The sequence below is a fragment of the Leptodactylus fuscus genome, chromosome 6 (genome assembly GCF_031893055.1).
Source record: "Leptodactylus fuscus isolate aLepFus1 chromosome 6, aLepFus1.hap2, whole genome shotgun sequence".
Taxonomy (NCBI): Eukaryota; Metazoa; Chordata; class Amphibia; order Anura; family Leptodactylidae; genus Leptodactylus; species Leptodactylus fuscus.
The window spans coordinates 183,273,596-183,345,684 of NC_134270.1; the positions used below are offsets into that span (position 1 = coordinate 183,273,596).

Consider the following 72,089-nt stretch of genomic DNA (forward strand, 5'->3'; position numbering starts at 1 on the left):
AGACCCAGCATATCACCCCAGTCCTGCAGATAGATAGGTTACTGTCACCAGAACCAGCATATCACCCCAGCCCTGCAGATAGATAGGTTAGTGTCACCAGACCCAGCATATCACCCCAGTCCTGCAGATAGATAGGTTACTGTCACCAGAACCAGCATATCACCCCAGTCCTGCAGATAGATAGGTTACTGTCACCAGACCCAGCATATCACCCCAGCCCTGCAGATAGATAGGTTACTGTCACCAGACCCAGCATATCACCCCAGCCCTGCAGATAGATAGGTTAGTGTCACCAGACCCAGCATATCACCCCAGTCCTGCAGATAGATAGGTTACTGTCACCAGAACCAGCATATCACCCCAGTCCTGCAGATAGATAGGTTACTGTCACCAGACCCAGCATATCACCCCAGTCCTGCAGATAGATAGGTTACTGTCACCAGAACCAGCATATCACCCCAGCCCTGCAGATAGATAGGTTAGTGTCACCAGACCCAGCATATCACCCCAGTCCTGCAGATAGATAGGTTACTGTCACCAGAACCAGCATATCACCCCAGTCCTGCAGATAGATAGGTTACTGTCACCAGACCCAGCATATCACCCCAGCCCTGCAGATAGATAGGTTACTGTCACCAGACCCAGCATATCACCCCAGTCCTGCAGATAGATAGGTTATACTGTCACCAGAACCAGCATATCACCCCAGCCCTGCAGATAGATAGGTTACTGTCACCAGACCCAGCATATCACCCCAGCCCTGCAGATAGATAGGTTACTGTCACCAGACCCAGCATATCACCCCAGTCCTGCAGATAGATAGGTTACTGTCACCAGACCCAGCATATCACCCCAGTCCTGCAGATAGATAGGTTATACTGTCACCAGAACCAGCATATCACCCCAGCCCTGCAGATAGATAGGTTACTGTCACCAGACCCAGCATATCACCCCAACCCTGCAGATAGATAGGTTACTGTCACCAGAACCAGCATATCACCCCAGCCCTGCAGATAGATAGGTTACTGTCACCAGAACCAGCATATCTCCCCAGCCCTGCAGATAGATAGGTTACTGTCACCAGAACCAGCATATCACCCAGCCCTGCAGATAGATAGGTTAGTGTCACCAGACCCAGCATATCACCCCAGTCCTGCAGATAGATAGGTTACTGTCACCAGACCCAGCATATCACCCCAGTCCTGCAGATAGATAGGTTATACTGTCACCAGAACCAGCATATCACCCCAGCCCTGCAGATAGATAGGTTACTGTCACCAGAACCAGCATATCACCCCAGTCCTGCAGATAGATAGGTTACTGTCACCAGAACCAGCATATCACCCCAGCCCTGCAGATAGATAGGTTACTGTCACCAGACCCAGCATATCACCCCAGTCCTGCAGATAGATAGGTTATACTGTCACCAGAACCAGCATATCACCCCAGCCCTGCAGATAGATAGGTTACTGTCACCAGAACCGGCATATCACCCCAGCCCTGCAGATAGATAGGTTAGTGTCACCAGACCCAGCATATCACCCCAGTCCTGCAGATAGATAGGTTACTGTCACCAGAACCAGCATATCACCCCAGTCCTGCAGATAGATAGGTTACTGTCACCAGAACCAGCATATCACCCCAGTCCTGCAGATAGATAGGTTACTGTCACCAGACCCAGCATATCACCCCAGCCCTGCAGATAGATAGGTTAGTGTCACCAGACCCAGCATATCACCCCAGCCCTGCAGATAGATAGGTTACTGTCACCAGACCCAGCATATCACCCCAGTCCTGCAGATAGATAGGTTACTGTCACCAGACCCAGCATATCACCCCAGCCCTGCAGATAGATAGGTTACTGTCACCAGAACCAGCATATCACCCCAGCCCTGCAGATAGATAGGTTAGTGTCACCAGACCCAGCATATCACCCCAGCCCTGCAGATAGATAGGTTACTGTCACCAGACCCAGCATATCCCCCCCAGCCCTGCAGATAGATAGGTTACTGTCACCAGACCCAGCATATCACCCCAGCCCTGCAGATAGATAGGTTAGTGTTACCAGACCCAGCATATCACCCCAGCCCTGCAGATAGATAGGTTACTGTCACCAGACCCATCATATCCCCCCAGCCCTGCAGATATATAGGTTACTGTCACCAGACCCAGCAAATCACCCCAGCCCTGCGGATAGTTAGGTTACTGTCACCAGAAGCAGCATATCACCCCAACCCTGCAGATAGATAGGTTACTGTTACCAGACCCAGCATATCACCCCAACCCTGCAGATAGATAGGTTACTGTCACCAGAACCAGCATATCACCCCAGCCCTGCAGATAGATAGGTTACTGTCACCAGAACCAGCATATCACCCCAGCCCTGCAGATAGATAGGTTAGTGTCACCAGAACCAGCATATCACCCCAGCCCTGCAGATAGATAGGTTACTGTCACCAGAACCAGCATATCACCCCAGCCCTGCAGATAGATAGGTTACTGTCACCAGACCCAGCATATCACCCCAGTGCTGCAGATAGATAGGTTACTGTCACCAGACCCAGCATATCACCCCAGTGCTGCAGATAGATAGGTTACTGTCACCAGACCCAGCATATCACCCCAGTCCTGCAGATAGATAGGTTATACTGTCACCAGAACCAGCATATCACCCCAGCCCTGCAGATAGATAGGTTACTGTCACCAGAACCAGTATATCACCCCAGCCCTGCAGATAGATAGGTTACTGTCACCAGACCCAGCATATCACCCCAGCCCTGCAGATAGATAGGTTACTGTCACCAGACCCAGCATATCACCCCAGTCCTGCAGATAGATAGGTTACTGTCACCAGAACCAGCATATCACCCCAGCCCTGCAGATAGATAGGTTAGTGTCACCAGACCCAGCATATCACCCCAGTCCTGCAGATAGATAGGTTACTGTCACCAGAACCAGCATATCACCCCAGTCCTGCAGATAGATAGGTTACTGTCACCAGACCCAGCATATCACCCCAGCCCTGCAGATAGATAGGTTACTGTCACCAGACCCAGCATATCACCCCAGCCCTGCAGATAGATAGGTTAGTGTCACCAGACCCAGCATATCACCCCAGTCCTGCAGATAGATAGGTTACTGTCACCAGAACCAGCATATCACCCCAGTCCTGCAGATAGATAGGTTACTGTCACCAGACCCAGCATATCACCCCAGTCCTGCAGATAGATAGGTTACTGTCACCAGAACCAGCATATCACCCCAGCCCTGCAGATAGATAGGTTAGTGTCACCAGACCCAGCATATCACCCCAGTCCTGCAGATAGATAGGTTACTGTCACCAGAACCAGCATATCACCCCAGTCCTGCAGATAGATAGGTTACTGTCACCAGACCCAGCATATCACCCCAGCCCTGCAGATAGATAGGTTACTGTCACCAGACCCAGCATATCACCCCAGTCCTGCAGATAGATAGGTTATACTGTCACCAGAACCAGCATATCACCCCAGCCCTGCAGATAGATAGGTTACTGTCACCAGACCCAGCATATCACCCCAGCCCTGCAGATAGATAGGTTACTGTCACCAGACCCAGCATATCACCCCAGTCCTGCAGATAGATAGGTTACTGTCACCAGACCCAGCATATCACCCCAGTCCTGCAGATAGATAGGTTATACTGTCACCAGAACCAGCATATCACCCCAGCCCTGCAGATAGATAGGTTACTGTCACCAGACCCAGCATATCACCCCAACCCTGCAGATAGATAGGTTACTGTCACCAGAACCAGCATATCACCCCAGCCCTGCAGATAGATAGGTTACTGTCACCAGAACCAGCATATCTCCCCAGCCCTGCAGATAGATAGGTTACTGTCACCAGAACCAGCATATCACCCAGCCCTGCAGATAGATAGGTTAGTGTCACCAGACCCAGCATATCACCCCAGCCCTGCAGATAGATAGGTTACTGTCACCAGACCCAGCATATCACCCCAGTCCTGCAGATAGATAGGTTACTGTCACCAGACCCAGCATATCACCCCAGTCCTGCAGATAGATAGGTTATACTGTCACCAGAACCAGCATATCACCCCAGCCCTGCAGATAGATAGGTTACTGTCACCAAAACCAGCATATCACCCCAGCCCTGCAGATAGATAGGTTACTGTCACCAGAACCAGCATATCTCCCCAGCCCTGCAGATAGATAGGTTACTGTCACCAGAACCAGCATATCACCCCAGCCCTGCAGATAGATAGGTTAGTGTCACCAGACCCAGCATATCACCCCAGCCCTGCAGATAGATAGGTTACTGTCACCAGACCCAGCATATCACCCCAGTCCTGCAGATAGATAGGTTACTGTCACCAGACCCAGCATATCACCCCAGTCCTGCAGATAGATAGGTTATACTGTCACCAGAACCAGCATATCACCCCAGCCCTGCAGATAGATAGGTTACTGTCACCAGAACCAGCATATCACCCCAGTCCTGCAGATAGATAGGTTACTGTCACCAGAACCAGCATATCACCCCAGCCCTGCAGATAGATAGGTTACTGTCACCAGACCCAGCATATCACCCCAGTCCTGCAGATAGATAGGTTATACTGTCACCAGAACCAGCATATCACCCCAGCCCTGCAGATAGATAGGTTACTGTCACCAGAACCAGCATATCACCCCAGCCCTGCAGATAGATAGGTTAGTGTCACCAGACCCAGCATATCACCCCAGTCCTGCAGATAGATAGGTTACTGTCACCAGAACCAGCATATCACCCCAGTCCTGCAGATAGATAGGTTACTGTCACCAGACCCAGCATATCACCCCAGCCCTGCAGATAGATAGGTTACTGTCACCAGACCCAGCATATCACCCCAGTCCTGCAGATAGATAGGTTATACTGTCACCAGAACCAGCATATCACCCCAGCCCTGCAGATAGATAGGTTACTGTCACCAGACCCAGCATATCACCCCAGCCCTGCAGATAGATAGGTTACTGTCACCAGAACCAGCATATCACCCCAGCCCTGCAGATAGATAGGTTACTGTCACCAGAACCAGCATATCACCCCAGCCCTGCAGATAGATAGGTTACTGTCACCAGACCCAGCATATCACCCCAGTGCTGCAGATAGATAGGTTACTGTCACCAGACCCAGCATATCACCCCAGTGCTGCAGATAGATAGGTTACTGTCACCAGACCCAGCATATCACCCCAGTCCTGCAGATAGATAGGTTATACTGTCACCAGAACCAGCATATCACCCCAGCCCTGCAGATAGATAGGTTACTGTCACCAGAACCAGTATATCACCCCAGCCCTGCAGATAGATAGGTTACTGTCACCAGACCCAGCATATCACCCCAGCCCTGCAGATAGATAGGTTACTGTCACCAGACCCAGCATATCACCCCAGTCCTGCAGATAGATAGGTTACTGTCACCAGAACCAGCATATCACCCCAGCCCTGCAGATAGATAGGTTAGTGTCACCAGACCCAGCATATCACCCCAGTCCTGCAGATAGATAGGTTACTGTCACCAGAACCAGCATATCACCCCAGTCCTGCAGATAGATAGGTTACTGTCACCAGACCCAGCATATCACCCCAGCCCTGCAGATAGATAGGTTACTGTCACCAGACCCAGCATATCACCCCAGCCCTGCAGATAGATAGGTTAGTGTCACCAGACCCAGCATATCACCCCAGTCCTGCAGATAGATAGGTTACTGTCACCAGAACCAGCATATCACCCCAGTCCTGCAGATAGATAGGTTACTGTCACCAGACCCAGCATATCACCCCAGTCCTGCAGATAGATAGGTTACTGTCACCAGAACCAGCATATCACCCCAGCCCTGCAGATAGATAGGTTAGTGTCACCAGACCCAGCATATCACCCCAGTCCTGCAGATAGATAGGTTACTGTCACCAGAACCAGCATATCACCCCAGTCCTGCAGATAGATAGGTTACTGTCACCAGACCCAGCATATCACCCCAGCCCTGCAGATAGATAGGTTACTGTCACCAGACCCAGCATATCACCCCAGTCCTGCAGATAGATAGGTTATACTGTCACCAGAACCAGCATATCACCCCAGCCCTGCAGATAGATAGGTTACTGTCACCAGACCCAGCATATCACCCCAGCCCTGCAGATAGATAGGTTACTGTCACCAGACCCAGCATATCACCCCAGTCCTGCAGATAGATAGGTTACTGTCACCAGACCCAGCATATCACCCCAGTCCTGCAGATAGATAGGTTATACTGTCACCAGAACCAGCATATCACCCCAGCCCTGCAGATAGATAGGTTACTGTCACCAGACCCAGCATATCACCCCAACCCTGCAGATAGATAGGTTACTGTCACCAGAACCAGCCTATCACCCCAGCCCTGCAGATAGATAGGTTACTGTCACCAGAACCAGCATATCTCCCCAGCCCTGCAGATAGATAGGTTACTGTCACCAGAACCAGCATATCACCCAGCCCTGCAGATAGATAGGTTAGTGTCACCAGACCCAGCATATCACCCCAGCCCTGCAGATAGATAGGTTACTGTCACCAGACCCAGCATATCACCCCAGTCCTGCAGATAGATAGGTTACTGTCACCAGACCCAGCATATCACCCCAGTCCTGCAGATAGATAGGTTATACTGTCACCAGAACCAGCATATCACCCCAGCCCTGCAGATAGATAGGTTACTGTCACCAAAACCAGCATATCACCCCAGCCCTGCAGATAGATAGGTTACTGTCACCAGAACCAGCATATCTCCCCAGCCCTGCAGATAGATAGGTTACTGTCACCAGAACCAGCATATCACCCCAGCCCTGCAGATAGATAGGTTAGTGTCACCAGACCCAGCATATCACCCCAGCCCTGCAGATAGATAGGTTACTGTCACCAGACCCAGCATATCACCCCAGTCCTGCAGATAGATAGGTTACTGTCACCAGACCCAGCATATCACCCCAGTCCTGCAGATAGATAGGTTATACTGTCACCAGAACCAGCATATCACCCCAGCCCTGCAGATAGATAGGTTACTGTCACCAGAACCAGCATATCACCCCAGTCCTGCAGATAGATAGGTTACTGTCACCAGAACCAGCATATCACCCCAGCCCTGCAGATAGATAGGTTACTGTCACCAGACCCAGCATATCACCCCAGTCCTGCAGATAGATAGGTTATACTGTCACCAGAACCAGCATATCACCCCAGCCCTGCAGATAGATAGGTTACTGTCACCAGAACCAGCATATCACCCCAGCCCTGCAGATAGATAGGTTAGTGTCACCAGACCCAGCATATCACCCCAGTCCTGCAGATAGATAGGTTACTGTCACCAGAACCAGCATATCACCCCAGTCCTGCAGATAGATAGGTTACTGTCACCAGACCCAGCATATCACCCCAGCCCTGCAGATAGATAGGTTACTGTCACCAGACCCAGCATATCACCCCAGTCCTGCAGATAGATAGGTTATACTGTCACCAGAACCAGCATATCACCCCAGCCCTGCAGATAGATAGGTTACTGTCACCAGACCCAGCATATCACCCCAGCCCTGCAGATAGATAGGTTACTGTCACCAGACCCAGCATATCACCCCAGTCCTGCAGATAGATAGGTTACTGTCACCAGACCCAGCATATCACCCCAGTCCTGCAGATAGATAGGTTATACTGTCACCAGAACCAGCATATCACCCCAGCCCTGCAGATAGATAGGTTACTGTCACCAGACCCAGCATATCACCCCAACCCTGCAGATAGATAGGTTACTGTCACCAGAACCAGCATATCACCCCAGCCCTGCAGATAGATAGGTTACTGTCACCAGAACCAGCATATCTCCCCAGCCCTGCAGATAGATAGGTTACTGTCACCAGAACCAGCATATCACCCAGCCCTGCAGATAGATAGGTTAGTGTCACCAGACCCAGCATATCACCCCAGCCCTGCAGATAGATAGGTTACTGTCACCAGACCCAGCATATCACCCCAGTCCTGCAGATAGATAGGTTACTGTCACCAGACCCAGCATATCACCCCAGTCCTGCAGATAGATAGGTTATACTGTCACCAGAACCAGCATATCACCCCAGCCCTGCAGATAGATAGGTTACTGTCACCAAAACCAGCATATCACCCCAGCCCTGCAGATAGATAGGTTACTGTCACCAGAACCAGCATATCTCCCCAGCCCTGCAGATAGATAGGTTACTGTCACCAGAACCAGCATATCACCCCAGCCCTGCAGATAGATAGGTTAGTGTCACCAGACCCAGCATATCACCCCAGCCCTGCAGATAGATAGGTTACTGTCACCAGACCCAGCATATCACCCCAGTCCTGCAGATAGATAGGTTACTGTCACCAGACCCAGCATATCACCCCAGTCCTGCAGATAGATAGGTTATACTGTCACCAGAACCAGCATATCACCCCAGCCCTGCAGATAGATAGGTTACTGTCACCAGAACCAGCATATCACCCCAGTCCTGCAGATAGATAGGTTACTGTCACCAGAACCAGCATATCACCCCAGCCCTGCAGATAGATAGGTTACTGTCACCAGACCCAGCATATCACCCCAGTCCTGCAGATAGATAGGTTATACTGTCACCAGAACCAGCATATCACCCCAGCCCTGCAGATAGATAGGTTACTGTCACCAGAACCAGCATATCACCCCAGCCCTGCAGATAGATAGGTTACTGTCACCAGACCCAGCATATCACCCCAGCCCTGCAGATAGATAGGTTAGTGTCACCAGAACCAGCATATCACCCCAGCCCTGCAGATAGATAGGTTACTGTCACCAGACCCAGCATATCACCCCAGTCCTGCAGATAGATAGGTTACTGTCACCAGACCCAGCATATCACCCCAGTCTTGCAGATAGATAGGTTATACTGTCACCAGAACCAGCAAATCACCCCAGCCTGCAGATAGATAGGTTACTGTCACCAGACCCAGCATATCACCCCAGCCATGCAGATAGATAGGTTACTGTCACCAGAACCAGTATATCACCCCAGCCATGCAGATAGATAGGTTACTGTCACCTTAATCAAACCATGTTTTCATCTTATGAATCGCTGGCTCCATGGCTGAGATATTGCTGTTTTTGCCAATATACAAATGAGCTCTTTGAACAATCATGGTCCATTTCTATTGTTCCAACAAGGTGAGTGGCGATATTCTCATTTCTTCAAAGAATTTGTTTGTCTATGAGGCAGCGATTCACAGGAGGAAAACACTGTTTGATTCAGGTGACCCCACCAGTCTACCTTTATGGTTGATGTGCTGGGTTCTGCCCTTTTACCCCTTAAAGTTTTGCTTGGGTAGGAGGTTTATTTCAATTTCAATGTGATTTTTGGGTTAAACTTAGAAGATGATGAAAAACATCTGGTAATAACCCTTGTGAAGAATAACCAATCTTTCGGGAGCTCTGGCAGTCTTTGTTGCACCCTGATGAAGCTCGAGAAATTTAATAAAAACTTCAAGGAAAAATTGTGGTGAACTGCAACGAATCTAAATGAAAAGCAAAACTGTATTTTAGGTTCGAGTCCGGACTGATGGACAACCCCCATATAGGTGATGTGATACCACTTTCGTGCTCCATCGACAAGCCCAGAACTTCCACAGACCTCGCCCCCGGCGCCGCACACAATACCTTACCTGTAACCTCCGGGCCATCGACTCTTCTTGTTGCTTCATCTGCATCTGTCTGTCTTGTTCCTTCTCTGCCAGGAGTTTGTTGGAATTCTGTAAGGTTGCAATTTGTCTTTGCAGGGATGACATGTTACCTGCAAGCTCCGCATAAATCTTCTGTTTTTCCACCTGGAATGAATAAGAAATGAATAAGACAAAAGATTTAGTAAAACCAACAGGGAATGTTAAAATCATCGCTGCTTAAAATTCTGCTGTATTTAAAGGAGGACCCCGAAAAGCTTCCAATAACTCCCATGTGTGAGCAGGTCCTCTCTGGAGAACACAGCCCTGTCCTGGATACCCTCGCTTCTGTAACTGCAAGGTGCAACGATCTGATCACTATATCCCTCAGGCCTGGTTCACATCTGCGTCCAGTATTCTGTGCGGGGAGTCTACGGAAATCTATACGCGTTAAAAAGCAATTGGCTAATTAACCAGGCGGAGCCCAGACACTATAACGGGGCCTGTGGGGTTTCCGCATGAATCAAGCAAGCAGCACGTTTCTCTGCACATGTTTCAAGCAGCAACCACACGGACCTTGTTGTAGTCTATGGGGTTTGTGTGGTTTCTTAGCTGACTGCTATTTAATGTGTACAGGTTTCCGTTTGAGGGGTCCCCAAGCGGACTGCAGATGTGAACCGGGCCTAAGTCACACTGATGTTCTTCCTTCAGTAAAACTTACTTACACCCTGCACCAGTCAATGGCAAGCAGCGATACAAAGGGTTCAAGCATGCACTCCTCCCCCGCACCTGTCACTCCGCTGTCTCCTCTATAAGGAGGAAGGAGACAGTCCTGAGAGATTAATATGAGGGACCACCAAGACTAAGGGGACATTATACTGTGTGGGACCACTAAGGGGACATTAAACTGTGTGGGACTACGAAGAGGACATTATACTGTGTGGGACCACTAAGGGGACATTATACAGTGTGGGACTACTAAGGGGACATTATACTGTGTGGGACTACTAAGGGGACATTATACTGTGTGGGACTACTAAGGGGACATTATACTGTGTGGGACCACTAAGGGGACATTATACAGTGTGGGACTACTAAGGGGACATTATACTGTGTGGGACTACTAAGGGGACATTATACTGTGTGGGACCACTAAGGGGACATTATACTGTGTGGGACAACTAAGGGGACATTATACTGTGTGGGACAACTAAGGGGACATTATACTGTGTGGGACTACTAAGGGGACATTATACTGTGTGGGACCACTAAGGGGACATTATACAGTGCGGGACTACTAAGGGGACATTATTCTGTGTGGGACCACTAAGGGGACATTATACAGTGTGGGACTACTAAGGGGACATTATACTGTGTGGGACTACTAAGGGGACATTATACTGTGTGGGACTACTAAGGGGACATTATACTGTGTGGGACCACTAAGGGGACATTATACTGTGTGGGACAACTAAGGGGACATTATATTGTGTGGGACTACTAAGGGGACATTATACTGTGTGGGACCACTAAGGGGACATTATACTGTGTGGGACAACTAAGGGGACATTATACTGTGTGGGACTACTAAGGGGACATTATACTGTGTGGGACCACCAAGACTAAGGGGACATTATACTGTGTGGGGACCACTAAGGGGACATTATATTGTGTGGGACCACCAAGACTAAGGGGACATTATACTGTGTGGGACTACTAAGGGGACATTATACTGTGTGGGACCACTAAGGGGACATTATACTGTGTGGGACTACTAAGGGGACATTATACTGTGTGGGACCACTAAGGGGACATTATACTGTGTGGGACCACTAAGGGGACATTATACTGTGTGGGACCACTAAGGGGACATTATACTGTGTGGGACCACTAAAGGGACATTATACTGTGTGAGACTACGAAGGGGACATTATACTGTGTGGGACTACTAAGGGGACATTATACTGTGTGGGACCACTAAGGGGGCATTATACTGTGTGGGACCACTAAGGGGACATTATACTGTGTGGGACTACTAAGGGGACATTATACTGTGTGGGATCACTAAGGGGACATTATACTGTGTGGGACTACGAAGGGGACATTATACTGTGTGAGAACACTAAGGGGACATTATACTGTGTGGGACTACGAAGGGGACATTATACTGTGTGAGACAACTAAGGGGACATTATACAGTGTGGGACTACTAAGGGGACATTATACTGTGTAGGACAACTAAGGGGACATTATACTGTGTGGGACCACCAAGACTAAGGGGACATTATACTGTGTGGGACAACTAAGGGGACATTATACTGTGTGGGACCACCAAGACTAAGGGGACATTGTACTGTGTGGGACTACTAAGGGGACATTATACTGTGTGGGACTACTAAGGGGACATTATACTGTGTGAGACAACTAAGGGGACATTATACAGTGTGGGACTACTAAGGGGACATTATACTGTGTGGGACTACTAAGGGGACATTATACTGTGTGGGACCACTAAGGGGACATTATACTGTGTGGGACAACTAAGGGGACATTATACTGTGTGGGACCACCAAGACTAAGGGGACATTATACTGTGTGGGGACCACTAAGGGGACATTATACTGTGTGGGACTACTAAGGGGACATTATACTGTGTGAGACAACTAAGGGGACATTATACTGTGTGGGACCACCAAGACTAAGGGGACATTATACTGTGTGGGGACCACTAAGGGGACATTATACTGTGTGGGACTACTAAGGGGACATTATACTGTGTGAGACAACTAAGGGGACATTATACAGTGTGGGACTACTAAGGGGACATTATACTGTGTGGGACTACTAAGGGGACATTATACTGTGTGGGACCACTAAGGGGACATTATACTGTGTGGGACAACTAAGGGGACATTATACTGTGTGGGACCACCAAGACTTAAGGGAACATTATACTGTGTGGGGACCACTAAGGGGACATTATACTGTGTGGGACAACTAAGGGGACATTATACTGTGTGGGACCACCAAGACTAAGGGGACATTATACTGTGTGGGACCACTAAGGGGACATTATACTGTGTGGGACCACTAAGGGGACATTATACTGTGTGGGACCACTAAGGGGACATTATACTGTGTGGGACTACTAAGGGGACATTATACTGTGTGGGACCACTAAGGGGACATTATACTGTGTGAGACTACGAAGGGGACATTATACTGTGTGGGACTACTAAGGGGACATTATACTGTGTGGGACCACTAAGGGGACATTATACTGTGTGGGTCTACTAAGGGGACATTATACTGTGTGGGACCACTAAGGGGACATTATACTGTGTGGGTCTACTAAGGGGACATTATACTGTGTGGGACCACTAAGGGGACATTATACTGTGTGAGACTACTAAGGGGACATTATACAGTGTGGGACCACTAAGGGGACATTATACTGTGTGGGAACCACTAAGGGGACATTATACTGTGTGGGACCACTAAGGGGACATTATACTGTGTGGGACCACTAAGGGGACATTATACTGTGTGGGACCACTAAGGGGACATTATACTGTGTGGGACCACTAAGGGGACATTATACTGTGTGGGTCTACTAAGGGGGCATTATACTGTGTGGGGACCACTAAGGGGACATTATACTGTGTGGGACCACTAAGGGGACATTATACTGTGTGAGACTACAAAGGGGACATTATACAGTGTGGGACCACTAAGGGGACATTATACTGTGTGGGAACCACTAAGGGGACATTATACTGTGTGGGACCACTAAGGGGACATTATACTGTGTGGGACCACTAAGGGGACATTATACTGTGTGGGACCACTAAGGGGACATTATACTGTGTGGGAGCACTCAGGGGACATTATACAGTGTGGGACTACTAAGGGGACATTATACTGTGTGGGACTACTAAGGGGACATTATACTGTGTGGGACTACTAAGGGGACATTATACTGTGTGGGACCACTAAGGGGACATTATACTGTGTGGGACAACTAAGGGGACATTATATTGTGTGGGACTACTAAGGGGACATTATACTGTGTGGGACTACTAAGGGGACATTATACTGTGTGGGACCACCAAGACTAAGGGGACATTATACTGTGTGGGGACCACTAAGGGGACATTATATTGTGTGGGACCACCAAGACTAAGGGGACATTATACTGTGTGGGACTACTAAGGGGACATTATACTGTGTGGGACCACTAAGGGGACATTATACTGTGTGGGACTACTAAGGGGACATTATACTGTGTGGGACCACTAAGGGGACATTATACTGTGTGGGACCACTAAGGGGACATTATACTGTGTGGGACCACTAAGGGGACATTATACTGTGTGGGACCACTAAAGGGACATTATACTGTGTGAGACTACGAAGGGGACATTATACTGTGTGGGACTACTAAGGGGACATTATACTGTGTGGGACCACTAAGGGGACATTATACTGTGTGGGACTACGAAGGGGACATTATACTGTGTGAGACAACTAAGGGGACATTATACAGTGTGGGACTACTAAGGGGACATTATACTGTGTAGGACAACTAAGGGGACATTATACTGTGTGGGACCACCAAGACTAAGGGGACATTATACTGTGTGGGACAACTAAGGGGACATTATACTGTGTGGGACCACCAAGACTAAGGGGACATTGTACTGTGTGGGACTACTAAGGGGACATTATACTGTGTGGGACTACTAAGGGGACATTATACTGTGTGAGACAACTAAGGGGACATTATACAGTGTGGGACTACTAAGGGGACATTATACTGTGTGGGACTACTAAGGGGACATTATACTGTGTGGGACCACTAAGGGGACATTATACTGTGTGGGACAACTAAGGGGACATTATACTGTGTGGGGACCACTAAGGGGACATTATACTGTGTGGGACCACTAAGGGGACATTATACTGTGTGAGACAACTAAGGGGACATTATACTGTGTGGGACCACCAAGACTAAGGGGACATTATACTGTGTGGGGACCACTAAGGGGACATTATACTGTGTGGGACTACTAAGGGGACATTATACTGTGTGAGACAACTAAGGGGACATTATACAGTGTGGGACTACTAAGGGGACATTATACTGTGTGGGACTACTAAGGGGACATTATACTGTGTGGGACCACTAAGGGGACATTATACTGTGTGGGACAACTAAGGGGACATTATACTGTGTGGGACCACCAAGACTAAGGGGACATTATACTGTGTGGGGACCACTAAGGGGACATTATACTGTGTGGGACAACTAAGGGGACATTATACTGTGTGGGACCACCAAGACTAAGGGGACATTATACTGTGTGGGACCACTAAGGGGACATTATACTGTGTGGGACCACTAAGGGGACATTATACTGTGTGGGACCACTAAGGGGACATTATACTGTGTGGGACTACTAAGGGGACATTATACTGTGTGGGACCACTAAGGGGACATTATACTGTGTGAGACTACGAAGGGGACATTATACTGTGTGGGACTACTAAGGGGACATTATACTGTGTGGGACCACTAAGGGGACATTATACTGTGTGGGACTACTAAGGGGACATTATACTGTGTGGGACCACTAAGGGGACATTATACTGTGTGGGTCTACTAAGGGGGCATTATACTGTGTGGGGACCACTAAGGGGACATTATACTGTGTGGGACCACAAAGGGGACATTATACTGTGTGAGACTACAAAGGGGACATTATACAGTGTGGGACCACTAAGGGGACATTATACTGTGTGGGAACCACTAAGGGGACATTATACTGTGTGGGACCACTAAGGGGACATTATACTGTGTGGGACCACTAAGGGGACATTATACTGTGTGGGACCACTAAGGGGACATTATACTGTGTGAGACAACTAAGGGGACATTATACTGTGTGGGACTACTAAGGGGACATTATACTGTGTGAGACCACTAAGGGGACATTATACTGTGTGGGGACCACTAAGGGGACATTATACTGTGTGGGCACCACTAAGGGGACATTATACTGTGTGGGACCACTAAGGGGACATTATACTGCGTGGGACAACTAAGGGGACATTATACTGTGTGAGACTACTAAGGGGACATTATACAGTGTGGGACCACTAAGGGGACATTATACTGTGTGAGACCACTAAGGGGACATTATACTGTGTGGGACTACTAAGGGGACATTATACTGTGTGGGACTACTAAGGGGACATTATACTGTGTGGGACTACTAAGGGGACATTATACTGTGTGAGACCACTAAGGGGACATTATACTGTGTGGGACCACTAAGGGGACATTATACTGTGTGGGACTACTAAGGGGACATTATACTGTGTGGGACTACTAAGGGGACATTATACTGTGTGGGACCACTAAGTGGACATTATACTGTGTGAGACCACTAAGGGGACATTATACTGTGTGGGACTACTAAGGGGACATTATACTGTGTGGGACTACCAAGGGCACATTATACTGTGTGGGACCACTAAGGGGACATTATACTGTGTGGGACCACTAAGTGGACTTTATACTGTGTGAGACCACTAAGGGGACATTATACTGTGTGAGACCACTAAGGGGACATTATACTGTGTGGGACCACTAAGGGGACATTATACTGTGTGGGACTACTAAGGGGACATTATACTGTGTGGGACTACTAAGGGGACATTATACTGTGTGGGACCACTAAGTGGACAATTTACTGTGTGAGACCACTAAGGGGACATTATACTGTGTGAGACCACTAAGGGGACATTATACTGTGTGGGACCACTAAGGGAACATTATACTGTGTGGGACCACTAAGGGGACATTATACTGTGTGAGACCACTAAGGGGACATTATACTGTGTGAGACCACAAAGGGGACATTATACTGTGTGGGACCACTAAGGGGACATTATACTGTGTGAGACTACGAAGGGTACATTATACTGTGTTAGACTACTAAGGGCACATTATACTGTGTGAGACCACTAAGGGGACATTATACTGTGTGGGACCACTAAGAGGACATTATATTGTGTGGGACCACTAAGGGGACATTATACTGTGTGAGACTACTAAGAAGACATTATACTGTGTGAGACTACTAAGGGGACATTATACTGTGTGGGACCACTAAGGAGACATTATACTGTGTGGGACTATGAAGGGGGCATTATACTGTGTGGGACTACGAAGGGGACATTATACTGTGTGAGACCACTAAGGGGACATTATACTGTGTGGGACCACTAAGGCGACATTATAAAGTGTGGGACTACTAAGGGGACATTATACTGTGTGGGACTACTAAGGGGACATTATACTGTGTGGGACTACGAAGGGGATATTATACTGTGTGAGACCACTAAGGGGACATTATACTGTGTGGGACCACTAAGGGGACATTATACTGTGTGGGACTACTAAGGGGACATTATACAGTGTGGGACCACTAAGGGGACATTATACTGTGTGGGACCACTAAGGGGGCATTATACTGTGTGAGACTAAGAAGGGGACATTATACTGTGTGGGACCACTAAGGGGACATTATACTGTGTGGGACTACTAAGGGGACATTATACTGTGTGGGACTACTATGGGGACATTATACAGTGTGGGACCACTAAGGGGACATTATACTGTGTGGGATCACTAAGGGGACATTATACTGTGTGGGACTACTAAGGGGACATTATACTGTGTGGGACTACTAAGGGGACATTATACAGTGTGAGACCGCTAAGGGGACATTATACTGTGTGGGATCACTAAGGGGACATTATACTGTGTGGGACTACTAAGGGGACATTATACTGTGTGGGACTACTAAGGGGACAATATACTGTGTGAGACCGCTAAGGGGACATTATACTGTGTGGGAGCACTAAATGGACATTATACTGTGTGGGACTACTAAGGGGACATTATACAGTGTGTGACGACTAAGAGGGCATTATACTGTGTGGGACTACTAAGGGGACATTATACAGTGTGGGACCACTAAGGGGACATTATACTGTGTGGGACCACTAAGTGGACATTATACTGTGTGGGACTACTAAGGGGACATTATACAGTGTGGGACCACTTAGGGGAAATTATACTGTGTGGGACTACTAAGGGGACATTATACTGTGTGGGACTACTAATGGGACATTATACTGTGTGGGACTACTAAGGGGACATTAAACAGTGTGGGACCACTAAGGGGACATTATACTGTGTGGGACTACTAAGGGGGCATTATACTGTGTGAGACTACGAAGGGGACATTATACTGTGTGGGACTACTAAGGGGACATTATACTGTGTGAGACTAAGAAGGGGACATTATACTGTGTGGAACCACTAAGGGGACATTATACTGTGTGGGACTACTAAGGGGACATTATACTGTGTGGGACTACTAATGGGACATTATACTGTGTGGGACTACTAAGGGGACATTAAACAGTGTGGGACCACTAAGGGGACATTATACTGTGTGGGACCACTAAGAGGACATTATACTTTGTGGAACTACTAAGGGGACATTATACTGTGTGGGACCACTAAGAGGACATTATACTGTGTGGGACCACTAAGGGGACATTATACTGTGTGGGACTACTAAGGGGACATAATACTGTGTGGGACTACTAATGGGACATTATACTGTGTGGGACTACTAAGGGGACATTAAACAGTGTGGGACCACTAAGGGGACATTATACTGTGTGGGACGACTAAGAGGGCATTATACTGTGTGGGACTACTAAGGGGACATTATACAGTGTGAGTCCACTAAGGGGACATTATACTGTGTGGGACCACTAAGGGGACATTATACTGTGTGGGACCACTAAGGGGACATTATACTGTGTGAGAACACTAAGGGGACATTGTACTGTGTGGGACCACTAAGGGGACATTATATTGTGTGGGACTACTAAGGGGACATTATACTGTGTGGGACCACTAAGGAGACATTATACTGTGTGGGACTATGAAGGGGGCATTATACTGTGTGGGACTACGAAGGGGACATTATACTGTGTGAGACCACTAAGGGGACATTATACTGTGTGGGACCACTAAGGCGACATTATACAGTGTGGGACTACTAAGGGGACATTATACTGTGTGGGACTACTAAGGGGACATTATACTGTGTGGGAATACGAAGGGGATATTATACTGTGTGAGACCACTAAGGGGACATTATACTGTGTGGGACCACTAAGGGGACATTATACTGTGTGGGACCACTAAGGGGACATTATACTGTGTGAGAACACTAAGGGGACATTGTACTGTGTGGGACCACTAAGGGGACATTATATTGTGTGGGACTACTAAGGGGACATTATACTGTGTGGGACCACTAAGGAGACATTATACTGTGTGGGACTATGAAGGGGGCATTATACTGTGTGGGACTACGAAGGGGACATTATACTGTGTGAGACCACTAAGGGGACATTATACTGTGTGGGACCACTAAGGGGACTTTATACTGTGTTGGACTACGAAGGGGATATTATACTGTGTGAGACCACTAAGGGGACATTATACTGTGTGGGACCACTAAGGGGACATTATACTGTGTGGGACTACTAAGGGGACATTATACAGTGTGGGACCACTAAGGGGACATTATACTGTGTGGGACCACTAAGGGGACATTATACTGTGTGGGACTACTAAGGGGACATTATACAGTGTGGGACCACTAAGGGGACATTATACTGTGTGGGATCACTAAGGGGAGATTATACTGTGTGGGACTACTAAGGGGACATTATACTGTGTGGGACTACTAAGGGGACATTATACTGTGTGAGACCGCTAAGGGGACATTATACTGTGTGGGATCACTAAGGGGACATTATACTGTGTGGGACTACTAAGGGGACATTATACTGTGTGGGACTACTAAGGGGACATTATACTGTGTGAGACCGGTAAGGGGACATTATACTGTGTGGGACCACTAAGAGGACATTATACTGTGTGGGACTACTAAGGGGACTTTATACAGTGTGGGACGACTAAGAGGGCATTATACTGTGTGGGACTACTAAGGGGACATTATACAGTGTGGGACCACTAAGGGGACATTATACTGTGTGGGACCACTAAGGGGACATTATACTGTGTGAGACTACTAAGGGGACATTATACTGTGTGGGACCACTAAGGGGGCATTATACTGTGTGAGACTAAGAAGGGGACATTATACTGTGTGGAACCACTAAGGGGACATTATACTGTGTGGGACTACTAAGGGGACATTATACTGTGTGGGACCACTAATGGGACATTATACTGTGTGGGACTACTAAGGGGACATTAAACAGTGTGGGACCACTAAGGGGACATTATACTGTGTGGGACTACTAAGGGGGCATTATACTGTGTGAGACTACGAAGGGGACATTATACTGTGTGGGATCACTAAGGGGACATTATACTGTGTGGGACTACTAAGGGGACATTATACTGTGTGGGACTACTAAGGGGACATTATGCTGTGTGAGACCGCTAAGGGGACATTATACTGTGTGGGACCACTAAGAGGACATTATACTGTGTGGGACTACTAAGGGGACATTATACAGTGTGGGACCACTAAGGGGACATTATACTGTGTGGGACGACTAAGAGGGCATTATACTGTGTGGGACTACTAAGGGGACATTATACAGTGTGAGTCCACTAAGGGGACATTATACTGTGTGGGACCACTAAGGGGACATTATACTGTGTGGGACCACTAAGGGGACATTATACTGTTTGAGAACACTAAGGGGACATTGTACTGTGTGGGACCACTAAGGGGACATTATATTGTGTGGGACTACTAAGGGGACATTATACTGTGTGGGACCACTAAGGGGACATTATACTGTGTGGGACCACTAAGGGGACATTATACTGTGTGAGACCATTAAGGGGACATTATACTGTGTGGGACCACTAAGGGGACATTATACTGTGTGAGTCCACTAAGGGGACATTATACTGTGTGGGACCACTAAGGGGACATTATACTGTGTGGGACCACTAAGGGGACATTATACTGTGTGGGACCACTAAGGGGACATTATACTGTGTGAGTCCACTAAGGGGACATTATACTGTGTGAGACCACTAAGGGGACATTATACTGTGTGAGAACACTAAGGGGACATTGTACTGTGTGGGACCACTAAGGGGACATTATATTGTGTGGGACTAATAAGGGGACATTATACTGTGTGGGACCACTAAGGGGACATTATACTGTGTGGGACTACTAAGGGGACATTATACTGTGTGAGTCCACTAAGGGGACATTATACTGTGTGAGACCACTAAGGGGACATTATACTGTGTGAGAACACTAAGGGGACATTGTACTGTGTGGGACCACTAAGGGGACATTATATTGTGTGGGACTAATAAGGGGACATTATACTGTGTGGGACCACTAAGGGGACATTATACTGTGTGGGACCACTAAGGGGACATTATACTGTGTGGGACCACTAAGGGGACATTATACTGTGTGGGACAACTAATGGGACATTATACTGTGTGGGACCACTAAGTGGACATTATACTGTGTGGGACCACTAAGGGGACATTATACTGTGTGGGACCACTAAGGGGACATTATACTGTGTGGGACCACTAAGGGGACATTATACTGTGTGAGAACACTAAGGGGACATTGTACTGTGTGGGACCACTAAGGGGACATTATATTGTGTGGGACTACTAATGGGACATTATACTGTGTGGGACCACTAAGGGGACATTATACTGTGTGAGACTACGAAGGGGACATTATACTGTGTGGGACCACTAAGGGGACATTATACTGTGTGGGACCACTAAGGGGACATTATACTGTGTGGGACAACTAAGGGGACATTATACTGTGTGGGACCACTAAGGGGACATTATACTGTGTGGGACCACTAAGGGGACATTATACTGTGTGGGACCACTAAGGGGACATTATACTGTGTGAGACTTCGAAGGGGACATTATACTGTGTGGGACTACTAAGGGGACATTTTACTGTGTGGGACCACCAAGGGAACATTATACTGTGTGGGACCACTAAGGGGACATTATACAGTGTGGGACTACTAAGGGGACATTATACTGTGTGGGACCACCACGGGAACATTATACTGTGTGGGACCACTAAGGGGACATTATACTGTGTGGGACCACTAAGGGGACATTATACTGTGTGAGTCCACTAAGGGGACATTATACTGTGTGGGACCACTAAGGGGACATTATACTGTGTGAGTCCACTAAGGGGACATTATACTGTGTGAGTCCACTAAGGGGACATTATACTGTGTGGGACCACTAAGGGGACATTTTACTGTGTGAGACCACTAAGGGGACATTTTACTGTGTGAGAACACTAAGGGGACATTGTACTGTGTGGGACCACTAAGGGGACATTATATTGTGTGGGACTAATAAGGGGACATTATACTGTGTGGGTCCACTAAGGGGACATTATACTGTGTGGGACCACTAAGGGGACATTATACTGTGTGAGACCACTAAGGGGACATTTTACTGTGTGAGAACACTAAGGGGACATTGTACTGTGTGGGACCACTAAGGGGACATTATATTGTGTGGGACTAATAAGGGGACATTATACTGTGTGGGACCACTAAGGGGACATTATACTGTGTGAGACTACGAAGGGGACATTGTACTGTGTGGGACCACTAAGGGGACATTATACTGTGTGGGACCACTAAGGGGACATTATACTGTGTGGGACTACTAAGGGGACATTATACTGTATAGGACCACTAAGGGGACATTATACTGTGTGAGACTTCGAAGGGGACATTATACTGTGTGGGACTACTAAGGGGACATTATACTGTGTGGGACTACTAAGGGGACATTATACTGTGTGGGACTACTAAGGAGACATTATACTGTGTGGGACTACTAAGGGGACATTATACTGTGTGGGACCACCAAGGGAACATTATACTGTGTGGGACCACTAAGGGGACATTATACTGTGTGGGACCACTAAGGGGACATTATACTGTGTGGGACCACTAAGGGGACATTATACTGTGTGGGACCACTAAGGGGACATTATACTGTGTGGGACCACCAAGGGGACATTATACTGTGTGGGACCACTAAGGGGACATTATACTGTGTGAGTCCACTAAGGGGACATTATACTGTGTGAGTCCACTAAGGGGACATTATACTGTGTGGGACCACTAAGGGGACATTATACTGTGTGAGACCACTAAGGGGACTTTATACTGTGTGGGACCACTAAGGGGACATTATACTGTGTGAGTCCACTAAGGGGACATTATACTGTGTGAGACTACGAAGGGGACATTATACTGTGTGGGACCACCAAGGGGACATTATACTGTGTGGGACTATGAAGGGGGCATTATACTGTGTGGGACTACGAAGGGGACATTATACTGTGTGAGAACACTAAGGGGACATTATACTGTGTGGGACCACTAAGGGGACATTATACTGTGTGGGACCACTAAGGGGACATTATACTGTGTGGGACTACTAAGTGGACATTATACTGTGTGGGACTACTAAGGGGACATTATACTGTGTGAGACATCTAAGGTGACATTATACTGTGTGAGAACACTAAGGGGACATTATACTGTGTGGGACCACGAAGGGGACATTATACTGTGTGGGACCACTAAGGGGACATTATACTGTGTGGGACCACTAAGGGGACATTATACTGTTTGAGACATCTAAGATGACATTATACTGTGTGAGGACACTAAGGGGACATTATACTGTGTGGGACCACTAAGGGGACATTATATTGTGTGGGACTACTAAGGGGACATTATACTGTGTGGGACCACTAAGGGGACATTATACTGTGTGGTACTACTAAGGGGACATTATATTGTGTGGGACCACTAAGGGGACATTATACTGTGTAGGACTACTAAGGGAACATTATATTGTGTGGGACTACTAAGGGGACATTATACTGTCAGGGACTGCTACTATTAGATTAGCACCACCGGTCATTTTTGCTTAGAGACACTTTCACTGTCAGGCTATTGTGGCACCGTAAGGTAAGTGCTTGGGGTATTTTGTGCAGTCATGTTGTACTAGAGGTGCTGGTGGTATTTTGTGCTGCATTGTGGTGTTTGTTTGACGCCATTGGTGAGATTTTTTTTTTAGAATGATCTGTTTTTGATTGATTTTGTTTTTACAATATTTAATATTGTTTGGTTTTGAGGACACACATTAAGGCTGTATTCACACTGAGTAACGCTGGCATTTTTTGTGCTTATTTTTGCACATAGCGCCGCGTTAACGCCGCGTAGCGCCATGTTAACGCCGCGTATACGCCGCATTAACGCCGGGCAACGCCACCACAAAATAGCGCGGCGTTAACGCTGCGTTCATGCGGCGTTAACGCGGCGCTATGTGCAAAAATAAGCACAAGAAATGCCAGCGTTACTTAGTGTGAATACAGCCTTAGATAATCTGAGTGTTCTAGTGTCAGTGTCTTCTACTGGTTGGGTCCTAGCATGTCTATGGCTTAACTGGTGAGGCTCGAAGCCTTGGTCTATACTGTATATTTGACACAAATGATCTCCCTATGGGAAAGACACATGGACAAGGTACAAGTGCTATGAGGAAATGCAAAACCTCAAGAGTCCTCAGAGGCCTGGCATCTGCTAATTACTCGTCTGTCCAGGACTTTTACTTCCTTTGTAATTTTTGTCTGGACCTGGAGGTTCTGAGCGAGTTCCACATGGCCAGAGCCAGAACCGTCCCCTGGGTCACATTGCCTCCTCTCCCGATTTCACAAGTATTTACCCATGCTATAGGGGTCGGCAGATTATAGTCTCTTCTTTAAAGCCCTTTGCAGACCCGCTCCACCAACCAACCTCTAATGACCAGGGTGGTGTGACCTGTGGCACTGCACCCCATCCCTGGGGCCTCTGGGGTACCGACGCTACATGTCTCTGCATCTGGATCTTTTTCTCTTGCTCCATCTGTAGCAGGGATTTGTTCTCGGCCCGTAAATTGTTAATTTCTTTTTGCAGGGCTGACATCTTATCTTGGAACCCGGCATTCTTCATTACGGCATGCTCCTGAAATGTACACAATAAAAGAAATACGACAAGACAGAGATTTATCTAATAATAAGGAATATTAAACTCATCGCTGCTTAAAATTCTGATCAATTTAGACGACCAAAAAAAGCTTGTAATAAATCCCAAATGTGTGAGAAGACGACTCTGCCCGGTGATTCTGCATTTGGTAGTTTGTGCGGTAGATTTTACACCAATGAAATGTGACTTGATCTCCATCAGATAATGACACCGGGCCAAACTACAAGGACATTGATAAGATTTATGGTGAGAGTGGTATGAGGAAATGCACTGATCGACACCCAAGATATGACCTGGAAGACTCAACAGGGAAGAGCTAAATGACTAGAGATGTAGACAATGATTCCTTATAGACTGGGTTCTCTATAGTCTGGGTTCACTATAGACTGGATTCCTTGTAGACTGGGTTGCTCATAGACTGGATTCACCATACACTGGGTTGCTTATAGACTGGGTTCACTACAGACTGGGTTCTCTATAGACTGGGTTCTCTATAGTCTGGGTTCACTATAGACTGGATTCCTTGTAGACTGGGTTGCTCATAGACTGGGTTCACTATAGACTGGATTCACCATACACTGGGTTGCTTATAGACTGGGTTGCTTATAGACTGGGTTCACTATAGACTGGATTCACTATAGACTGGATTCACTATAGACTGGATTCACCATACACTGGGTTGCTCATAGACTGGGTTCACTATAGACTGGGTTCACTATAGACTGGATTCACCATACACTGGGTTGCTTATACACTGGGTTGCTTATAGACTGGGTTTGCTACAGACTGGGTTCTCTATAGACTGGAATCACTATAGGCTGGATTCACCATACACTCGGTTGCTTATAGACTGGATTCCTTATAGACTTGGATCCTTATAGACTGAATTCCCTATACACTGGGTTTTCTGTAGACTGGAATTAGAGATGAGCAAACAGTGAAATGTTCGAAGTTCGATTCGAGTAGTCGCCCAATGCTCGACTGTTCGATTGAACATCAAACCCCATTATAGTCCATGGGGAATAAATACTCCTTTAGGGGAAACCACTGTTCGACTCAGGAGAGTCACCAAGTCCACTATGACACCCCAGGAAATGATGCCAACACCTCTGCAATGCAACTGGGACAGTAGGGGAAGCATGTCTGGGGGCATCTAACATGCCCAAGTCACTGTATTACGTCGAGATCCCTGTCAGCTTGCGATATGCCGGAGCTGACTTTTTCCCATAGGAATGCATTGACCGGTGTTGATTGGCCGAATGTCATACAGAGTACAGCATTAGGCCAATCAAAGTTGGTTCTGCCGGAGGCTCGTCTGTGAGGAGGCGGAGTCTAAGATCGGACCAGAATGGAGACTGCTGTGGACCGCTCTTAGACTCCGCCTCCTCCGGCCTCGTGGTATTCGATTGTAATTGTACATCTCGAACAGCCTGATATCCGATCGAACATGTACTCGATGGAACGCTGTTCGCTCATCTCTAACCGGAATCACTATAGACTTTTCAAAAATGTTGTTTTCCCGAAACTTTGTGGCTTCCCACTCTCGAATCCCTATTATATTGCAGCGTCCCTTCCGAACCTTTCAGACTATAACAATAGCATTTCTGGTAAGGTTTGCCAAAATCTAACCTGATCTCTATTTCAAGTGCCAGCCCGGATCTATGGCCGGGATCAGCAGAGAGATCATTACAATAATAATAATAATAATATTATAATAATAATAATAATAATAATAATAATAATAATAATAATAATAATAATAGATTCTGCATGTATCTACTCTCCTGGGCAATGTAACCTCCACATAAGGCCCGAGCCCTACAATACTCTACCTGGAGCTTCCGAGATATCACCAGTTCATTCTCCTCAATCATCTTCTTTCTCTCTTCTCTCATCTTGTTCATGAGCATTTGCTTTTGCTGCTCGAAACTCACGCGTTGCTCTTCGATGCATTGTTGCAGATTTTGGATTTTCTGGTTCATTGCTTGTCTATCTCTCTCTGCGATTTCCGCTCTAGCACGTTCCACTAAAACAGTATGGAAATGCCAAGAAGTGTTACTGAGGACACACCGCACGGTGCACATGGCAGGTTGGAGGAGCGATCCTTCACTTACCTTGTAGTTGTCTCTCTTTCTCAGTCAGGGTGTTATCGCCTTGCATGATGGCAGCTGCGATGGGCTCCTTCTCATGGATATACGTCTGTAACACCTCATCAGCCTGTCGGTGTAAAAAGTAAAATACCGTATATACTCGATTATAGGTCGACCCGAATGTAAGGTGACCCCCCTAATGTTACCATAAAAAAACGGGGAAAATTTATTGACTCAAGTATAAGCCGAGGGGGGGAAAGGCAAGACATTCTGTTTGTGCTCATGTTAAACCTAGCAGGCTTCGGGCCTATATAGTAATGCCCAGATGTCACGTGGTTTGGGATATTACCATATAGGCCCAAGGCCTGTGCCAGTAGTACTATATAGGCCCAAAGCCTGCGCTAGCAGTAACAGTCTATTACTACTACCACAGGCTTTGGGCCTATATAGTACTACTGGCACAGGCCTTGGGCCTATATGGTAATATCCCAAACCACGTGACATCTGGGCATTACCATATAGGCCCGAAGCCTGCTAGGAGTAACATCAGATCCCAGAGAGGTGTGTAACAGTGTTTATTATGTTCTCTCACCTCCCCTGGAACTTTGATTATAATAGCGGCAGTGGGATCATGGCTGTGGCTCGGGCCTACGCACTGCCGACCTCTGTGGCCTACAGTATAGGGTGAATCGGGGGGCGGCAGTGAGCAGGCCCAGGGAGGTTGGTAAATAGGCCAATACCTGCTGGGAATACTCAACTAAACATTAAGTACTTACCGACCTCGCGCTACTGCTGCTGCTCCCTCCGCTGCTCCTCTTCTCCCGGCCGTATACTGCGTCTCAGCGTAGGGGGCGTGATGATACCGCCTGCGCTAAGACGCAGTTAGGCGTCATCGAAACATGCCGGGTGCGGGCCCGAGCTTATGTGGCCACGTCACCCGGCGTGTGATGTAGCCAGGGGAAGGTGCCGGGACTGGAGCGGAGGCCGGCTGTAGTCGAGTCAATTAATACGGTAATTGAAAATGTCACATGACTGGTCCGCTGTGAAAGACGTGTGTGAGAGGCCGCTAGAGCAGCGCTGGTACCGATTGGTGGGTGGTTAAGCAGCGCTGTCGCCAGGGCCGCCTTAAGATGTTTCCAAGGCAGAGAAGACACTCTGGAAACATCTTGGGGCGGTCCTGGAGACGGCGCGGCCTCACCACTCACTTATCGTATTGAGTATCAGCCGAGACACGGTTTTGCAGCAAAAAAACTGTGCTGAAAAACTCGGCTTATACTCAAGTATATACGGTAAGTTACGTAGGGGACGAGCTCATCGGACCTAATGAATAAGGTTTATTTGGGTGTCGTGGCAGGATTTGGCTATGATTCCAAAATTAGGGATCTCACCTTATTGTCTGTGACGTTCCAATTCTAAAGTATCCCTTGGAGGAATGGAAGATTCTGACGGAGAAGACAAACACAATGTAGCACGTGTGATGTCCTCCGCATGGCTTCACAGCAATCTGTTCAATCTTTCAATTTCAAACTAGCTTCCATCCAATAAGAATGATGCATTTGGTACATCGCTTCCAAGTAGAATTGTCATACCGCATGATGAATGCATACATGAAATGGAGTCTGTCAGCAGGAAAAGCGGTATCACACTAAAGACAGCACCTTGTAATCTACACTTTCCAACTATTCCCTTCTTATTCTGTATTGCAGCTCCGTTTCTATGAAAATAAGTGTTTTATATGTATGCAAATTATCTGAAAAGGGATTTAGGGGAGTGTCTTACTGTCTGCTGTATCTAACCGGCCCTGACCCCCTAATGCCCTGTTCATGAAAATGGAGCCGCATTGCAGAAAAAAGAAGACATTTTTGGAAAGTGTACAAGGTACTTTAATTGTATACTGATTTTCCTGCAGAAAGATTCCCTTTAAATGTATAGTGCCATCTACAGAGCACCCTAATTTTGGTTCAAATGAGTGGATGGGTGCAAAGCACGTGCTGAACCCCTGGACACGGAACATCTAATCCACTGCTCACCTGTCGCCCCCACCATTACAATCTACGGTCCGGTCTTTGTGAAACTTACCATGATACCTTTACCAGGTTTTCTTTTGTATGTCTCCATTATCTTCTGGATATCGGCATAAAATTTTTGGTACCCTCCGGAAGTTAAATATCTCCCTGCCAGTATGTCTCTCTCTAGAGTCGCACTTAGCTGTTGTATAAGTTTTGTGCAGAAATCTCTCGAAGCGTTTGCATTCTTTGTAGAGTATTCGTTCATTTTGTTATGTATCAGTTCCTGTAAAACAAAGAAGAAGTGATGTCATTACGGAAACCATCAGCATGCGGGCCCGGACTGTGCAGACTAATAAGTGATGGGATGAAATATTCGCCTAGTGCGAGCGTCGTAGTAAATACAGACCAGGTAACTTGCATTGTAAATTTTTGATTATTTGGGAATGTTTTTTGGCCTGGTCGTTCTCCGCATGGTCCTACAATGGTCATGGATTACGTCTGATGTTATGGAGCTGGTGACTTGTATTGCCCAGTGCTTAGCGCTGAGCTCGGAGCTCTAGGGGTTTAGTTTTTTTTAATGCTGATATCTGGGGCAGGAGAGGTTTTTTTTACTTTGAGGACTGACCTTCAGCTTCTGTTGATATGTCTGATCCTTGTCGTTGAGTGAACGTCCCAGGAAGACCTGAATGGCGTCTTTCTCACATTTAGTGTGCATGTTCAGGAACTGTTGTTGGGTCTCTGTCGGGAACATCGGGATAGATTTGTCCATCTCACGTTGATATTTGGTCAGGGCGTCTTCCAAGGCTCCTTTGTTTTCGATCTCGGCCAGAACCAGAACGGCATTCTCCATGCAGGGAACCGATCCAGTCTGGATTGCCTTCACGTAGGAGTCAGCGAGAACGGCCAACACTGAGACATAGAAGGTTATAATATTCAGCATCGTATGACCGGCCTGGTGGGTTTTATTTCAAGCTAAAGACCCCCGGGTGAAGGTGAGAGTGTATCGGTGCGGTTTTTGCTAATTGACCTCCTTTATCATATTCTGTGCTAATCTAATGATAGGCTAAGACAGATTTATTGTCTTCGTGCCAACCATTTCAGTACAGACATAGTCATATGAATATAATACATATAAGGGGATGGGGTTATGGGGTGCACATACTTATTCCCTACTATGTTACTCACTTCTCCCAGTCACTTGTCTTCCTCCATCGAGTGTCTTTACCCGGCTGTTTGTTGTCATGTGATGACAGAACTTCGTCGTCTGTTCCACAAATTCCTTTTCCAGTTGACTCTTTTCTAGTTTTTCCAGATTCTGTAGATTTCTCCCTGACGCCGGCCGGTCAAACACGAAACATTTGTGGGAGTGGAAATAATGTAGAACGCACTCCCGGGGGAGATTATAGTCCTGGGTTTTCTTGTCAGTACCTTAAAGTGAAAAATAAGCCATTTTATTTATTAGTGCAAAATTGTAAATAAATAAATAAATAATAGTCGCCCCTCTCCATTATGTTTTTTTTTTTTTTTTTTTATGTAGGTGACATTGGGGGGTCACGGATTCCAACATGGGGGTTTTACCCTTCCCTTGAATACTCGTAAACTTAGATTTCATGGCACAGGATGGCTGGAGACTTCTAGACATCCCTTATGTGCTTTCTATACAATGGTAAGGTGAAGCTTAACTATAGAGATGGGCAAACCCGTTCAGATGAAACCAGATTTGACCAAAATTATCCAAAGGTTTAGGGCTCAACTATGGGGGTTCTTCAACCACTAGTATACTCTGGGATCCAGCGCCGCACCTCCCATGAGGCGACCTGAAGTGAGCGCTTCAGGCAGCGCTATGCCGTCCTGCACTGGCTTAGCATCACCGTCTCAGCAGCCCGGCACGGGAAGCGAGCGGTGGATTGGGAAGGTCCTGTGGATGCAGTGCTGCTCCACCGGCCTCCCCTCATGCTCAGGCAGAGAGCAGGTCCTCTCCCTGCCTGCTCTCTGCCCGCTAACGCCGCCCCGTCTGCTCCGCCCCGCCCCCTTCGCTCCGTCACGCCCCATCCACCCCGCCCCTCCCCCTTTGCTCCGCCCCGTCCCCTCCTCCGGAAGGGGGGGGGGGGCGCTTTCTGTCGTCCGCCTCAGGCGGCATAAGAGCCAGGTTCACCCCTGCTGGGGTCTATTCAGATAATAACTGGAAGCCGAACACTTATACTTGCCTTCCTTCACCGCTCTTGGGCATCCTTGTGGTATCCAGTCCTCCCTCGGGTTCCTCTTCCAGCGCCCTGGGTGATATCATGTGCCCCAGGGGACAGGCCTAACATCAGGTCACTTGTGTTAGTGTCATGATGATGGCACGCCCCATGAGACAACTGAGGTCTCCCGAGGTGCGTGACTTCACTCAAGAGGCCAAAAGAGGACCCAAAAGAATCTCTAGATGGAACCGCGCGAGCCTTAAATCTTCCAAGGTTTGTCCATGTTTACTAATTTTGGATCCCATTGCAGTAAGGCGAGCCTCCTGATACAGCCAGCCCTCTAGGGATCAGATCCCAGACAGTGAGGAATTCTCTCTATTGTCATGTGGGTGGTCCTGGGCTGCTGCAGTTAATCTAAGACCACCCACCTGACAGTATGGAGACTAAGTAGAATACTCGGTGCTGAAACTAATAACATGACTTGCTCTGAGATGGTGGGGGCTAAAGAAAATCCAACTGTGCCAAAGTCAGGGGAGCGGAATCTATTGAAGGATGGAAAGTTGGAGATGGTTGGTAGACTTTCATGTCCGGATACTTTACCTACTGAAGGCTCCTTCCCAGTGGTGTAACTAGGAATGGCAGAGCCCTGTGGCCAACTTTTGACATGCGCCCCCCGACCCCTGCTCCTTCCCGGTCACCCCCAACCCTTTCCAAACCTACAGTAGAAATAAAAGATTAGGTAATTCTACAAGTAACAGGGCTCACCTTTCTTCATCTCCAGCGCTGACATCAGATACTCGTCTTCTGTTATAGGTTTACCGTCCTTCTCAAGTACTAGACCGAAATCTCGGACACACCAGGTGAACGATGGGAAAAACCTCTTGTATTCGGAGGTCTCACTTTGGAGCACAGAAGATGACTTCAGCTTTATCCGTTTTGTTAGTTCCGTCACATAACTGAGAGATTGTTTTGCTAAGGAAATGGCGATTTTATTACACTTCTCGTTAAAACAATTACCGCAATTATTAAGATGACAAATCCCGTATTTGATACAATTTGCTGGAAATAGAATGACCACAGTCACATCTAATGGCAATAGATACAATTATTAAAGGGATCCTACAAGAAAGGATATTCGTCTCCTACCTTTTGTCGTCTTCTCCGCGCCGCCGTTCGCCTACAATACCAGTTTTTCTTGGTGTGCAAATTAGCTCTCTCACAGCACTGGGGGCGGGCCCTAGCACTCAAACAGCACTGGGGGCGTCCCCAATGCTGCGAGAGAACTCTCTCCAGTGCCCCCTCCATCTTTATCAGCAGCATCCTCTTCATCCTCTTCTTCCGGCGGTGCCTTGTAACTTCTAGGCCTCAGGCCTTGGGCAGAGCAGACTGTGCATGTCCACAGGCCATGAGAAAATGGCCACTTACAATACTGTGCAAGCGGCCATTTTCTTGTGGCCTGTGGGCATGCGTAGTCTGCTCTGCCAAAGGCCTGAGGCCTAGAAGTCAGAAACCAGATGACGCTGCTGAAGAAGAGGAGGCGGCGCTGGAGAGAGTTCTCTCGCAGCATTGGGGACACCCCTAGTGCTGTCTGATCACTGGGGCCCGCCCCCAGTGCTGCGAGAGAGCTCATTAGCATACCGACAAGAACCGGGATTGTAGGCAAACAGTGGCGCGGAGAAGACGACGAAAGGTAGGAGAAGAATAACCTTTCTTAAGGCTATTCCGACGTGGTACTTAGAAAAAATCATGTCTGAGCGATAGGATCCCTTTAAGATTACAATGATATTCAGTTACTATTACTAATATTTCTACAATTCCAAAAATTCTAATTCCTACAGTCATAACAATTACAATTTCTACAATTACAATGAAACATTTCCTGCCGTGTGATCTACGCCCCAGTGACATGAAATGTCATCCATGTAGACGAGTTATTAGAAGTGGTTACAGACCTCAGAGATGTGCGGTATTATATATACTGCTGGAAAGATGACATGGCGGTGAATACACACTATCAGCTTCGCCTCCGGAGATATTGGTGCTGTTAGTTTTGGCACTGATATCCCTCCACTGTCAGAAGGGCGTAGTCTTACAGCCATAGTGTACTCTTCCCCAGCCTTGTACTGTCAGAAGGGCGGAGTCTTACAGCCATAGTGTACTCTTCCTTAGCCTTGTACTGTCAGAAGGGCGGAGTCTTACAACCATAGTGTACTCTTCCTTAGCCTTGTACTGTCAGAAGGGCGGAGTCTTACAGCCATAGTGTATTCTTCCCTAGCCTTGTACTGTCAGAAGGGCGGAGTCTTACAGCCATAGTGTATTCTTCCCTAGCCTTGTACTGTCAGAAGGGTGGAGTCTTACAACCATAGTGTACTCTTCCCCAGCCTTGTACTGTCAGAAGGGCGGAGTCTTACAGCCATAGTGTACTCTTCCCCAGCCTTGTACTGTCAGAAGGGCGGAGTCTTACAGCCATAGTGTACTCTTCCCTAGCCTTGTACTGTCAGTAGGTTGAGGGTTTACAGCCATACTCTTCCGTTCTGGGCTGAATTATATTTCAAGACCATCATATATGCATTAAAGTTATAATTTGACTATGAAAACATCAACAACTACCAGAGGGGGGACATTATAGATAGTATGGAAGGGGCCACGTTCCACCTACAGTATATAGGAGTTTCAGGACTTCTCCAAATGATTGATGCATCCGGAGGTCTGAACATAAATCTCATAGGCTTCTTCCCACTTCCCATCGCTCCCATTTGACTCCTAAAGGGAGGGCTGAGAGAGCCATGTTGGAATTAAAGGGATTGTCCAGTTTCTGTAAATAAATTTTATGGTTTGCATAATGACAAGTTACACAGTTTCCAATATACATTCCACAGCTCTTCTCACTGTCATTGTTTATTTACTTCGATTTACAGTCCATGGTCACATGATGGACAGTTCATGGTCATGAGATAGACAGTTCATAGTCATGAGACGGACAATCCATGGTCACGTGATGGACAGTCCATGGTCACGAGATGGATAGTCCATGGTCACGTGATGGACAGTCCATGGTCACGAGATGGATAGTTCATGGTCACGTGATGGACAGTCCAAGGTCACGAGATGGACAGTTCATTGTCATGAGATGGACAGTTCATGGTCATGAGACGGACAATCCATGGTCACGTGATGGACAGTCCATGGTCACGAGATGGACAGTCCATGGTCACGTGATGGACAGTCCAAGGTCACGAGATGGACAGTTCATGGTCATGAGACGGACAGTCCATGGTCACGTGATGGACAGTCCATGGTCACGAGATGGGCAGTCCATGGTCACGTGATGGACAGTCCAAAGTCACGAGATGGACAGTTCATGGTCATGAGACGGACAGTCCATGGTCACGTGATGGACAGTCCATGGTCACGAGATGACAGTCCGAGATCATGAGATGGACAGTCCATGGTCACGTGATGGACAGTCCATGGTCATGAGATAGACAGTCCATGGTCACATGATGGACAGTCCATGGTCACATGATGGACAGTCCGTGGTCATGTGATGGACAGTCCATGGTCACATGATGGACAGTCCAAGGTCACGAGATGGACAGTCCATGGTCACGTGATGGACAGTCCATGGTCATGAGATGGACAGTCCATGGTCACATGATGGACAGTCCATGGTCATGTGATGGACAGTCCATGGTCACGAGATGACAGTCCGAGATAACAAGATGGATAGTCCATGGTCATGTGATGGACAGTCCATGGTCACGAGATGACAGTCCGAGATAACAAGATGGATAGTCCATGGTCATGTGATGGACAGTCCATGGTCACGTGATGGACAGTCCAAGGTCAGAAGATGGACAGTCCATGGTCACGTGATGGATTGACAGGTTCACCGGCAGAGCTCAGTAATCTGACTTCTATATTCTGTGGAGCACACATGGGCAAAACAAATGTGTGTAGGGCCTAAAAGGGCCACTATTACTGTATAGCACACAAATAAGGCTACCACTTACTTTGTTGTACTGTTGCCATCTGGGCCACTATTATTATTTGGGTCACCATTTACATCTCTGGGGCATTACTGAGTCATGGCTAGAAGAAGTCATTATGGTGGTCTGGGCTACATAGAGAAGAAAAGAGAGAGGGAAGAACTCCAGCTAGAGGAAACCTCAGTCCAAGCCTGTCTCAGTAAGAAGTTTAATCATTTCCTCTAAGTAGGTAGAATTGTGCTTGAGATGTATAAGGAAGTGTGTAATTCTAAGGAAATTGTCTTATGATAGGTTACTGAATGGGGGATATCATACTATGTCCAGGATGGGCATCCACTCATGAGACGTTGCCACTGGGCCAACAATGTCCCCACCCAAGATATACCAGAGCCAATAATCCTAGAATTGACCTTCTTACATAGGAGGTAAGGATACTGGAGCTGCTCCATAGACTGCTGGTCAATGGTCCCCAGGCTATTATACACCAAGGCGCTGCTCAGCAGGACGGCCAGGGAGAAGATCCAGGCATCGTTCTTAGAGTCTCCCTGCAGAACCAGAAAAAAGTTGTTACCAAATTTGCAGAAGGTGCAGAATTGTAATGTACTAAAACTGGTAGGAGGGGGGTGAGCAGATCTGTAGACTGACGATCAACCTAAATTTTGGAGATGGGAAATATTTACATTTCACTATGTGGGGCCTGAAATTATATAAAAGGGGTTTCCAGGGATTGAATAGGACTGTCCTTAGAGGGGTCCGACCTCCCCACCAGTCAACTGTTTAGAGGAATTGTTGTATACGGCAACTAGCCCAGCTCTGTACACTGTGTAGCAGCTGGAAAGATACTGCAAGACTTGGGTCATTCACTTGAGGAGTTGCAGTGCCAGACACAGCCCATGGACTGAAGGGGGGCGGTTTTTGCAAAAAGAAAAGAAAATGCAAACCTATTTCTATGGCCCCGGGCAAACTCTTCATCCCATTAGAATGAGCTCAATAACTTTCCAGGACTGAACAGTCCCTATAACCCACCTTTTCCACATCGCCCAGCCCCTCTGTGTCCAGTAGAACTAGTTTTTGTCCAGTATTTCGAGGGTGGGGAACGCACCACATCCAGATTCCCTTGGTTTGTGCCTGAATGGTGGATCCCAGAGCAAAACCTGGAAAGATTCAGAGAAACTCAACTTTGACTCATCATAGCGAACCTCTGTTATCTCCTTTTCTAATGCACCAATTTGTGTTTTCATTTGTAATTCTTTGCATGACAAAGGCCGTAACTTTTTAAGGGCTTGATTTTTGCAAGGCCAATTTTTCTTTCCAATGACGCCTTTAAATATTCTCTATCTGCAATTGTGAGCTTGTGTGTTCTGTCCTGTAATATATCACTGTATCACACTGGTGGGACTATGAACGGATTATCATATATAAATGAAGGTCTATGTGGTCCATCCCGACAGCAGGGCCAGGTGGTACACATGTAGGAATATGCTCAGGCTCTACTCTCCAAGAGCTAAGGTGGTTGTGCACCGGCTGAGGATGGGCTTGGTCTTGAATCCTCCCTAGGACATGCCCGAATTCGATGTCTGTTTTGTTACCCGGAAGGGTCTTGAGTTTTTCTGCAAAAATTATGAGCTGGCAGAGAATCCAGTTGTGGAGATTCGGACATACCGGCAGTGTCTCATCAAAATCGGGTCAAGAAGGAAATGTTTTTTAACCATTTCATGACTTGGTGGACCAGTTAGGCGATGAGGTATTATACATGCCATTGAAGAAAGGAGATTCATTTGGTATCTTGCCAGGAGCCTGGACCTTTAGGGTGAAGTTGAGATGTGTATGGAGCTCTTCAGCTTTCTTGGGAAAGGATCACATCCAGATTTTATACCAGGGTCACAGGATCGGTGACCCCGCACATCTCAGTCCAAACTATAATGAGCAGAACTTGTGTGGGGGTGTTGACCATGTACAGAGATCAGGTGTGACCTGTGCGGTGGCTTAGCCATGGCCCTCAATCCTCTGCTCTAATGCAGTCTTGGCTCCAGTAGAAGACCTTCCTGAATTTTTGGTAAAAAAAAACAAACCCAAAACACTCCCTAAGTCCTAGTGTGGCTCCATTTACTTCCGTTAGTGATTGGAAAGGGATATTTGGTTACAATGTCACAGCCAACGTCACCGCGTAGCTCTATCCTTACAGAGAGGGGTGGCAGCTCTGACTGAATTTGTAAGGGGGAGGGGTCTAAGCTGAATTTTTGCAGAAGGACCCATGAGCCTTTAGCTACACCCCTGAGTCCTGGGAGAGCTTTGTGTATCTTATGGGACTTTTCAGGACATTTTTAATTCACACAGTAATTGTATCAAATTGGACCCGCAATGAGTTTTGGGAGATTTGTACACCTTTATCCATAGTCTGTATTCATCTTCTAGTCCTTACATACATGTATCCGCACACACGTGTACAGGTGACATGCGCTCTCCTATTACAGATCACTCACCTGTTCTCTTCCCAGCCAGTTTGTTCATCAGATAAGATTTTCCTGTCCGGTATTTTCCTACGATTGCAATGACCACGACCGGTTGGGAGATTCCTTGGAGGATCTTCTCGGCTTCTTTATTGACCACCAGTTTATCCCCGTCCACATTCTCTATCAGACAGACGGGCCGAGTCAAAAAGAAATTTGGAGGCAGAACTGGTTTAGGCTTTAAGGGCGGAGGATTTTTTCTGGAACAGGCACAAAAGAGAAAAACGTAGAAGGAGACAGTAAATGGAGCAGCCTGGGGGGAGGGGATGACGGTCATGGAATTAGCATCCATTGTTCACGAACATGATTGTGTTGATTGGCGAATGATTGTAGGGATAAGCTCAATGGCCATCAATTGGGTTTTTTGTTTGTTTTAGTGGTGGTAAAGGGTGTTAATCTCAATTCAATGACATGAGGGTAAATTTACAAGGATGGCCATGAAGGCATGGCTGCCATTTTGGATGATTTAACCCCGTAATAGTACTGTGCGGTCACAGAAGCAGCACCTTCTGGCACTTGGCTGTGGTACATAACCGAGGCCCACGATTAGCTGCCAGAGTCGGAGGATATACCAACACTGATGGATTAACCTCCTGGATGCCCTAATCAATGGCGATCACGGCATCCAGGTGGTCCGAGGACAAGATCACAGCAAACCTGCCACCTCTCTTATCCCTCGCAATAATACCATCGATTGCAGGACATTGTTCTGGGGATCTGAGATTTCAGGTTCTAAGTCCCTTTGTGGGATAGAGAAAAAGTTAAAAACCAAAAGTTCAGCTCGTCCTGCAAAAAAAGAGCCCTGACAAATCTCCGCCAGGATTTATACAATTGGTAAAAGATAATAAAACCGATATAAATAAGGTATCAATGCCGTGTGTAATGCGGAGGGAACACGGTAAACATAACATACAAAATCTTCTGATAGAATTGTGGGGGGGTTTCACATGGAACGCCAAAAAAGACGGAGAAAACCGAATGTAAATATTAGATGTAGCCCAAATTAGTGGCGGAGAAAGTGCAACGTGTCCCACAAAGAATAAGCCCTCACATTGCCCCTTACCTTGCAGTGTGTCTGTCTGCAGCTGTCTGTACAGTCCGTATTGTCCCATAACCTGGAGCGAAGCTCTGACCCCGTTTCACGGCAGTCTGTTCTGCAAATCTTCTCATGGCAAACTGAAAGTAGAGAGTCCTAGAAATGACTCCGACCACGACGTCTCCTACAATGCAGACTGCCTGCAAGTTACTTGTAATTCTACTTGGGAAAAGCAAAGTCCGTCCTCTGTGAATCTTCTGCTTTTACGTATCAGGACATTAACCCCTTCCTGCCACAGTTGTTATTCCTTTTACGATTTTCATTTACAGTACATATACATTTTCCCGTCCATAGAGCCAGATCAGGGCTTAGTTTTTGCTGGACAAGTTGTTTTTTGTAGCCGTGTCATTTAATATTCCATTTTATGTAGTGAGAAGCTGGAAAAGCATTCAACATGGGGTGGAATTAGGAAGAAACGCTGGTCCTGCGCCACGTTACAGTTACAATGTTAGACTAGGTTCACATCTGTGCGTGGATCTTTGTGAGAGCCAGATGCTAAAACAGCAGTTTATTTCAGTGCAAAACTTTTCTCGACTCCAATTTTTGGTGGTTTCTGCAACAGAGTCTCAAATAATGCAGATGTGAAACTTTGGAAGGTGCGGCCCCATCTAGAAAATGCAATTCAGTTCTGGGCAGCCGCTTCATAGATAGGAAAAGTTTCAACAGAGGAGCGTAAAAGTGATAAGAGGCCTGGAGGACCACAGTCATGAAGAGAGTGTAGAGAAGGTAAATTGGTTTAATCTGGAGACGGAGAATTGATAAACCTACATAAATAGGGGAGCGCTCCCTCCCTCTGTCTGGAGAAAAAAAGGTTTAGTCTCAAGAGCCAACAAGGCTTCTTCACTGTAAGGTCTGTGAATCTGTGGAATAGCCTATCCCAGTAGCTGGTTTAATGCTGGTTCTTTGCTTTAAATCTGTGGAATAACCTACCCCAGGAGCTGGTTCTATACTGAAAGGATTATGAATCTGTGGAATAGCCTACTCCAGGAGCTGGTTCTATATTGTAAGGATTATGAATCTGTGGAATAGCCTACTCCAGGAGTGGTTCTATACTGAAAGGATTATGAATCTGTGGAATAACCTACCCAAGAGCTGGTTCTATACTGAAAGGATTATGAATCTGTGGAATAACCTACCCAGGAGCTGGTTCTATACTGTAAGGACTGTGAGTCTGTAGAATAGCCTACCCCAGGAGCTGGTTCTATACTGTAAGGACTGTGAGTCTGTAGAATAGCCTACTCCAGGAGCTGGTTCTACACTGTAAGGACTGTGAGTCTGTAGAATAGCCTACTCCAGGAGCTGGTTCTATACTGTAAGGACTGTGAGTCTGAGGAATAACCTACCCAGGAGCTGGTTCTATACTGAAAGGATTATGAATCTGTGGAATAGCCTACTCCAGGAGCTGGTTCTATACTGAAAGGATTATGAATCTGTGGAATAACCTACTCAAGAGCTGGTTCTATACTGAAAGGATTATAACTCTGTGGAATAACCTACCCAGGAGCTGGTTCTATACTGAAAGGATTATGACTCTGTGGAATAACCTACCCAAGAGCTGGTTCTATACTGAAAGGATTATGAATCTGTGGAATAACCTACCCAGGAGCTGGTTCTATACTGTAAGGACTGTGAGTCTGTAGAATAGCCTACTCCAGGAGCTGGTTCTACACTGTAAGGACTGTGAGTTTGTAGAATAGCCTACTTCAGGAGCTGGTGACAGCAGTCACAGCTGGCAGTCTCAATAAAGGAGAAGCTTTCATTGATGCTTATTGACATGTGTAGAATGCCATACCCTTTCCCATGCCCTGGTTGAACTTGATGGGCATGTGTCTTTTTTCAACCATACTAACTATGGAACTATGTGACGTATAATGTGCCTTTCTAATGGAAAAAAACAACAACCTGACTGACGCAGTGTTGTAGTCTGATAAATCCCTGATAAAGTTTTTATTTTTTTGTGAACTAAGGCACACAAAGTGCAGCTCTAATGAGTAAAACACAAACAAGCTGGCTAACACTATAGTCTGCTTTAGTCTAATACGGGCGAAGTTACTCTGTCACGGCTAAATCTAATTTTCTGTAACTAGAGTTTTTTTTCATAAAAAACAAAACCTACATACTGTATACAATGTCAGAATTGTTGCCAGTCACTATTATATACGCAGGAAGATGGAGAACTCACTTATGCTACTGTCAGATTGTCCACCAGTGCAAGTATTAATACTACCACTAAGAATGTGGGTGGCAACAGCAGCACTACTGTTCTTGGCAATCACACCAGAAGCCACAGGGTTATTGTATTTACTGAGAATAAAGTTTTTTGCAAAGAAACACAAATGTTGAGTCAGGGTTCTGTGTGTTCCTCTTGCTCCTCTGTTGTTGTAACATATAATTTGCCATGCTGCCTTTCTGCACTGTATACCATGTCTTCTTCATCATCACAGATTCCATTCCATAGTAGTCATGTGACCTCTGCTGAGAGCTATATTCCTCATAGCCCAGTACTTCCTCTTCTTCCTGTTCTTGTTGAGTTGGATGAGAACATGATGGAGAAGATGATGCAAATAATTGATAATGATTCTATAGCAGATAAGACCTTGCAAATGGCTCAGGGTGACCTCATGGGTGCAAACCTTTCATTAGAGTCAGATAACTCCATAATTCTCCATTATATGGCGGTGTTGGGTCTGTCGCTATATATTGTAGGATCTTCCTGCTACTACTGGACACCATGACTGTATATCCTTCTGCTACTAGTGATGATGTATAGTCTATATATATATAGGTCACAGTACATGAAGTCCGAGCTCTACAGTTGTCTATATGATATTTGGTAGGTGGGATGTGAAATACTTTATTGCCGCTCATGTACTCAGTGCACTGCGAAGGGTTAAAGGTTTGTTCACGCTCTGTATGTACTTTGGCCCATCAGATTTCCTTGAAGAACTTTGAGCCAGTAGACAAATGAGGTAGCAAGTAAGGACCAAAGATGGAGAAGTCTCCGGGCTCTCCTCGTCCATCCTGGTCCTTGTACATTGTAACGCACTGCTTTGTGCAAATGTTTTAGACAAGTGTGGAAACAATGCCGTGCGGTAAGAAGCTTCCAGACATAGAAGGGTTAATTTTTTTGTCAATTACCAAAATGAGGTGAAGGCAAAAAAGAGAAATGTAAATCCCAATAATATTAGGTGCGACCTTTTCTCTTTGGAGGAGGAGTCCTGTAAGTGATGATCCGGCCCCCACAGACAGGGGCGGATCCAGGGCCAGAAAATCACTTACAGGACTGGACCTAACAAAACGCAGGTCGGGTCGGTTAGAAGCGTGAGGCCCTTAAAGAGTTATTCCCATGTCCCTTACTCACCAGTCTTCACTGCTGTAAACTCTTATTTCTTCCTGGTTTTCTTGCGTCAATTAGTGGGCGGGGTTTCATATGCAAAGCCAGCGGCGAGATAATGTCACTTCTATTCCGCTGGCCTTGCGTGCACGCTCCCGATGCAGCTAGGCATCGGACATACAGCTCTATAAATAGATGGTGGGACCCCCAGACCCCCTGATCCCCTGGGGGGGTATTCCAGACTCCCCAGTAAGTAGGGCCCTGCCAAAGTCAATTACCCAGGGCCCCGCAAAGCCGGAATCCGCCACTGCCCGCAGGTATAGTCCTGAGCTCAACATCATTAGTCTGTCTGGAGTAACATGAAGGATTGGAGAAAGCCTAGACCATCAATATTAGAAAGGTGGATAATAGAGTTGAGTCGAATAATATTCGAAACATACCTCTCTTCCATAGGAATGAATGGGAGCGGGCAAACAGTAAGGGGTTAATCCAAACTATAGTTTCAAACCCTTTAAATCCCCCCCCCCCCCTTATATCCCACACAGTTATTGCCCCCTCCAGGATGTATATTTGCCCCATCTATGTCTCTTTACTAGGGTTGAGCGATCAGGATCAGAAAGGATTGGAAATTTCATGAACAGGATCGGCTGGAAAATGATCCGAAATCGGATTTTAAAATCGATCCGGAAATCTCAAAATCGCTCATCCCCGCTCTTTACAGAATTTTGTCCCGATTTTGTATAATGCCCCCAACACAGTGCCCCTATCCGTGTCTGTCCCCCATCCAGTGCCCCGCTCAGTGTTTTAGCTCAGTACTTACCTCTCTGCTCCCCTGCTGTTCTTACTCTGCTCCGGACGCACCGCTGTGACCTGCCATGTGTGCCCGGAACCGCACGGACCCCGGAGGCAGAGAGGTGAGTACAAAATCCTAATTCTTACCTCTCACTCACTATAACCTGCAGAGTGCGGCCTCCAAGTCAGAGAGTGCTAGTCCAGGAGACTCATGGCTTCCTTCTCTGTCAGTAGCCTTTGTAGTAGACCTTGTTTCTCCGATTCTGTGATTGGCTGAAACTTAACACACGACGCTTGTCAGAGCGTTTCGGGGAATCGCAACCCTTTCTCATGTGATGTTTACCATTATATGATTGTGTAGATTTAATTGTCTCTTCAACCAATAATGTTTTATTCTGTTTATTTCTTTTATTCCCATCGATGGAGTTTGTAGATCTCTAATAAATATAACAAACAGTCGTACTCACCTCTCCCGGGCTGTGGTGCGATGTCTGGCGGAATCTTCTTTTGGAATATCATGATATGGATGAATGCCCATATACAATCACAGATTGTCCTGTTACCATTGACATCATCTGGGGGGGCCAAAAGAAAGACAACGAGGGGCCACAGAATGTCACAATGGAGCCCAGGAGAGGTGAGTAATGTTATGCCTACCACTTATTATACTCTGATGCACCCCTGGGAATAATAAGGGTCCATGGGTGACAGATCCCAAAAATTCATAACTAACCCACCTTATGAATCAGATGAGACGAGAAGAGGAAACTCAACATCGTACTGGGAGAAGAGGAGTCCAGTGTGGGGATCGCTGCCCAATACGTGTCCAGCTGTCACCAAACAAGAGGAAGATGAGACCCCAAGGACTATTATACCCCATTATCACCCCACCCACCCTACACGCGCCCATACACACATGTCCCAAACAAGAACAAAGAGACCCCAAGGACTATTGTACCTCCAAACCAACTTGCACTTTAGACTCATCTACAATGTACAGGGCAGATTGTAGGCTGAGCAGATATTGTAGGGATTTCCATTTGTAGGATACAGATCTGACTCTGCTTCCTCGTAGCACTATGACCCCGTACACATTACTGTTATCTTCAATGGACTCCATGTCTGAGATGTTTTATTGCTTTTATCTGCCAGTTTTTTCTTTTCCTTGTTACAATGTGTTGTTTTTTGTGTATATGTTTCCTGTTCCCGTCTTATTAGCTTAGACATTGGTGCAAACTGTGGAAATTTGGGTTAAAGGAAACATGTCAGTGATCCGGGGCCCTGAACCACCCATTGGTGGTTGGTCAGGTCGCGCAGCTCATCCAGGAGGGCACATGAAAGTGCACTGGGGCGAGAAGAGTAGTCGTGTCGGTCAGTAGTGTCCAGAGCATCGAGCAGATACACCCCGATGTACAGTATATGAGGGAAAAGACACCAGAAGTGACCTCCAGAGTGACCTCCAGAGTGACCCCCAGAGTGACCCCCAGAGTGACTCCCCGAATCATAGGAGCTACTGGGACATAGTAGGGAATGTGGTGTCTGCAATGTTCTCCGCACAGCTTATATATTCCCTCTTCACAATCCGCTGTGCAGTCACGTCTGGGATACTAATACTCACTGCACCCCCTGATAAATTCTTTGAGGGGTGCAGTTTTCAAAATGGGGTCACTCCTTTGGGGAATCCACTTTTCTGGTACCTTACAGGCTCTACAAACATCGTGTCCAAATACCAAACATCTGAATCTGCACTCCAAAAGCCTCATCGCGCTCCTTCCCTTCTGCGCCCTGCTGTGTGCCCAAACTGCAGTTTATGCCACATGTATGACACTGGTGTACCTGGGATACCGTACGTAATGTCATATGTGGTATATACTGATATTAGGGCACATGTATGACACTGGTGTACCCCGGATAATGTATGTAATGTCATATGTGGGTAGAAGGTGACTTAGACGGTTTGTTTTTTGGATGCCATGACACATTTGCAGAGACCCTAAAATTGCCCCTACAGAATGGGGTCACTTCTTGGGGAATTCCAGTTCACTGTCACCTCCAGGGCTCTGCAAAACAACATGGCGCCCAGAGGGTCCCTCTAAATCTGTACCCCAAAAGCTAAAGAACGCAGTGCACCTTCCCTTCTGAGCCCTGCTGTGCCCAAGCAGCAGTTTACACCCACATATATAATTTTTTGCCCCTCGGGATGGCCCACTTAATAGTTTTAGGAGTGCAGGTCTCTGACAACACAAAGTGGGTGCAATGTTTTGGGCACCAAAATGGCAGATGTCTTTCAAAATTTCAATTTTCATTTTGTACATTAATTTTTGGGAAGCATATTTAGTCTAAAAATGATAATACTCCTTGATACATTCCTTGAGGGGTGCAGTTTCTAAAATGGGGTCACTTTTGAGGGGTTTCCATTGTTTCCATTTAGGGGCTCTGCAAATGCAACATGGCACCTCAAAGCTATTCCAGCAAAATCTGCTCTCCAAAACCCAAATAGCGCTCTGTCCATTCTGAGCCCCGCCATGTTCCCATACAGCAGATTATGGCCACATATGGGGTATTGCCGTGTTCAGGAGAAATTGTATAACAATCTGTGGGGGGCTTTTACTCCTTTAACCCCTTGTGATAATGAAAACTTTGGGGATAAAGGGACATTTTAGTCATTTTTTTATTTACACATTCCAATGTTTGTAAAATCTGTGAAACAACTATCCCCCTTGATGAATTATGTGACGGGTGCCGTTTCCAAAATGGGGTCACTTTGGGGGGGTTTCCATTGTTTTGGTACTCTAGGAGCTCTGCAAATGAAGACATGGCGCCTGAAAACTCTTCCAGCAAAATCTGCTTTTCACACACCCAGTGTCGCTCCTTCTCTTCCATGCTCTGCCATCTATCCAAAAATCAGTTTACACCCACATGTGGGGTATTTCTGTGCACGGGACAAATTACATAACAAAATCTGTGATGCATTTTCTCCTTTAACTCTTTGTGAATGTGATAATTTTAGGTCTAAATGAATGTGAAAAAAAAAATGAAATGTCTAAATTTCACCTCCATATTATTTTTTATTCTTATGAAATGCTTAAAGGGTTAAAAAAAAACATCCCAAATGCTGTTTTGAATTATTTGAGGTGTGCAGTTTTGAAAATGGGGTGATTTATGGGGGTTTCTATTATACAGGCCTTTATAATTCCTTTCAGAACTGAAGTGGTCCCTAAAAATTTAGTTTGGGGAATTGTCCTGTAAATCTGGAACATTGCTGTTACACTTGTAAGCCTTGTAACATCCAAAATAAATGAAAAGACAAACAAAAGATGATCCGATATAAAGCAGAGATATGGGAGATGAGATTTATTCATGTATTGGGGTGGTAGGACTGTCTGCCTGCACAGCAGAGAATTTCACATTTTGAAAATTGCAATTTTTTTTTTCAAATTTCCTATTTTTTTTTTATAAGTAAATACAAAAATATTGCTTAGTCTTTACCACTAACATGAAGTATAATGTGTTATGAGAAAACAATCTCAGAATCACTTGTGTAAGTTATAGCGTCTCAAAGTTATTGCCATATAAAGTGACACAGGTCAGTGTTGAAAAAAGAGGCCCGGTCCTTAAGGGGTTAAAGAAATGGCCGTGCGTGCAGAGGGGACTCGGAGGCTAGGTCTGCTGGGGACGGTAGTATGCCAACAAGTACAAAGCTCTGGCCTGACACTAAATTAAACATTTGTTGATTCCCATTGTGGGGGCGGTTGGGTTTCTAACAATTATACTATGAGGTCTTCTTTTGGTGTTGGCCAGAGATATGGAGATAAGACCCTGAGCCCTGACACAATCATTCATCTAGTCTCTCTCTATTCCTCAATCCCATCACACTCACTCTATGACTATCACCCTAAATTTGGCAAACACAATTAACCCTATGATGATACGCGAACATTTGCGTTCGGTTAAACTGCTGCAGCGAGATATCTTATCATAGAAGAGAAGAGACGCCATTGCAGATACATTGTTATATTGTTACATTGTTACATTGTTCAGTGACGTTCCACTGGTTCTTGTTCCCTCCTGTGATAAGATCTCTCGCTGCAGACGTTCAGGTTAGCTCTGCTACATGTGGAGGTCGCTGTATGTCTGTGCAGCAATGGGCGTCATCAATTTTCATAAAACAGGACTCCGATGTGTTTCCAATATGACATTTATTCCAGCTAAACCAGTAAAGGATCTCGGAGCGGACTGTATAGTAATGACAGCGGCCACCAGTGTCCTACACAGGGACAGTCAGGATCTCTAGCGGTGCAGGATCGGGACTGCTCTTCTCTAATGCTGAAATAGCAGGAGCTCCAGACCATCGGGATCCAGATTATCAGGACTTTACGGGATCAGTGTATTTTGTACAGTTTGTAGTAAGATCAGAGAAGTTGTCACCACACCAGAAAACAATCAAATTCCCATTCATAATTCCTATATTACATTATTCCTATATTACATTATAATTTCTATATCTTGAATTTCCTCTTCCAGGGCTCGGATTCCTCCTTCAGTCCGGAGATGCATACTCATTTCTACATTCTAAATTAGACACAAAACAAAAAAGTCAAAAATGGCCCTGAAAACCCAACACAAGCCCCATTATCAGCAAAAATTATTCTCAGCAAGATGTGGTCTGTGACTCCAGTCTGAGGCTCCTCCAGAAGAGACGACACCCCAGGCTGGGCCGCAGTATGGAGGAGAACAATACAGTGTGTAACCGGCCTGAAGCTTTATACACCGGCCCCTATGGGAGAGGCTGCACCAACCAACATCTAATGTCCCTGGTGCAGCAGAACATGGAACATCCAACCAGCCCCGAGCCCTACAATACTCCACCTCAAGCTTCCAGTACGTCTCCCGGTCTTTCTTCTGTTTCGCCTCCTGTTTCTCTTTTTCTATCTTTTCTATCTCCTGATGACATTCCTGAATCCATATCTCCTTCTTTTCTTCCAACTTCCTGATGAGCATTCCCTTAAGCTTCTCACAAGTCTTCTTCTGATCCTCTAGACCTTGCTCCAGATCTCTGATCTTTCGCTCCAATCTCTGTCTCTCTCGCTCTGCGTTCTTCTCCACTTCTGTTACTTTTTCTAGAACAATATGTGAATAACGATCAATACTGGTCACATATCAGACAGCGCATCAGAAAACGCAATGGTTGTGTGACCAGAGATCACCAGGTCAACCTGCAACTCCTTCACTGCTGTTCATGGCTGGAGTCTCATTGCAACTAGAGATGAGCGAACACTGTTCGGATCAGCCGTTCCGAACAGCATGCTCCCATAGAAATGAATGGAAGCACCTGGCACGTACACTTTGCTGGCGGCCGATTGCCGTGCCAGGTGCTTTCATTCATTTCTATGAGAGCGTGCTGTTCGGAACGGCTGATCCGAACAGTGTTCGCTCATCTCTAATTGCAACCCCAAGGGGGACGAAACCTTGTAGTCAGAAAAAAAATTAAAGACTACTTAGTGATTTTGCAAATCAAATCCATGGTCCTGGCACTCTCTGGGTTCCAATGTGGATCCATTCATGAACATCAGTGCAGGAGTCTCAGCCAAAAAGCATTGTGTTACCCTAGTCTACAAGTTAGGAATAGATATGGTGGACAGAGCTGCCCCTGCTGATGGGGTCCACTGGTGGACGTGAGGCTGGAGACCACCACAAATCCTAATTATATTATACTATATTGTGTGCACAATGCCCTGAAATTACACAACTTTACAGCAGACCTGACAACTCTCCCATGGTGTCTGAGAGACTCCCGATGAAAAAGGAGACCTGCGGCACTGCCAGAAGAGCAGACCAATCTCCAAGGCCCATCATATTATATGGAACATGGGAACTTATGGGATGGTCAGGTAACGAATAAGAGAGTGACAAGAACCCGTCACAAGAATCACAAGTTATCCCAAACTTCTACATTTGGTTCTCTAGTAGTGCGGGACCAGGACTGCTCTTCTCTAATACTGACATATCAGGAGCTCCAGACCATCGGGGTCCAGATTATCAGGACTTTACTGGATCACTATTGGTTTACATTCTGAAGTTGACATCACAACACAATACCATGGGACTCTGATTCCTCATTTCTGATCTTTATATTTCTTATATCTTCAATCTCTCCTTCCAGGGCTCGGACTCCTTCTTCGTACCAATCGTTCATCTTCTTTTTTTCATCCTAAAGTGGAAACAAAACAAAAAATAAGAAGGAGAGAAGTCGCCGACAGCCACCGACCCAAGAATCTCTGAAGGTTGATCTCTGGAATCAGATTGTCCTTTACAGGTCGGGGCTCTTGTTCTCCTTTGCTGCAGTTTTGGTAAATTTCCCCCAATCCTTAAACACTGCTGAGCGTCTAATATCTCCCCTACATTTGGGAACAAGAAGACAACACGTCACCTCCTGCAGTCTTACAGACATTGCTGGACCTTATAGAGCACTTAGACTTGGTCTCCTTCAGGGGATTAGACATGACCTGGCTCTGTAACTGAATACAATGGACTGTATACAGCTCACTCATGTGTGGACATTATCAAGCTTCAAGTCTCTCTTGTGAAGACAATGCAATGGCTGCAGCAGGTGAACCCCACCAGTCGGGGCAAACAATCCACGGGCAAAAGAAGTAACAGATCCAACATCACAGGTCTATGTAAATATAACTAATCTTGTGTCCGAACAACAAGAATGCCAATAAAATAATAAAATGAAGGGTATTGTTCTTTACAGTACAGCAGGAGGTAGAGCTAAGGCTGAGCAAAGACTTGCATTACAATGTTAGTGCATTGCAATATATTGCATAAGATCGCCTAGAGCAGGCTGCAAAAGAAAATCACTGCAGACAGGCCGGGGAGACTTGTAAAGGCTGTCATGCAAAAGTGACGTCGGCCCTGGAGCTTGCTGCAGGTGTCGGTGATTACCGGGAAAATGGCGGGACCCATGCACCACCGGGAAAATGGCGCCTCAGTCAGCTTTGACCAAAGCTCTAGAAGGGTTAATGCCCCTGATTGGTGCGGTCACCAACCAGGGGCATTAGCGCTGGGTGTCTACTGTGTAAAATAGTAGGTGCCCGACTCCCGGGCGGCCGCCATAGCTAAACACCTGGTGTCCGTGTACTAGTAGGGTGGATGTCGGGAAGAGGTTAAAGAACCCTTCATTTTATTATTTTAATGGCATTCATGTTGTTCGGACACAAGATGGAATAAAAGCTTAGTTATATTTGCTGGAACGTTTCCTTCTTTTGCCAGTAGATCTGTCCTGAAGCTTTATACACCGGCCGCTATGGGAGAGGCTGCACCAACCAACATCTAATGTCCCTGGTGCAGCAGAACATGGAACATCCAACCAGCCCCGAGCCCTACAATACCTGAAGACACTCAATCATCCTCCGGTCTGCCCTCTGAGTCGCCTTCCGTTTCCCTTTTTCTATCTTTTCTATCTCCTTCTGATATTCCTGAATCTGCATCTTCTTCTCTTCTTCCAACTTCCCGATGAGCTTTTCCTTAAGTTGCTCAAAACTCTTCTTCTGATCCTCTATACACCAGTGCAGATCTGTGACCTCTTGCTCCAATCTCTGTTTATCTTGCTCTGCGGTCTTCTCCACTTCTGTTACTTTCTCTAGAACAATATGTGAATACTGATCAATACTGGTCACATATCAGACAGCGCATCACAGAGATCACCAGGTCAACCTGCAACTCCTTCACTGGTGTTCATGGCCGGAGTCTCATTACAACCCCAAGGGGGACGAAACCAGAACTTGTAGTCAGAAAGACAATTGACAACTGATCTGTGTTTTTACCACTCACAGCCGTAGTCATGAGCCCCAATGGGCTGTAATGTGGATCCATTCATGAGCATTACTGAAGGACTCTCAGGGCCATCTCTGTTCACATGGTGCAGCGAGGGATCGGAAACCGACATCTCGCTGTACCTGCAGCGCCACAACTAAGCGTTGCCGGTCACATGTTCATTAATAAAAAACGCTTCCTATACCGGCTACAGTCCACCCTGTCATTGTGTGTACTTACTCTCCGTACACCCGGTATATACTCTCCGTACACCCGGTATATACTCTATTACCACCCTGTAACTCCTATTTATAGGCTTTGTCGGGTCTGTCTCATTTGATGAACATTTTACAAGGTGCTTCCTGTTACCAGGCAGGAATTTGCTAAATATAGATTTTTCAAATATTTTTTCAATGTCTAGACTTGATCAGATTTCAGTAGGACGCCCCCTCACCTGCAGGCGGTCTCTTCTCTGCCCCATAGAGACCCTTCTCTTCAGTAATGGCAGCTCCACTGTCCGTCATCTTAGGTATAGTCTTCTGTATCTCTGCAGGATCCTGAGCTCATGTGATATGACAGCAGTTACACGGGGAATAGACACAACGTACCCGGATACTTACTGGATTATTATTACATTTTATAGGGCTAAGAAACATTCCTAGTCATTGTGACCCCGTCACCGGAGAGGTTATTTTGTGGCCATCACGAGAACCTCACAATGACGTTGTGTTGCGGCCGGGACTCCTGTAACCTCTCCCAGCCCTGCCCAGGCTCAGTGACTAGGAAGCTTGTGGCAGCTCTTACTAGTAATATAGGGATTGTACCATAGACTGCAATGCAATAAGTAGGGTGCAGTGTAGTATAGTCGGGCAACATGGTGGCTCAGTGGGTAACACTACAGCCTTGCAGTAACTGAGTAAATTTCTGCCATGGACAATATCTGCGAGGAGTTTGTATATTCTCCCCATCTTTGATGGGTTTCCATAATCCCTTGCAGTGGAGCGACTATGGCTGTATAAGTCTCCACACTCCTAATAGGTGGTCTCTCCAGAATGATGGACATTATCCCCATAATTGGGTTTCCTCTGAAAAGCAGGTAAATAATTACACTTGGGAGATGTTCTTATAACCTGACCCTGCTTTACACTTCTCCACAACTTTATCTCTGAGGTGTCTGGTGAGTTCCTTGGTCTTCATGATGCTGTTTGTTCACTAATGTTCTCTAACAAACCACTGAGACGACATTACACACAGCCGGACTAATGATATTAACTCATTCAGTGACTTCTGAAGACAATTGTGTGCACTGGATATTATTTAGGGGGATCACAGTACAGGGGGATGAAGACTTTTGCACATAACACTTTTCAGATTTTTATTTGATTAAATTTTTTTAAATAATGGGGTAGATGTATACCTGGACTCTCCAAAGGCTTCTCATACTGTATGAGATAAAAGATTGGTATGCAAAATGAGAATGTGGGAACTGGGGGAAAACTCTGTCTGCTGTTACTGCCATCTGTACAGTGTGTATTGTCTCTTACCTTACAGTGTATTGTCTGCAGCCATCTGTACTGTGTGTATTGTCCCTTACTAGAGATGAGCAAACACCGTTCGATCGAATATCAGGCTGTTCGTTGTATTCGATTCCAATCGAATACCACACGGCAAATGCAGTAAAAATTTGTATCCCCTCCCACCTTCCCTGGCGCGTTTTTTGCACCAATAACTGTGCAAGGGAGGTGGGACAGGAACTACGACAACAGAGGCATCAAAAAAAAATTGAAAAAACCCATTGGCTGCCAAAAACATGTGACCTCGGATTTATAAGAATAGCAGCCGCCATCTTTGTTTCATTTTCTGGCTTTGAGACACAGGGACAGACGTGCTGCTGAGGGCTAGAGAGGATTAGCTTCAGCTAGGCAGGGGAAAACAAGAAAAACAGCAGCTCTTTTCAGGGCTATACACTGCAGGGATAGGGGTCCAGCTTTTCACGGGGTGTCCCCCCAAAACAGGGATACAGGGAAAATAGGTCCGGCTATATACGCTCAACCCAGCTTTGCAGGCGGTGTCCCCCCAAACACCTAACAGGGATACAGAGCAATTCAGTCCAGTTATATACGCTCAACCCAACTTTGCAGGCGGTGTCCCCCCAAAACAGGGATACAGAACAATTAGGTCCGGCTATATACACTCAATCCAGATATCCAGGGTGTGTACCCCCAAAACCTAAGTGGGATACACAGCAATTCAGTCAGGCTATATGAGCGCAATCCAATTTTTAAGGGTCTACCCCCCCCCAAAGCTAAGTGGGATACACAGCAATTCAGTCAGGCTACATATGCTCAATCCTGTTTTTCACGGTGTGTAACCCCAAAACCTACCTGGGATACACAGCAATTCAGTCCGGCTATATAAGCTCAATCCAATTTTTTGTTCAATCCAGTATTATTTGCTCTCCATGATGTGAACTATGCCTTTATCTCTTGAAACGCAACCCAACATGAAGTCAGCCATGTGTGCCAGTGTGTTACTTGGCATGCCTTTGCTGGCCCCAACTGTAAGGGTCACTCTCCATTTCCTCCATTTTCCACTCCCCTTCACACCATTTGTGGTGAAGCAATGGGATGCACTGAAGTGCACCCTCTAGCCTCGTGTGGGACAGGGACATCAGATGCCACTCCAACCCCCTCGTCTTCCTCCGCCAGCCAACGGTGCAAAGATGAGAGGAGTGTGCTCTGAATGTTTTCTGCCTAGCAGAGGCTAGTTCTCACTTACGAAAATGGCCACACTTTGACCTGTATATCAGGCACAATGGTGTAGGTTTCAAAGAAACATGGCACCAACAAGTTGAAAACGTGGGTCATGTGTGGACCGTGTTTGAGTCTGGCAAGCTCCAGATCTGCTACCAGGTTCCAGCCATTATTACATATGCAAAAATGCCAGGCCCCAGGTGTAGCAGGGAAAATAACATTGCCATCTCAGCCAGGATGGCATCCCTGACCTCAAAGGCACTGTGCTGTCTGTCCCCCAAGCTGATGAGCTTCAGCACCGCCTGCTGACGTCTCCTCACGCCAGTGTTGCAGCGTTTCCAGCTCGTACCTGGGGTCCACTTAACGGTGGAGGAGGAGGAGGGGGAGGAGGGTGGTGTTTCAGCACTCCTGCCAGGAATATTGAGCGGGGAGACAAGGCAGGCCGCCACAGTTTGCGACTTGGTCCCAGCCTCAACTACATTCAGCCAGTGTGCCATGATTGAGATGTAGTGTCCCTGGCCGCATTCACTTGTCCACACGTCGGTGGTCAAATGGAACTTTGTGCAACTTAGCGCAGAACTTAGGGCCCGTCTGATGTTACGGGACACACGCTGGTGCAAGGCTCAACTCACCCTAAGGGCCAAAAACACTGCTGGTGAATTCTGTTCACTTCCAAAGGACTCTGTGTTTAGATTTGGCTCAGTCGCAGCTCCAGGACATGCCTTTGAAGGCAAGGTTTCCTTTAGTGGCTCCATCTCAGCAGGACGATGATGATGATGATGATGATGGTGAAGCTTGGTTACATCTGGTGTCGGAAGGGAAAGTGGTTTCTGATCTACAGCTAAAGTACTGGAGCATGTTGTTTGGACAATTAACACCTGATCAGAACCCTGTAGAGGTAATGTACGGTCCCATATTAGAGGACCATTACCGCTAGTAGTGGTTGCAGCCAATTCTCCCCCTTTGCGGCCCTCTAAGTAGAAGTTACCACCAGGACTTGATGCCAAAATGTTATCAATTTGACAGTCAAAATCAAGGTCAATGTCTGGGTCCTCAGTCCAATCCACTGCATCAATCCAACACAATGAGAGTGATGGTTCTGGAACCAGCGGGGCTAACACTCTGCTGGTGCAAGGCTCTACTCACTCCAAGGGCCAAAAGCACTGCTGGTAGAGGCCACCTGAAGGGCCCCAATCTCTGCTGGAGCTCAGCTTAAGGGCCTGGAACTTCATTTGGAAGGGCTCATGTTAAGGGCTAGAGAAGTGAATTTTGGAAGGTCTCCCCACATCACACACACACACACAATGACAGGTCAGGGGGGGGGGGGACTGTTGGATTTCCCATTGTCTATTCCATCTGTGGTTGTCATGGGCAACGTGACTTAAAGGGGGGCTTGTTAAGGTTTCATTAGAGTAAAATTTGGGTTTGTGTCCATCCAATTGGGGAGTAAAGAAGGTTTCCAGGTATTTCCCCACTTTGATAGAGGTTGTAGTGAGTGTGTATAGTGTGTAGTTGTTAGGCTGTGATGTTGGGGTAATAGAGGGGCTTTGGGGTGTTAGATGCCCCCAGACATGCGCCCCCTGCTGTCCCAGTTGCATTGCAGAGGTGTTGGCATCATTTCCTGGGGTGTCATAGTGGACTTGGTGACTTTCCTGAGGTGAATGGTGGGATCCCCTGACACGAAGCATTTTCTCCCATAGACTATAATGGGGTTCCATATTCCTTCCAATAGTCCCATATTGAGTGGCTATTCGAAACGAATAACGAACATCGAATATTTTACTGTTCGCTCACCTCTGTCCCTTACCTTACAGTGTAGTCCTGTCTGCAGCCATCTGTACAGTGTGTATTGTCTCTTACAGTGGCGTAACTAGGAATGGCGGGGCCCCGTGGCGAACTTTTGACATGGGGCCCCCCCGACACCAAAGATCTTGACCGAGTCCCTCCTACGCATTCCTGCACGCTCTATTATGTCCCATAGTGGCCCCTGCACACAGTATTATACCCAATAGTGGCCCCTGCACACAGTATTATGTCCCATAGTGGCCCCTGCACACAGTATTATGTCCCATAGTGGCCCCTGCACACAGTATTATGTCCCATAGTGTCCCCTGCACACAGTATTATGTCCCATAGTGGCCCCTGCACACAGTATTATACCCAATAGTGGCCCCTGCACACAGTATTATGTCCCATAGTGGCCCCTGCACACAGTATTATGTCCCATAGTGTCCCCTGCACACAGTATTATGTCCCATAGTGGCCCCTGCACACAGTATTATACCCAATAGTGGCCCCTGCACACAGTATTATGTCCCATAGTGGCCCCTGCACACAGTATTATGTCCCATAGTGGCCCCTGCACACACAGTATTATGTCCCATAGTGGCCCCTGCACACAGTATTATACCCAATAGTGGCCCCTGCACACAGTATTATCCCCCATAGTGGCCCCTGCACACAGAATTAACCCCAATAGTGTCCCCTGCACACAGTATTATGTCCCATAGTGGCCCCTGCACACAGTATTATACCCCATAGTGGCCCCTGCACACAGTATTATGTCCCATAGTGGCCCCTGCACACAGTATTATACCCCATAGTGGCCCCTGCACACAGTATTATGTCCCATAGTGGTCCCTGCACACAGTATTATGTCCCATAGCGGCCCCTGTACACAGTATTATGTCCCATAGTGGCCCCTGCACACAGTATTATACCCCATAGTGGCCCCTGCACACAGTATTATGTCCCTTAGTGGCCCCTGTACACAGTATTATGTCCCTTAGTGGCCCCTGCACACAGTATTATCCCCCATAGTGGCCCCTGCACACAGTATTATACCCCATAGTGGCCCCTGCACACAGTATTATACCCCATAGTGGCCCCTGCACACAGTATTATGTCCCTTAGTGGCCCCTGTACACAGTATTATGTCCCTTAGTGGCCCCTGCATACAGTATTATACCCCATAGTGGCCCCTACACACAGTATTATCCCCCATAGTGGCCCCTGCACACAGTATTATGTCCCTTAGTGGCCCCTGTACACAGTATTATGTCCCTTAGTGGCCCCTGCATACAGTATTATACCCCATAGTGGCCCCTACACACAGTATTATCCCCCATAGTGGCCCCTGCACACAGTATTATGTCCCTTAGTGGCCCCTGCACACAGTATTATCCCCCATAGTGGCCCCTGCACACAGTATTATCCCCCATAGTGGCCCCTGTACACAGTATTATGCCCCATAGTGGCCCCTGCACACAGTATTATGTCCCATAGCGGCCCCTGCACACAGTATTATGTCCCATAGTGGCCCCTGCACACAGTATTATGTCCCATAGTGGCCCCTGCACACAGTATTATGTCCCATAGTGACCCCTGCACACAGTATTATGTCCCATAGTGTCCCCTGCACACAGTATTATGTCCCATAGTGGCCCCTGCACACAGTATTATGTCCTATAGTGGCTCCTGCACACAGTATTATGTCCCATAGTGACCCCTGCACACAGTATTATACCCCATAGTGGCCCCTGCACACAGTATTATGTCCCATAGTGTCCCCTGCACACAGTATTATACCCCATAGTGGTCCCTGCACACAGTATTATACCCAATAGTGGCCCCTGCACACAGTATTATGTCCCATAGTGTCCCCTGCACACAGTATTATACCCAATAGTGGCCCCTGCACACAGTATTATGTCCCATAGTGTCCCCTGCACACAGTATTATACCCCATAGTGGCCCCTCCACACAGTATTATCCCCCATAGTGGCCCCTGCACACAGTATTGTGTCCCATAGTGGCCCCTGCACACAGTATTATGCCCCATAGTGGCCCCTGCACACAGTATTATGTCCCTTAGTGGCCCCTGCACACAGTATTATGTCCCTTAGTGGCCCCTGCACACAGTATTATGTCCCTTAGTGGCCCCTGCACACAGTATTATGTCCCTTAGTGGCCCCTGCACACAGTATTATGTCCCTTAGTGGCCCCTGTACACAGTATTATACCCAATAGTGGCCCCTGCACACAGTATTATGTCCCTTAGTGGCCCCTGCACACAGTATTATGTCCCATAGTGGCCCCTGTACACAGTATTATACCCAATAGTGTCCCCTGCACACAGTATTATGTCCCTTAGTGGCCCCTACAGGACTAAATACTGTCACCGCTGACCGCTATACCAGGACAAATTGTGGATAACAAATCTGGCCCTGTGCATTACAATTTAGTAACTCCATGTGCCTCATATTAATAACAGTTAACCCCATCATCTCCCTCACATTAACCCCTCTTTGTCTCACCATAAGAGTTACTGATATGTGAGAGACATGGAGGTAATAATAAAGTATCTTCATTATTATTACCCCCATATGTCTCACATATCAGTAACTCTTATGGTGAGGCAAACAGGGGTTAATGTGAGGGAGATGATGGGGTTAACTGCTATTACTATGAGGCACATGGAGTTACGGGGCGGGTGTATTGGGATAAATATAACAGTCCATGGAGTCTCATCTTCCTCTGGTTTGGTGACAGCTGGACACGTATTGGGCAGCGATCTCCACAGTGGCCTCTTCTTCTCCCAGTAGGATGTAGAGTTTCCTCTTCTCCCAGTCTGGGATGTGGGCAGAGAGTCTTTGGTAGTAGACGGCCCTCATAGCTGAGTATTTGGTGCAGTGTAGCAGGAAGTGGGTCTGGTCTTCTAGGGCCCCCTGGTCACAGTGCTGGCACAGTCTCTTCTCCCGTGGCTTGTACGTCTGCCTGTATCGCCCCGTCTCTATCTCTAGGTTGTGGGCGCTCAGTCTGTACCGGCTCAGGGTCTGTCTGTGCTTGGGGTGGCGTATTCTCTCCAGGTAGGTGGCCATGGTGTAGTCCCTTTGTAGGGATTGGTACACATTGGTGAGTTTCTTGGAGTTATTTATTTCGTTTCTCCATTCTTCAATGTACCGCTCTCTGTTTGCCTCTGTGGTCGCCTTTATTTCGGCCTTGGTTATCATCTGTTGGAGTTTTTGGTTTGGTGGTTGGCTGCTGTTTGGTTGGTGAGTGTCTGGTTTGCTCGGGTGGCTTAGCCATGCTTGGTGGTGGTAGGAGTCGCTCCCCTGGATGTGTGCCTGGAAAGCTAGCGCCCTCTTCTGTATGGTGAGCCATAGGGGGAGTCTGCCTAGCTCTGCCCTGCAGGCCATGTTGGTGGTGTTGCGATGGACATGGAGCAGGTATTTGCAGAACTCCAGGTGGAAGTTCTCTGTTGGGCTGGAATCCCACTTTGACTGGTCTGGGTAGGTGGCTGGGCCCCAAACCTCACTGCCATAGAGAAGGATCGGGGAGATGACTGCATCAAATATCTTCAGCCAGACCCTCACCGGTGGTTTGAGGTGGTACAGTTGTCTTCTGATGGCGTAGAAGGTTCTGCAGGCTTTTGCTTTCAGGGTTTCTATTGCTGCTTTGAAGCTTCCTGATTGGCTGAGCTCCAGCCCCAGGTAGGTGTAGCTGTTGGTTTTCTCCAGTGTGGAGCCGTTCAGTGTGAATTGTGAGGTGGTGGAGGCTTTATTGTGGCCCTTCTTCTGGAATACCATGACTTTGGTCTTCTTCTGGTTGATGGGTAGGGCCCATGTGGTGCTGAATTTTTCCAGCACTGACAGGCTTTCTTGGAGGTCTTTCTCGGTGGGGGCCAGGAGTAGGAGGTCATCGGCGTATAGCAGGAACTTCACCTCCCGGTCGTTCAGGGTGAGGCCTGGGGTTGGTGAGGCCTCCAGGGATGTAGCCAGTTCATTGATATAGATGTTGAAGAGCGTTGGGCTCAGGCTACAGCCTTGTCTGACCCCTCGGGCCTGTTGGAAGTATGCTGTCCTTTTCCCATTCACCTTCACACTGCACTGGTTTCCGGTGTAGGAGCTCTTGATGACGTCGTACGTTCTTCCTCCTATTCCACTCTCTAGGAGTTTGAGGAGTAGGCCTGGGTGCCATACTGAATCAAACGCCTTCTTAAAGTCCACGAAGCAGGTGAATATCTTGCCTCTTCTGGTGTTGTGGACGTGCGTCTTGATGAGGCTGTGCAGGGTGTAGATATGGTCTGTGGTGCGGTGGTTTGGCATGAACCCTGCTTGGCTCTTGCTGAGGACCCCGTGTTGTGTGAGGAAGGTGAGGATTCTGTTATTGATGATGCTGTTGAACAGTTTCCCCAGCTATGTGCTGCTGACGCAGATCCCTCTGTAGTTGTTGGGGTCATATTGGTCCCCATTCTTGTAGATGGGGGTTATGAGGCCTTTGTTCCAGTCTTCGGGGAAGTGTCCAGCATTGAGCACGAGGGTGAATAGCTTTGCCAGTGCCGCGTGTATTGCTGGAGAGCTGTATTTGATCATCTCTGGTAGGATGCCGTCAGGGCCACTGGCCTTTTTGCCTTTCAGCAGGACAATTCTTTCCTGTATATCTTTTATGGTGATTGGTGAGTCCAGAGGGTTCTGGAAGTCTTTGATGACTTTCTCCATGTCCCTCAGTTTGGTGATTATCTGTTGCTGTTCTGGAGTTAGTTCTTCTTCTGGAATGTTTTTGTAGAGACCTCTGAAGTAGTTGAGCCAGATATTGCCATTTTGGATGTGGAGAGAGTTTTTCTTGGGCTTTGTGCCCATGTGGTGCCAGGTCTCCCAGAATGAGCTGTCTTTTCATTTTACGATTTTCATTTACATCTACATTTTTCTGTCCATAGAGCCAAATCAGGGCTTAGTTTTTGCTGGACAACTTGTTTTTTTGTATGAGTGTCAGTTGTATTCCATTTGATGTAGTAAGAAGCTGGAAAAGCATTCAACATGGGGCGGAATTAGAAAAAACACTGTGTCTGCCCCACTTTACAGTTACAATATTAGGCTAGCTTCACATTCGCTTATGGATCTGTGTGAGAGCCGGACCCTAAAACAACAGTTTAGTTCAGTGCAGAACTTCTCCAATTTTTAGCGGTTTCTGCAACAGAGTCTCCCACAGTGCAGATGTGAATTTAAAGGGATTCTACCATTACAACATATTTTTTTCTAAGGCTATTCGCCTGGATGAGTTCACTCGCGCATCGGAGGGCTGTACGGACCTTACTAAGCATGCGCAGTACACTCTGTTCAGCAAATACTTCGCGGAGCGTACTGCACATGCGCGCAATTGCGCCTTGCAAATATGGCCGCCGGCTGGCATGCGCAGGGTCTCGCTGTGAGAGCCGACTGCGCATACGTCACACATGACGAAGAAAGAAGAGGACAGACAAGGGGAGGAGGCAGATCAGGAAGAAGGCGTCGCTGGATTGGCGAGTTCCAGCAGCAGTGGGGACGCCTCCATCGGCGTTTGAGCGCTGGGGCCCGCCCTCATTGCTGAGAAACTAACTTGGTAAAAACCCCACATTATGCAGTAAAGGCGTCTGGGAAAGTCGGGCATGTTGTTCAGGGTTGCTTCCCATAGAGGGCGGCATAACAGAGGCACTGTCTCCCTGTTTACATCTTGGGAGACAGATTTGCATATTCTTCCCATGTTCCCTTGCAGTGGAGCAACTATGGCAGTATAAGTCTAAACACCCCTGAGATGGTGGTCTGTCCCTAAGGATAGACGTTATCCTCACAATCTAATCTCCCTGGTAATTCAATAAGGAGTTTGTGGATAAACACTGAGCGGTACAACAAGTCTCATCTGGCACAGAGATAATGTGTTAGAGCAATGGTGAGACCCCCGTCTGAGGCGACTGGCCTAACGCCCCACCAACAAAGGCAGGAGGAACACCTATTAGTAAACAACCATCAATCTCCACTGTAACTCCTCCAAACAAGAAGCCCTACGCGTTTCATCAACAAGGGGCTCACAATATCTTTGCAGTAAAAATTGCAGCTACAAACCGCTGACAAACAGAGCGGTCCTGCTGGCGGTCACACGCCTTACCGCTATCCTCTGACATGATTTTTATAATAGGAGTATCCCCCAGCAGGCAGCGGCCTATTTACCAACTTCACTGGACCCGTTCACTGCCGCCCCTGCTTCTCATTGTACTATAGGCCGCGGCGGGCAGTAGTGAATAGGCCGGAGCCATGCCGCGATCCACTACCTTCGTTAATATACTCGGGGGTCTTTTCAGACCCCCGAGTATAATGATCGGAGCCCCAGGGAGGGGAGGGATCATAATAAACACTGTTACTCACCTCTCCGGGATCCAATGTTAATCCTAGAAGGTTTTGGGCCCATATTTTTCTTAAACTTTTGGCAATGGTCACTCGCCAACACGATATTGATGTCGCATTCGCTGTCATAGAGTGATAACATCATAAAGGACGGGCAATGGTGCTGTAACGTAGGACCTATAAGTAGCAGCCAATAGTAAAACTTTCATTAGAGTCAGATAACTCCATAATTCTCCATTATATGGCGGTGTGGGGTCTGTCGCTATATATTGTAGGATCTTCCTGCTACTATTGGACACCATGAGAGCGCTGACTGTATATCCTTCTGCTACTAGTGATGATGTATAGTCTATATATATATAGGTCACAGTACATGAAGTCCGAGCTCTACAGTTGTCTATATGATATTTGGTAGGTGGGATGTGAAATACTTTATTGCCGCTCATGTACTTGGTGCACTGCGAAGGGTTAAGGGTTTGTTCTCGCTCTGTATGCACTTTGGCCCATCAGATTTCCTTGAAGAACTTTGAGCCAGTATACAAATGAGGTAGCAAGTAAGGACCAAAGATGGAGAAATCTCCGGGCTCTCCTCGTCCATCCTGTCCCTTGTACATTGTCACGTGCTGCTTTGTGCAAATGTTATAGACAAGTGTGGGAAAAATGCTGTGCGGTAAGAAGCTTCCAGAAATAGAAGGGTTAATTTGTTTCTTTTTGTCAATTTCTAAAATGAGGTGAAGGCAGAAAAGAGAAATGTAAACCCCATCAATATTTGGGCTGACATTTACTCTTTGGGGGAGGAGTCCTGGAAGTGATGATCCGGCCCCCAAGGATATAGTTCTGAGCTCAACATCATCAGTCTGTCTGGGGTAACATGAAGAGACAGAAGGATTGGAGAAAGCCTAGACCATCAATATTAGAAAGGCGGATAAACCCTTTAAAATCCCCCCTAATATCCCACACAATTAAAGCCCCCCTCCAGGAAGTATAGATGCCCCATCTATGTATTTTTACTAGGGTTGAGCAATTGGGATCGGGAAAAGATTGGATCCCGATCGGCGATCGAGCAAATTTCACAATCACAAACGGCTGGAAAATGGTCAGAAATCGGATTTTGAAATCTCAAGATCGGCTCATCCCTAAAAGTGTCTTTTCCCATTGAGAAGCATTGACTAGGGTTGAGCAATCGGGATCGGAAAAGATCGGATTCCGATCGGCGATCGAGTAAATTTCACAACCGGGATCGGCTGGAAAATGATCGAAATTGGATTTCAAAATCGATTCTGAAATCTCAAGATCGGCTCAACCCTACTGTTTACAGAAAATTGTCCCAATATTGTATAATGTTCCCAATACAATATTTTGAGCCCTATACAGTGGCCCCTATCCGTGTCTGTCCCCCATCCAGTGCCCCGCTCAGTGTTTTAGCTCAGTACTTACCTCTCTGCTCCGGACGCACCGCTGTGACCTGCCATGTGTGCCCGGAACAGCAAGGACCAGGGACGCAGAGAGGTGAATAAAAAACCTAATTCTTCCCTCTCACTCACTATAACCTGCAGAGTGCGGCCTCCAAGTCAGACATTGGTAGTCCAGGAGACTCATGGCTTCCTTCACTGCCAGTAGCCTTTGTAGTAGACTTTGTTTCTCCGGTTCCGTGATCGGCTGAATTTTTAACAACCAGATCACAGAAATGGGGACAACCAGTTGCATCTCCACCCCAGCAGGGACATCTCAAAGCCCACCCTGATTGTGGACCCCGTCATAACGTCCCATCCAAGGTCATCCTTGTAGTAATACTGGGGGGTACAGCGACAACTTAATCCGTGACCGAATCTGTTGCGCCAAAAAGTGCTACCTTATGAATCAGACGAGACGAGAAAAGGAAACTCTACATCGTACTGGGAGAAGAGGAGTCCAGTGTGGGGATCGCTGCCCAATACGTGTCCAGCTGTCACCAAATGAGGGGAAGATTAGACCCCAAGGACTATTATACCCCATTATCACCCCACTGAATCACTCACCCACCCTACACCCACCCATACCCACATGTCCCAAACAAGAACGACGAGACTCCAAGGAGTCTTGTACCTCCAAAACAACCAACCAACCCAACCTCCCCCCCATCCACCCACTCCACTCCACGCCCGTCTCCACCACCCTCCCTCACCCCCAAACACTCCCTTTGCTTTGGCAATGCCAAATGTATATTTGGACTTGCCAATAAAGATTATTGGATTTGATTTGAATCAGTTGGCTCCTCCCCAGCTGTGACTCCTCATTCTAGGTTGAGTGACCCCATATCCAGGGTTTTGATCCCACAGATGAATCTTCTGACCTGAGATGAGATTTTGGGCTAATGAATCCTGATAGGACAGATAAGATCCCGGTATCTGATGGGGCTGGTGTTTCTGTGTCTCGGCACTTTGTACTAAGGTCCCTGTTGCCCCCAGTTGTAGTGGTCGGGGACCTTCTCCGAGGTGTCCGGCACCTTCTGCGGTAACCTGTGACCCGGGTTACGTTGCGCGTTCTCCTTATACTTATTATAGGGATTGCACTTTAGACTCATCTACAATGTACAGGGCAGATTGTAGGCTGAGCAGATATTGTAGGGATTTCCATTTGTAGGATACAGATCTGACTCTGCTTCCTCGTAGCGCTATGACCCCGTACACATTACTGTTATCTTCAATGGACTCCATGTCTGAGATGTTTTATTGCTTTTATCTGCCAGTTTTTTCTTTTCCTTGTTACAATGTGTTGTTTTTTGTGTATATTTGTTTCCTGTTCCCGTCTTATTAGCTTAGACATTGGTGCAAACCTTACATTGGGTTAAAGGAAACGTGTCAGTGATCTGGGGCCCTAAACCACCCATTGGTCCCCCATGGATCGTGAGTGTAGTGTCCGAAGTAGTCCTGTTGTAATGGTGTGAACCAGCACTGATAAAGCCCCTTTATACTTCCCGAGCCTCTCCTCCTGGCGCCAATGACGAGCAATATCCCCTAGGGATGAGAGAGCTGATCTGTAATGACCTCAGGCGCATGCGCAGTAACATTGAGGTGTGCACTGCTCAAAAAAATATGAGGAACATTTAAAGAACACAACGTAGCGCCAAGTCACTGACCCTTCTATGAAATCCTCCTGTCCAGAAGAACAAACACTGAATGTGAATCAATTTCTGCAGCCATATAAAGGAGGTCTCCGCAGGTGGTCACCACAGACCTTCTCTCTGTTCTCATCCTTTTTGGCTCTTGTTTTGGTCAATGAAGTTCACAGTGCCAAGCCTGACTAACCAGAACTACCAATCTTGGACATTCAAGGCAAAGATGCTGCTGATAAGAGAAGGTACATGGCAATATACACAGGAGCCTAAACCTGATCCGGTACCACAAGACTGGGCAGAAATGGATCAGAAAGCACCGAGTACCATATCACTCCGCATAGATGATAATCAGATTGTGCATGTATGTAAATGTGAAACTTCAAAAGACACGTGGGAGCAACTGCAAAAGGTACATGAGAGGATGAATCTAAGCAATAAGCTGTATCTAATGAGAAAGCTGTACCAGTCTAAGCTACATAAGGGTCAGGATATACAGGACTATATAAGGAACACTCTAGAGACTGTAGAGCGCCTGCGAGGCATTGGGGAAGATCTGAAGGATTTCCATGGAGCCGCGTTACTTCTCAGCGCTCTGCCAGAAAGTTATGACACACTTGTAACTGCATTAGATGCGCGCCCAGATGATGAGCTCACATTGGAGTATGTCCGAGGAAAGTTAGTGGATGAATACAAGCGCAAGACAGAGAGTGCAAGTCGCATAACACAGAATCTGTCTTAAAGGCACAGGATCTATATGACAGTAGAAACCACCTGAAAGAAACACGTGAATGTTTTGTATGTAAAAAGCCAGGACATTCAAAGAAAGACTGCAGAGTTTGGAAAGCTAGAATGAATCAGCAGAGCAGTCATCAAAGAGTTAAAACTGCTAAAGGTGTCTCTGAGAATACTGAAACTGTATTTAGTGTCGGTACATATAGATCAGACCACGTGTGGTATATAGACTCTGGAGCAACTAGTCACATGACCAATAACAGAGACTTCTTCTCTAAGCTTGACCAAAGTAAGTCAGAGAAAGTGATTGTGGCCAATGGTCGGCACATGGATTCAGAAGGCAGAGGAGATGGTGACATGGATTGTCAGATCTCTCCAACTCAAAGCAGAAAGATCCCAGTAAGGGTGAATTCACACTGAGTAAACGCTAGCTTATTCTGAACGTAAAACACGTTCAGAATAAGCGGCGTCTAAAGCAGCTCCATTCATTTCTATGGGAGCGGGGATACAAGCGCTCCCCATAGAAATGAATGGGCTGCTTCTTTCACTCCGTGCAGTCCCATTGAAGTGAATGGGGAGTGCCGGCGTATACGGCAAGCTCTGCTCATGCCGGAGCGTACACGCCGGCACTCCCCATTCACTTCAATGGGACTGCACGGAGTGAAAGAAGCAGCCCATTCATTTCTATGGGGAGCGCTCGTATCCCCGCTCCCATAGAAATGAATGGAGCTGCTTTAGACGCCGCTTATTCTGAACGTGTTTTACGTTCAGAATAAGCTAGCGTTTACTCAGTGTGAATTCACCCTAAGGGACGTGCTGTATGTGCTGTATGTGCCGAACCTAGAAGGAAATGTATTATCTGTGAAGAAACTCACAAGACAAGGGAATGAAGTTACTTTTATACATGATAGCTGTATCATCTCAAAGCAGGGCCGTATACTAGCAAGAGGGAAAGTCAGAGATGAACTGTATCAGCTGGATTGTGGAGAGTGTGTGTACAGTGTTATACAAGAAGTGTATCCGTGTGTGGCACAGGCGTCTTGTACATAGAGACCCGCAAGCAATAAGAAAGTTAGTTCAAGAACAACTAGCTGAAGGTATCGGCATTGATCTATGTAACCAGACAATGAAGGGTGTGAGCTGCATTAACCCCTTCCCGCCAATGGCATTTTTTGATTTTCGTTTTTGCCTCCCCTCCTTCTAAACCCCATAACTTTTTTATTTCTCCGCTCCCACAGCCCTATGAGGTCTTAATTTTTGCGGGACAAATTTTTCTTCATGATGCCACCATTAATTATTCTATATAATGTACTGGGAAGCAGGAAAAAAATTCAGAAGGAATTTTTTTTTCTAAAAGTCGCCATATTCCAACGGCCGTAACTTTTTTATACGTGCGTGTACGGGGATGTATAGGGCGTCTTTTTTTTGCGGGGTTGGGTGTACTTTTTAGTTCTACCATTTTCGGGAAATGTTATTGCTTTGATCACTTTTTATTCAAATTTTTATCAGAATCAAAACAGTGAAAAAAACAGCGGTTTGGTACTTTTGACTATTTTTCCCGCTACGGCGTTTACCGAACAGGAAAAATACTTTTATAGATTTGTAGAGCAGGCGATTTCGGACGTGGGGAGACCTAACATGTAGGTGTTTCACAGTTTTTAACTACTTTTATATGTGTTCTAGGGAAAGGGGGGTGATTTGAACTTTTAATACTTTTTATATTTTTTTTATATTTTTTTTTACTTTTTTTAAAAAATTTTTTTTTGCATTTATTAGACCCCCTAGGGGTGTTGAACCCCAGGGGGTCTGATCACTATTGCAATGCATTACAATGCTAATGCATTGCAATGCATTGCAAAAAATCATCCTCTCTTTTGCAGGCTGCATAGACCAGCCTGCAAAAGAGACAATTTGCAGACAAGCCTGGGAGCCTTTAACAAGGCTCCCGTCTGTCATGGCAATGTGACATCGGCCCTGGAGCCTTTGACCGCGTAGACACCCGGCGGCTATGGCGGCCGCCCGGCTCCCGGGTGGTCACCATAGTTACAGACCCGACATGCGCCGTACTATTACGGCGCATGTCGGGAAGGGGTTAAAGGGACAATGTCCAGAAAGGCCTTTCCTAAGAAAAGTACCACAAGAACAGAAAAGCCAATAGATGTAATCCACACTGATGTTTGCGGTCCAATGAAGACTCCGACTCCTGGAAAGAAGAGAGATTGTCTGACATTCATTGATGATCATTCAGGATACACAGTAGTCTATCTGCTTCACAGCAAGGATGAAGTCCCAGAGAAGCTTGAGACATATCTAGCCGAAGTACACAATAAATATGGGAGAATGCCAAAAACCCTACGTGCAGATAACGGGACTGAATATACAAGCAATGAAACACAGAGTATTTTATAGAAGAATGGAATTATTTACCAAACCACTGTACCATACAACCCTGAGCAAAATGGTGCGGCCGAAAGAAAGAACTGGACACTCTGGGAAAGTGCAGAAAGTATGTTATTTGATGCAAACTTGGCCACAACATACTGGGGTGAAGCCATCATGACGGCCTGTTATCTCCAGAACAGACTACCAAGCAAAGCTACAGAGAAGACTCCATCTGAACAATGGAACGGCAGAAAGCCAAAAATACAACACATAAGAATATTTGGAAGTAAAGTATTTGTACATGTTCCCAAAGGAAAGCGAAGTAAGTGGGAATCTCCTGCTAAGGAAGGTATCCTAGTGGGCTACAGCCAAACCCAGAAAGGTTCTAGAATTCTACACCCAGAGACAAACACGGTCACAATAAGCAGAGATGTGGTGATGGAGGAAAACTTTGTGTCACCCAAGTTTTGTGACATCACGTCCAGATGAAGCAGCAACTACCACAGTCAGAAGACAGCAACAAGGGGGAGGGTGAAGTTTGGTTAGACTCTTCAAACATTGAAGGAACAACAGAAAGTACAGATGATCCCGAAGTTAGGAGATCATCAAGACCAAAGAAAGGTATACCAGCCAAACGCCTATCCTATATTGTCAAGGGACTACCTGGGTCAGAGCCACAGTCATGGGCTGAAATGGAAGGACTACCTGGGCCAGAGCCACAGTCATGGGCTGAAATGGAAGGACTACCTGGGCCAGAGCCACAGTCATGGGCTGAAATGCAAGGACTACCTGGGCCAGAGCCACAGTCATGGGCTGAAATGCAAGGACGACCTGTGCCAGAGCCACAGTCATGGGCTGAAATGCAAGGACTACCTGGGCCAGAGCCACAGTCATGGGCTGAAATGGAAGGACTACCTGGGCCACAGCCACAGTCATGGGCTGAAATGGAAGGACTACCTGGGCCAGAGCCACAGTCATGGGCTGAAATGCAAGGACGACCTGGGCCAGAGCCACAGTCATGGACTGAAATGCAAGGACTACCTGGGCCAGAGCCACAGTCATGGACTGAAATGCAAGGACGACCTGCTCATGAAAGGACAAAGTGGATCAAGGCTGCTAATGAGGAAATGGCATCGCTCCATCAACTGCAAACTTGGAGACTCACCAAGCTACCTCAGGGCAAAAGGGCAATCGGGTGTAAGTGGGTTTTTAAAACCAAATACGACTCGGAAGGTAAAATTCACAGGTTTAAGGCAAGATTAGTCGCAAAAGGATATTCTCAGAAATAAGATGACGATGCTACATTCTCTCCAGTTGCAAAGCAGACGACATTCAGGACTCTGATAGCTATAGCTGCTGTACAGAAGATGCAAGTCAGACACTTAGACATAAAAACTGCATTTTTTATATGGTGACATTGAGGAGGATTATACATGACTCAGCCTGGAGGATTTGTAAAGAAAGGTGAAGAGAGTCTTGTAGCAAGCTGCAGAAATCTCTCTATGGTCTTAAGCAGTCAGCGAGAGCATGGAACACCAATATGAACAAAGTATTGTTAGAAGAAGGATTCAAAAGAGGTCAAACAGATCCGTGTCTGTATACAAAGCCTGCAGATGGAAAATGGATGTATATTCTGCTGTATGTGGACGACGTAATTGTGAGTCATCAAGGAGAGTCAGAAACTGAAAAAATGGCTGAAATTCTGAATCTGCATTTTGAAACAAAAGACCTTGGAAGTGTGACATATAGAGATGAGCGAACACTAAAATGTCCGAGGTTCGAAATCCGATTCTAACAGCCACTCACTGTTCAACTGTTCAAACGGATTTCGAACCCCATTATAGTCTATGGGGGGAAATGCTCGTTTCAGGGGTACGCAAAATTCGATAAAGTTATACTTACCAAGTCCACGAGTGATGGTCGGGCTGGATTCTCCTTGAAGTCCTCCCCGCACAGCGTCCCCGCGTCTTCTTCCGGCTGGAATTCACTCTGCCTAGGCATTGGGGCCTAGGCGGAGCCGACTGCACATGTGCAGTCATGCGCAGTCAGCTCTGCCCGACCCAACGCCTGAGCAGAGCCGACTGTGCATGCGAGGGCATGGCCCCGCGCATGCGCAGTCGGCGCTGCCTAGGCAGAGTGAATTCCAGCCGGAAGACGCCGCGGGGATGCTGCACGGAGAAGACTTCTAAAGGTAAGAGAAGAAGCAGCGTTGATTGGCAGAATGTATAGCATGTATAGAATCTATAGCATTCTGCCAATCAACGCTGGTTCTGCATCGAATCTTAAACTTCAAACAGCCAGTAGTGTTTGATCGAGTACAAGTATTTCGAATACCGTAGTATTATATCGAACACCTACTCACTCATCTGTAGTGACATATTATCTAAGAATCCAAATCAAGAGACTGGAAGATGGAAGTTTTCTTCTGAACCAAAGTGCAAAAATTCATTTGATTCTGAACCAGTTTGGAATGTCAGAAGCCCAAGGTGCATCAACCCCAATGGAAGCATCCTACTAGAAATTAGAAGGAGAAGATGATTTATTGCCTGATAATGAGAAATATGGACAGGCAGTGCAGGCTCTTCTATACATATCAGCCATGACACGACCGGATATAGCAACAGCGGTTGGAATCCTCTACAGACATGTGGAGAAACCACGCCAAAGAGATTGGATTGCTGGTAAGAGAATTCTCCGATACTTGAAAGAAACGCAAGATGTAAGCTTAAAGTTATCTTCTAAGGCTCACTGGCTATGGAGATGCGGATTGGGCCGGTGATTCAAGTGATGGTAAATCCACAAGCGGATATGTGTTTAACCTTGGAGAAAGTTTAATCTCCTGGTCTAGTAGGAAGAAATTATCTGTTACCTTGTCATCTACAGAGGCGGAGTCTGTGTCCGCGGCCTAGGCAAGTCAAGAGGTTATTTGGCTAAAACAATCGCTGAACGATCTCGGCAAACCGTCCATTCAGCCGACAATGAGGACAACCAAGGATGCATTAAACTTGCCTGCAGAGAGAAGATCAGTGCGAGGACCGAGCACATTGATGTCAGGCATCATCATCTGTGTGACTTGATAGAACGTAACGTAATTCAGTTCATCTATTGTAACACTGATAAGACGATAGCTGATATTATGACGAAGCCATTGCCACGAGCTAGGTTCCAAGAACTGAGGACCATGATGGGACTGACAGAATAAGGAGTTGTTGAGTGGGGGTGTTGGAATAATGCAGATATATGTAAGGCAACAACTACTACTGCTGTGTTATATGATGAGACATTCTGTCTGTGTTCATATTGTTAAGTTGTTAACAAAGTTCTGCTGAAAAAAAACACTCACAGATAGGAAGCTCCTCCCCTTCTCTCTGTGTCTCTCTCTCTCTCCACATGTCATGGCTGCACGAGCTGCTGCAGTGTCTCCACAGAACTGGATTCTATAATGAGTTGTAAGCTGTTTGTTGTGCTAAATACACGCACATTATCTGCTACTCAAGTGAGACTGGGACCTTATTAATACCGCTGCTGACAGGTTTACATACAGTCCTATGAAAAAGTTTGGGCACCCCTATTAATCTTAATCATTTTTAGTTCTAAATATTTTGGTATTTGCCATTTCAGTTTGATATATCTAATAACTGATGGACACAGTAATATTTCAGGATTGAAATGAGGTTTATTGTACTAACAGAAAATGTGCAATATGCATTAAACCAAAATTTGACCGGTGCAAAAGTATGGGCACCTCAACAGAAAAGTGACATTAATATTTAGTACATCCTCCTTTTGCAAAGATAACAGCCTCTAGTCGCTTCCTGTAGCCTTTAATCAGTTCCTGGATCCTGGATAAAGGTATTTTGGACAAACAATTCAAGTTCAGTTAAGTTAGATGGTCGCCGAGCATGGACAGCCCGCTTCAAATCATCCCACAGATGGTCAATGATATTCAGGTCTGGGGACTGGGATGGCCATTCCAGAACATTGTAATTGTTCCTCTGCATGAATGCCTGAGTTGATTTGGAGCGGTGTTTTGGATCATTGTCTTGCTGAAATATCCATCCCCGGCGTAACTTCAACTTCGTCACTGATTCTTGAACATTATTCTCAAGAATCTGCTGATACTGAGTGGAATCCATGCGACTCTCAACTTTAACAAGATTCCCGATGCCGGCATTGACCACACAGCCCCAAAGCATGATGGAACCTCCACCAAATTTTACAGTGG

General features: G+C 46.6%; 1 protein-coding gene across 1 annotated transcript; it reads right to left on the minus strand.

The window, feature by feature from the left end:
* Nucleotides 1-9,428: 9,428 nt before the first annotated feature.
* LOC142210225 (guanylate-binding protein 2-like) lies at nt 9,429-37,717 on the minus strand. The gene is made up of 12 exons (XM_075279249.1): nt 37,675-37,717; nt 36,218-36,345; nt 35,627-35,736; nt 31,968-32,158; nt 30,205-30,447; nt 29,645-29,928; nt 29,090-29,302; nt 27,035-27,137; nt 26,753-26,946; nt 24,756-24,899; nt 9,723-9,884; nt 9,429-9,575 (listed from the first exon to the last, which is right to left on the minus strand). Exons 1-12 carry the CDS (start codon nt 37,700-37,702, stop codon nt 9,429-9,431), a joined length of 1,947 nt encoding a protein of 648 aa, XP_075135350.1. The 5' UTR covers nt 37,703-37,717.
* Between the last annotated feature and the right edge of the window lie 34,372 nt (nt 37,718-72,089).

Bases quoted from the DNA above. Each gene is read 5' to 3' on its own strand.
- LOC142210225 (XM_075279249.1), bottom strand. From the start codon at position 37,702: ATGAACAAACTGGCTGGGAAGAGAACAG. The intron at 9,885-24,755 runs GTACCCCAGAGG...TATTCATTCCAG, and splicing joins TGCAGAGACATGTAGCGTCG to GTGGAAAAACAGAAGATTTA. The intron at 9,576-9,722 runs GTAAGGTATTGT...CTTTTCATTTAG, and splicing joins CGATGGCCCGGAGGTTACAG to ATTCGTTGCAGTTCACCACA.